This window comes from Hibiscus syriacus, unplaced genomic scaffold, assembly GCF_006381635.1.
Source record: "Hibiscus syriacus cultivar Baekdansim isolate YM2019G1 unplaced genomic scaffold, ASM638163v2 tig00111650_pilon, whole genome shotgun sequence".
Taxonomy (NCBI): Eukaryota; Viridiplantae; Streptophyta; class Magnoliopsida; order Malvales; family Malvaceae; genus Hibiscus; species Hibiscus syriacus.
In genome coordinates this window covers 1,264,453-1,336,541 of record NW_024063146.1, presented here as the reverse complement: position 1 = coordinate 1,336,541, position 72,089 = coordinate 1,264,453, and the positions used below count along the sequence as shown (strand labels likewise).

Here is a 72,089-nt window from a genome sequence, read left to right as displayed (position 1 = left end):
ACAGTGGCCTCTTGAACGGTGGAAGGGGACTCTCGAGGAATGATAGGGGCCTCTTCAACGATAGGAGTGGACTCTTGAGGGATGACAGGCGAGTCGGGCTTCTTCTTGCGGTGTCTTCGCACCATTGGGGTGTACGGAGACTTAATAGCACGTGCACGCCGTCTGATACGTGAACTCCGTCGTGCAAGAAAAACCCGACGTAAAGCATCCACCTTATCGGGCCGCTAAATAATTAAATACAAAAATCAGTAAATAAACAAACATGATATTTATCATCAAGTTAAATATGGAAAATCTTAAACTTACCTCGTTGCGTAGAGTATGAACCTCATTCTACAACGATACTACCATCTCACGTAGAGCGGCAACCTCACCACGTAAAGTAGACACCTCCACACGCCATGCACCATCGTTATCGCGTAGAGTACCGATCTCCTCACGCAAGGCATTGACCTCATCACGTAACTCCCTTAACTCATCCCGTGGACGTAGAGGTAGAGAACAGGGAGATAGAAGTCGTGGCATCTTTGCCGGTCACCTATCATGAGGTGATGGTGGAGAAGAGGATCGATGATGTGACGGGGATAGGTGATGGCTCTCGTTGTAGAGGTGTATAGTCGGGTTGATCAGGTGATGGCTCTGGGTGAGGTGATGGCTCTCGAAGTGGAGGAAGTGGAGGCTGCTCATCATTCGTGCCATCAAAAAAACGCTGACTAGTTTTCCACCAATCAGTGGCAAGCTCAGCCTCTGTGGGTGTCAGTCTCTGTAATGGAGTGTTGGCCTCCTAAAAATATAAAAACTCAAACAAAGTTAAACGTCTACTATTAATAACTTGTTTTATATATGATAATATTTGTGTTAACTTACATTATTTATTGTCGCATATGGTATTAAGTCTTCCCAATCCAACAGACGTTTCCTCTTCCAGGAAATAGCCCTAGGAATATCATTTGAAGTTTTTAATGCATATGTCCGCATGCTGGGGAAAGCCTCGAATATCCAAATCTACAAACAATATAATAACAAACATTAGTAATTGTTAAATAATTAATTATAATTTTGAAAACATTATATAGAAATTCTTACCTTAAAGCCCCAAACAAAGCCTGCCAAAGTGTATTTCGACCCATCGCCACGCAAACTTTTACGGTCATCAAAGGCAGTTGACAACTTAGTCCAGGTAGCTTTCCATATATACGAACCCCACGAAAACAGATTCCATGCATTTAGGTCCTCTACCAATAATATTAGCTCCTGAGGAATAGGTTGTCTGGCCTCTCTGCCTAAAAAGCCGGCATACAAAAGTACTAGAAGGCATACTCGGACAACATCGACGTCATTCATCCGAGTAAAACCATCTTTCTTATTAAACAATTCCTTCAGGTCTTCGACGTGTAAGTTCGGCTTCTCTATTGACTCATCAGGAAAAACCTGGGATAACCATGATGGCGGGTGATATGACGAGTGTACCGGCCTACATCATCGTGTCCGAATCGTAGACCAGTGATTAAGCAGAACTCCTTCCGCCCAAAACAAGTATACGCCGATGGAAAATGAAACCATATCTCTTCCTCACCACGTTGTATACTGTCGGGTAGATCGCTAGTCATGGTCTAAAGCCACAAATGGGTCAAATTAGCACCTCCACCCGGATGTTGTACTCTCAGCCATGGCCCGAAGTAGGTTTCCTCAAACAATTTTCTTTGTGCAGGTGAAAGCTTCTAAGCAATTGTAGTGGCTAGGCTAACTTTATTCCTTAATGTCAATGAAGTCGAAAAAAATTTCTACAAAAACAATAAACATACCAAGTTAGATATACCAAAAACTACACTGTAAAGATATACCAAAAACAATAAACATAAAGAGTAGTAGTTTATTCTTGAAACTAAAATTTTCAACACTGTTTTGTCTTTTGGTTGAAATGAAAATCGCAACGAGAGAATGACTATCGCAACGCGGAAATGACTATCACAACGAGAAAATCGCAACGCGAAATGAAAATCGCAACGCGAAATGAAAATCGCAACGAGATAATCGCAACGCGAAATGAAAATCGCAATGCGATTTTGGTTTCGCGTTGCGATTATCTTGTTGCAATTTTCATTTCGCGTTGCGATTTTAATTTCTCTCGTTGCGATAGTCATTTTTGTGTTGCGATTTTCATTTTCATGTTGCGATTTTAAGTTTAGAAACTATTCTTCTTCTGCAAATTGAAACTTTAATGGATTGCATTACTTCAACCAAAAGACAAAACAAAGACAAGTACTAACTTCACAGGGTTAAAGACTAAACAATTTAGTAGTATTGGCAGCAATCGAATGAATTTAATAAGAAATCTAAGTGAAGTGGTTAATATATTATTGAAATTACCAGTAAACTTATCATCAATTTCAATATGAAAAACCTAAAATAATGCAAAAATTTCAAAATAAAAATAATTAAAAAAACTAACCCTCGGAGGTTGATTTTCCATTTCTGAATGATTGTGAGGGATTTCGCCGGAGATGGGGACGAAAATCTTCGGAGATGGGGACGGATTTCGCCGTAAAGAGTGAGAGATGCAGATGTGACTGAGTTGTGATTTTAGGTTTTAGATTATGAGTTACGATTACGGGATATACTGTGGACGGTTCAGTGTTCCAATAATTAATATTCGTGTTTGGAATTTGAAAATAAAATACGCGTCGCGATTGTAATGGCGCTTTAAAAATCGCGTTGCGATTTACGGATATGCGTTGCGATTTTACGTATTGTCGTTGCGATTTACGGATACGCATTACGATTTACGTATTCTCGTTGCGATTTACAGATACGTGTTGCGGTTTACGTATTCTCGTTGCGATTTACGGATACGCGTTGCGATTTTACGTATTGTCGTTGCGATTTACGCATTGTCGTTGCGATTTACGGATACTCGTTGCGATAGTCAGAATCGCGTTGCGATTTATATGTTCGCGTTGCGATTTATATGTTCGCGTTGCGATTTTCATATTCGCGTTGCGATTATGGAAAATCGCAATGCGAATTTGTACTATCGCATTGCGATTCTTCATAATCGCGTTGCGATTCTGGTAACTGATTTGGGATTCTGGTAACTGATTTGGGATTCTGGAGATCGCGTTGCGATTATTATTTCACATTGCGATTTTGTTGGTCATTTTGGCAAATCCAAAAAAACGTTGGTTAAAATCGTATATTATAAGGCATTTTTGGTCATTGAGGTTATTTTCTCTATAATATATATATTCTTAAAAACCGATTTTTAAACAGTATATTATATGTTTTCAAAAATCGTTTTCTAAAAAAATTATATATTATATTTTTCAAAAATATTTTCAAAAATTATACTATATATATATATATATATATATAATAAAATAAAAAAATTCGGACAAAAATGAGTGTCTACAGCTGCCCCTTTTGTCCTTTTTCGTGGAACGAAAAATAGGACAAAGATAAAATGACACAAATTTTTGTTCGGTATGAAGGGGTCCCTGAGTCTAATATCCTCCTTTGTGGAGTTGGAATTGACTCTAATATTTCAATTAGGAATAACTCCCTATTAGATTGAGTTGCAGATGACTCCTCTGTCACGAAGTCGAGTCCGTCTTAAAATGACAAGAAATTGAAACGGTAGTTCGGAATTTGATAGGAAGGGGGCTTCTTATTGCCAAACCGTAGTCAACCTTGGTATTTTTCTCGGTTTAAAGACCTTGATTTGAAAATTCGATTGGAAAGTAGTTCCTTGACACTACCATGTGGTTGATAGGCCCTCGAGCTGAATAGAATTGAACTCGAAAGCTTTCGTTGACAAATAACTTTTATCGTCTTAAGCTATGCTGCTGGAAAATAGTTTCTTGTCACTAAAACACAGTTAACCCAGGTCTTCTTATTGACTTAAAGACCTCGGTTTAAACTTCAACCGGAAAGTAGTTCATCGATGCTACAATGTGGTTGGTATGTCATCGAACTTGAAGATTTTTGTTAACGGATAGCCTTCTCGCCTTGAGCTATGCTATAAATTTGATATGCCTATAAGTTGAATGGAATCGAACTCGAAGGTTTTTGTTGTCAGATAACCCTTATCTCCTTGAGTTATATTGTAAATTTGATATGTCCTTGAGCTAAATATAATCGAACTCGAAGGTTTTGGTTGACAAATAGCTCTTCTCTCCTTGAGTTATACTATAATAAGCTAGGAGAGAACCCCCTATTATTGCAGATGACTAATTTGATATGAAACTAAGTCAATCCAATTGGCACAATATCATTTGTCGTGAAGTTAAAATCGTGGATGGCTCCTTCGTTGTGAAGTTAAGCTTTGAATTAGATGTCATTCGTTGTGAAGTTGAAATCCAAAATTGCATTGCTTTCAAGTTCAATATCTTTCGCTATGAAGTTGAAATTGACTCTGAATGAAACTGGAATGTTGTTTGTTGACATACAACTTTTCTCGGCTTAAGATGTGCTGTAATTTTCATCTAAATGAAGGATAACCCCTCTTCGTGGGTCTAAGCCGATCATAATTCTTTATATAACTCCTCCTCACGGGAAAGCCAAGTGGTAAATTCTGTCAGCCGGATAACATCCGTCGTGGAGTTGAAGTCTGGCTTGAAAACGTTGACTAGAAACTGGCCACTCATCGTTGAGTTAAGCTGAAGTGGATTCATTTTGAACTGGCTCTTGAACCCGTCTAAAGTTGATTCTAAGATCTGTCAATCTTTCAATATGTAAAATTGGTTGAGGTGTAGCTCTTCGCTGCTGAGTTAAGCAACCACCATCAATCTCTGAATGTGCTTTTAAATCGAGTATATTTCATCTTGAAGTTGAAACTTAACTCTAAAAGCTGCAAAAATTATGTATGCTAAAAAAGATAAATGTGATGCTCTTAAGTATGTCTAAGATGCATGCAACTTGAATTAGTTCTATTTTATCTCCTGAATGGAGTCTCGTGCTTTGTCTGCCGATCTGGTCCTTGGAATCGATCATGCCCCATTTTCTTCTCAGGTCGAGACAATTTCACAAGGGAGTGTTACCAGTTCTATCTGATCACTTGGATTAATTGCTTCCAAGAATGTGAAATGCTCGAAATTTGGCATTGTTTGTTCTTTCTTCAATAGAGGCAAAATGAGCTTCAACAGCTTCAAGGACCTTTCACATTTAAAACTGTCTTATTTGAAAATGTTTTTCTCCGTTCTTTTATTTTATGAGGGAAAAAAGGATATGAAAATATAAAAATTTTGTAAAACATTGCCTCTTAAATCAGGCTCACAATCGAATCAAATCATAAACATGAGTTTACAGAAAATCAAAATAATCAATAGCTCTTTATTGCTTTCAGAGTTATAGCTCTTTGAAAAATATCCAAATTGATGAGTTGGCTTCCTAATTTCTAAGGTTTCGGCCACTAAAATGTCATTTCTTTTTTCTTTTGAACATCGCAACATTCCCCTCTTTCTCGGCTTGGCATTTTAATCGGTTGCGGACAAAATGACTCAACTAGCATAATTAATTACTAGACATTCTATTTCGGTTATCTGAAATCTTCCATTTGTTCAAGCTTCGTAAGCTCCTCTAACAAAGGCAGTGTAGAAATATCAGTCTAAAAATGAAATTCTTGAGTGCTCGTGTGAAATTGACTATAACAGGTGTTCCTTAACTCCCTTAGTCCATCTTTGTCGAAACTCTTTATTTAGATAAATTTGATTTTATTTGCCATTGTCTGGCTAGCTGAATTTTATCCATAAAGCCGAGGTGTTTATCCAATTGCTCTAGAAGGATAGCTTAATATTATAATCACCTTTATCATGCTAGTTGAATCTTATCCATAAAGCTAGGGCGTTTAACCAATTGCTTTAGAGGGATAACTCAAGCTTTATTGTATAGATATTATAATCGCCTTTATCAAGCTAACTGAATCTTATCCATAAAGTCAAGGCATTTAACCAATTACTCTAGAGGGACAACTCAAGCTTTATTGTATATATAATATTATAATCTAGGTATACGGATCCAATTTCTTAAGTTTGTCAAGAAGAACATGTTATAGTCTAGGTGTTGTTGAAAGTCAAGGAATCTCATATTTAGAGTTCAATTTCCAAGCAACTGACCTAAACTAGATTCACCTACTCGACTATTCCATCTGTGAATATCATTATAATCATTGAATGTCCTCAATAAAAGTATAGTAATATCATACGCAAAGGATGCCCCATGTTGTCCACTCCTATGTATACCTAATACTAAGCCTCTTATTTATTCCCTTATGAGAGGAGAAGGCTATATCGGTTCTTGTAAGAGAAGGGTATGGTGTTCGAGTGTATCTTCTGGGGTAAAGTTCAAAGTTCTTTGTTTTATCAGCTCTTAATTATGTCACTTTGTCAAAGATCTGTAACTCTGAACCACTTACAGAGTTTTTAATTCAGTTAATATTCAAAGAATTTCAAGTTTGCAAATTTGATTCATTGCTCACCATCTTTAAAGTAGCATAAATTCATTTAAATGTCCTTAAAAAACACTTGAGAAAAGATGAAAAACAAATTCAAACAAAATGCTGCAAATGATGAAACGATCTTCCTCCTCACTTGGATGCCCCCGAGTCATTGAAGTTGATCCAATTCTTGTTACGCATCTTCTGCACGATTCTCTTGAATGAGTAACAGTTCTCAATAGTGTGCCTTGGGACACTGCCATGATATTCGCAATGGGCATTCTCATCATACCACCTGGGGTATGGGGACTTCATGGGTTCCACCGAGTATAGTGACACTACGTAAGTGTCAAAAAGTTGTTGGTAGAGTTCTTTGTAGATCATGGGAATAGGGTCAAAATATTATCTTTCCATTTCATTCCTGGGTTCTCTTGAATCTTGTCTAGAAGTACCGGACGGTACAATTGCAGTTGATTTTGGGTTGGAGATTGTGACACCTTTATTGGAATTGTAGATGTTGACGTTATTGATTTCACCATCCCTCTTCTTCATATGAGGTTTCTTACTGGCCTCCCCTTCCTTAATCTTGCCTTGCTTTATGGCCATTTCTACTATTTCTCCGGCCATGATTAAGTCAGAAAAATTTCTAGATGTGATTGTATCTAAGTGCTCGAAGTAAGGAGCCTTCAATGTTTACATGAAGAGCTTCCCGGTTTCCTTCTCATCCAAGGGCGGATGAACTTGCACCACTAAATCCCTCCATTTCTGTGCATATTGTCTGAAACTTTCATTATGCTTCTTTTCCATGCTTTGTAGCATAACTCGATCTGGCCTCATGTCATTGATGTGTTTGTATTATTCCAAAAAACTTGGATAAATCTTTCCAAGTCTTGATATGGGATCGACTTAGCTGATTGTAGCACCAGATGGCTGAGCCCGACAGACTCTCTTGGAAGCAATGGATCAGGAGTTGGTCTTTTCCTACATATCCTGTTATCTTTCGACAAAACATGGTAATGTGGGCTGACGAGCAACTGTTCCCATCAAACTTCTCGAATTTCGGGGACTTGAATTTCAGAGGAAAAACCAAGTCTGGGATTAAACTGAGTTCCGCAGCATCAACTCCATAGTAGTCATGGTCTCCTTTAACCACCTTCATTTGGTCTTCCAATTGTTTGATTTTCTCCTTCATCTTCTTTGCCTTGTCTTCCTCATGAAAATCTGGTATGTGGTAATCATCCGGATTATTCTCAGGATTGGATACAAAAGTCTGTACCTTTACAGCAGATGAGGTTTTCGCTTTTGCAGTTGATGAGTCCTCTTGCATTCTTGGTAAGATTCTAGGTGAAATGACCAGTTGCGGGGTAGGTGGCATAGTTACCCATTCCAATGAACCTGCCTTAGGTTCACCTGCTTGATGTAAGCTGGATAACTTGGCTACAATATGATCGACCAAGGACTCCTGACTCTTAGTGATCGTATTCAGAGTACTTTGACTATTCCGGTTTATCTTTTCTTCTAACTCTCTCTGCAACTTCGACATGTTCTCCTCGAGTTGAGCGATTTTGCTTACATCTTCTTCTTTTTTGAACGAGTGTTATGAGGATGAGGTGTGTCCAATGTTTGGGGTGGTATGTCTAATGCTTGTTCCCTTTTTTGATGAGACATTTTTCTGTTAGTTAACGCGAATGTAAAGAAATGAAAGAATGCAAAATATGTCTAAATGCATGATGCATGAAATGTTCGAGGCATTGATCCAAAAATATGTCTATTATTATAAATAATCTTTATTGAGACAAAAATGTTATTTTTTAAGAGTCAAAAACCCTTAAAGGTACATTCTGAATAAGTCTTCTAGACCCCGAACAACTTCAGGTTGACTCATCCTCTGCCTTTTGTCTATCACTGATTGAATACCCTATCGAACCGGGTTCTCTGGCTAAACCGTGCAAGTGACGAGCTACTTTGTGTACTTGTTCCCAAAAGTATCGAATGGTTGTATCTCTGACTTTCATCATTTGTTGAACCTGTTTCCTAACGAAAACGCCATTGGAGCCCTCAAACGATAGGAACTATCTGAAGTTTATTTGCTTGTTTTTGAATTCGTCAATAATGACCTCTAATTTTAGCTATCGCTTTGCCATCTTGTTCTTGTTGTCTTTGAAGGGACTCTTCAAGTCAGTAACCTTTTTCTCGTCTTTCCCCTATAACCTTTGCCGACCTATTTTTAAAAAGTTAACTTTTGATGTACTTAATGGTGGGCACCACGTATTCTTAATTGAATGTGACACATAATTGCCTTGCAGATTGTCCTCCTTTTCCTTCTGAACCTTTTCTGACCATAGTCAAACCTCTACGTTTTTCACCTATTGTATTATAACCCCTTTGTCCATTAATGCAAATTATTTATGTTTAACGAACATATTTTTTGTGGATCAACACCTCTTTTGAATAATGTAAATGACAAAAATAAAATGAAAGAGAGCAAAAATGAAAGGAAAGAGTTAGTGAGGTAAGGATAGTAATCAAATAATAATGAAAATAAAAAATCTTACCCCACATGATATCTACCCCACATGCTTATTATTCCTACCGGACATTATCTCTATCCCGCATGTTGATTTTAAACAAGCCCTAACCGCATAAATTTATAGTTCACATGCTTTGAATAGAAAATAAAACAGGAAATGATCTCATAACAGCCTAGGGTTTGAAATGAGGTTTTGGGTGGGCTCTAATTTCCTGTAGTCTATCGATTTAGGTTCTAAAGAATGTACTCGAGTTCTCATTTCCGGTGCCCCCTTGGGCTTGCCAGACCCTTAGTCTAAGCCCATTACAAGCTTGTGTGGACAAAGTTAAACTCGAGAGGATACATTCCCTTATGTCTATGCAGAGAATAAATTCACACGAAGACATAAGGTATATGAATCCCGAAGGTTACTTGTTAGGCCTATGCTGAGAATAAATTCTCGCGAAGGCGTCGCTTTCACCCCCACTTAAAAAGGGTTTGGAGCTCGGGTATAGAGCCTTAGATGAAAACTTTTTCAAAAAATCTGAAATCATTGAAAAAATGTCAGTACAACTATTTGCTTGAAAAATAATCAACGATAAATAATAAGAATTGAATAAATAAATTAAAATTTAAACTTATAATTTTCGCTCAAAAAGACAATCGGAAATTAATTTCGGCCTAACTCACTTACCTGTCCCTAGCAGAGTCGCCAAGCTATCGTAGTCGTCTTTCGGATAGTCCCTGAATTGGGCTTCGACTTGAAATAAAACACGTAGAGCCGCCACCGATCATTTTAAAAACAAATTTTAGGTTGATCGGACACCATTTTACCTGATATGTGTTTTACCAGAAATATGTCAGATTCGGGAGTCGGTTACAGTTAAGGAAGAATTAGCACCCTTAAACTGCCATTTCGGTGTCAATTAATTTTTCGGTTGTTTTAAATCGCGAAAAATAAATTAAAATTAAAATTTAGAAATTCAATTCGAATTAATTACCTCTGATTGATTGAAAGTATCCCTAAAAAGTCAAAAAATGTTAGATAAGAAGAAATTAATGTTAAATAAATGAAAGGAAAAAGAAAAAAAATAAGAAAATAAAAATAACAAAAATAACAAAAATATTGAAAAAATCAGAATAATAAATAATAATAATAATAAAGAAAACATATTAAAATTACGAGTAAATAGAAAAAAAAAAGTTTAAAGGATCAGATTGAAATAAATCAAAATTTATGGATCAAATGGATGCTAAAAAATTATCTGCAAAAAAAATAAGAGGTTATGAGGACTAAACAATAATTAATCCTAAATACCAAATAGTGACTAAAATATAATCATAATAAAATTGAAAATCCAAATTAAAAATACTGAAACTTAACTTCAATGACTAAAATGAAAATGTATAAAAGTACAGGGACTGAGGGTGTAATTTACCCATTCTCGAAATTACGTAGAGATCCCTCCCCAAAATGATGTAGTTTTAAGAAGGGTATAAATACCCGAAATTCGGCTCTAAAGGCCTAAAATATCTCATTTGTTCGTTTTCACTCTCTCTCTCTAGAATTTCCTCGTCGGAGGAATAGCCGACCATTGTTGGCCGCCGCGCTCCGACAACGATAACCACCGCCGACGGCAAAAAAAAAACCAAAATTCCCCCAAAGCTTCCTCTCAACGTCCCAAACCCAAAACCGAAGCCCAAACACCCAAAAATATCCCCGCCGACGTAGATTTAGAAAAAGGTTTCGATTTTTTTACCCTTTTTCATTTTTCTCGGCGACCGGCGATCTTTGCCCCAACGACGCTTCTCTGTGCTCCTTCACTTTTGATATATTTACTTGCTTTATTTAATTTGTTATTTTTTTCAGTGTTTTGGTGTTGACTATTGTGGTTGTTTTTGGTTTGATGTTGTTGTTGGATCGTTGTTTCGTGTATAGGTTGCTCTCCGATCGTTCGATGTTGATTCCTTGGTTCTTATCTTCCGACGAGGCTCCCTTTTATAGCCTTCGAAGGGGTCGTTTGGGTCTCGATGATCTCGGAGTTGTGGGTTGTTGGTTGACCGAACACTCCAGAATAATTCAGTCATGGAGATCTTGGCCGACCATTTTGTTTGCTTTGACTGGCGCATGGTCCTCACACGCCCCTCGAGCCCTTCACATGCGGCGCCTCTGCTAAGGATGTAACCCTAGCCACTGCCGGGTCAGGCAGTTGGGTTCGGGTTGTTGGGCTTTTACCCGTCCTTAGCCTGCTGGGTTAGGCATGCCTTGTCTTGGACCCTTATTGGACCTAAAAATAAAAAAAATGTTAATAAAATAATAATAAAAACAAATAATAATAATAATAATAATAATAATATATATATATATATATATAATATTTCCAAAAACTATATAATATATATATTTTCAAAAATATTTTAATACTATATATTTTTTAAAAATGTTTTCAAAACTATACATTATATAGTTTTCAAAAATGTTTTAAAACTATATATTATATATGTTTTCAAAAATGTTTTAAAACTATATATTATATAAGTTTTCAAAATGATTTCAAAACTATATATTATATAATTTTTTAAAATGTTTTCAAAAACTATATATTATATATATTTTTTCAAAATGTTTTCAAAAACTATATATTATATATATTTTCAAAATGTTTTCAAAACCTATATATTATATATATTTTTTCAAAATTCATTTGCAAACTATATAATATATATATATATATATATATATATATTCAAAAATCATTTTCAAAGCTATATAATATATATATTCTTAAAAATAGATTTTTTAAATAGTATATTATATGTTTTCAAAAACCGTTTTCTAAAAAAAATTATATATTATATTTTAAAAAAAAAATCATAAATTATAATATATATATATATATATAAAATAAAAAAAATTCGGACGAAAATGAGTGTATACACTATTACCCTTCATATTACGGATATCTTCAAGCTTGATACGGTACGTACGGTCAAACTAGCCAATATATCGACTAACACTATTCGTAATACAAACAACCTCGTTGCTCAGAAAGACAACATATTCAAAAGCCTCCAAAATGAACTGCGAAACTTGCCTGCACAATTTCAAGCTTCCCAAGTGGCCCGCGTACAACTATAATAACAGAACCAACAACAACAAAAGTTGTTCAAAGGACTCTTCAGATTTTGTTGATCTGCTAATGCTAGGAAACCAGAAGATGAGGAAAAGAAGAAGAGAGAGCCTCCAATAGTGAGAGACGTCGCCAATCGGGACAATCCCTTATAGGGAGGACAATGATTATTTACCCTTGCCTACCAATCATAGTTGAGAAGAATGGAAAACCATATGAAAATCATTTGAAAACATATCAACGATCTCAAGACCTCAAACAATTTTAGAACCAAATGGTTCATGGAGGAACGTAGCCCTTAAATGCCTCACATACTAACACTTCTTATCCTTCACACTTCAAATTGTCCAAAAACTACGATGGAACCGGAGATCCCACTGACCACCTATCTCAATATAGAGATTGCATGGAATTTGTATGAGCATCCGACTAACTAGAATGCAAGGTTTTCACAAGTACTCTTCACTGGAGAGCGAAAAACTGGTAAAACTCTCTACCCTCAGAAACCATGGCAGACTTCAAATAGTTGTGGCATCTATTCATTGGCCAAATTTTGGCCAATTGAATGATCTATAACTCGTCAGCCAGCCTCCTTAGTGTAGTCTACAGGCAAGGCAAGCTCATACGCGACTACACAAAGAAATTCACAAATGTCACCCATAATATTCGTGACATATAAAACGATTGGACGATCTCAGCATACGTCAGCGGCCTTTAACATGACCCCTTGAGGTACGCCTTGATGGGCAACATGCCAACCAGAATCAGGTAGCTATATAAAGTGGCCAGTATATACACCGAGGTAGAGGAAATTGGGTCGGTAGTAAGTTCAGGCCAAAGCTCGACCACCTAGGGATGCACCTCAAAGTCATTGAATCAGGAGGCGTCATCCTCTCTAGTCTCACACCATTCATTATTCTTTGAGGGTGAACCATGGGTTAGGAAGTTCTTCCTCAGGTAGCAAAGGAGAGCATATGAGCATAATGAACTACTGTCGACAAGTCAACATTACTAACCAATGAGGGAGAGGACCATTTAGGGGATATATAGATTACACACCCCATGACATTTCCTTATTAGAAATTCTCTGTAAGGTAGGGGACTCAGGTATCTTGAAGCTCCCACCACCTATGCAATCGAATTCTCGATAACACTAAGTTATGCTAATACCATAAACAGAAGGGGCACGATACATACTAGTGCATACGAAGGACATAGTAGAAGAAACGATAAGGAGCAACATGTTGGGTCAACCGTGCGAAGGGACAGATACCAAACTGAGGCCCGCCTTGGGGAGCAACAAGAAAGGCATGCTAGAGGAATCATTGACTAATCCTGGCCCAGGTAATCCAAAACCCTATCCTCTTTAGGGAAGCATGTAGTACCTAAACTAATGCAGGCAAGGATTTGGGAGTTTATGGAATAACACCAAATATCTAGTTATACTTCTGGTATCCTCTGTTATGTTGTCGTAACAAAAATGCCTCCAACGTGCTACGATAGTAGGGAAGCTCCTAATCTACAGTTAAAAGAGTGTTGAGCCACATTCGCTCTGAGTGTAGAGATGCCTCCACTCACCAAAAGAAACGAGATGTTTTTGAATGCGAGAGAAGTCTTCATCCATAAACTATAGAAACATTGAGTCACCTTCGTACCTATTGACAGTGAATTGTCTTCGTAAGATGTTGAGTTACATTTACCCCAGCTTACAACCATGAAATGACTCGAGGGGACAAGTTTTCTCTGATACGGTGTTGAGATACATTTGCCAAATTTTGGAAAATATGCCTTATTTCTACTTATGGCGTATGGTGCGTGCAGAGATGCATCTGCTCCCACCATAATGCCCTACGATAGACTGAGTAGCCTCCTCTACCTGGCCGAACAATGTTGAAATGTCTCCCTCCTTAGATAAAAAAAAAATTATGTTCTAAAATAGATTCAAAGAGTTGAGAGCCTCCGCTCCGGTGTCGAGATGTCTTTGCCATGGTTTATATCACAATTTTTCTCTTTTTATTTTTCTCTCCCAAAAACTCATTTATATCATATGATTTTACACCTTTACATGTTCAAATTACAAGTTTGTTGGAACAATAATACTATAATTATCTTTGTTATTTTGACAAACAAAAATTATTTATATTTTCTTCCTTTTATCATTTAAATGTTGTTGATAAAAATTCACAAGGTGTTTTGACGTACATGTACAAGACCAATAAATTTTACATTCACATCAAAAACACATTCCATTTTCTTAATTGAAATTTTATCATTCTTGCTATTCTTATGATCAAACTTCTTGTGAAAGTAAGTGTTCCACGTCCACTTAGTTCAAACACTGCCTCAAAAGCTAACAGAATAACTTTGGAAACTTATACAATTGAAATAAAGCTATAATTTTATTTACACTGGGGATGTGCAAAGTTTTTAATAGCATGCTGCTCCCGACTACTTCACAAAAAACTTTCATCCACGTTCCCCTCAAGCAATGGCTTTGAATTGGCTGTAGAAACTTGTTCACTTCCGTCATTGGACTTGTCCACGCTAAGTAGGAAAACACCTGTGAGAGAAACAACAATTATAAAACCTTCCATAATATAACTGATATACATAGATCCATTAATTGATCGAGTGGTAAAGGATTTTCTTGTTATCCCACTTTGTGTGAGTTCAAATCTTGGCATTTGCCTTGAATGTAGTATCTCTCTACTTGGAAAACATTATCAAGAACTTATTATTACTCACCTATAAACCATATCCCAGCAGCAAGAAAGAGAATAGAGGTCAAAATAAGTGCAGTGTCCCTCCAATTATTGATATGATCCTGTCCAAAACATAACCGCCGATGATCCAATAAAAATTTGAGTCCACGGTGAAGATAGATAGGTTGAAGTTGCGTAGACATATAATAATTCATAAATCCCGATTTGAAAGAAATACATGTATATTCAGATTCCTGCCTCATCAATTTACCACACTAAACCTGTGCGCATGCAAGCTCCAGCGTAAATGGACTCACCTGGAGAACCCCAACAAGTGGCGAGGAAGGAACATCACCAAATATGTGAATTGAGACAGTAGAGATAGCCATAGATAATGGTCTCAAACTCGGTTTTACACAATGGAGACATACATAATTGACAGGAGCCTGCAAAATCAATATTCACTGAGAAAGTGACACGAGTGGATAAGCAAAACTGCTAAAATATTTCATGATAGTCCAAAATAATAAATATTGTTCCGTATGTACCAGAAAAGCACTTTCTATTATCAAAGGGGAAATATGATGAGGTGGTTCAAATTTCTATAAACTAATAAGCTATAGGTGCTCTAAAACAAGCATGGGTAAGACTCCTGGAATAGTTTCTGACTAAATTTTTCTTAAAATCTTCTACCAGTTGAACCTAATTGGAAACGGAAGAGAGGGAGACTCCTTACACCTGCAGAAGTATCATAAATATAGGACAGTCAAAGGCCAAAATGAAAAAAAATCCAGGTCACCCATCTTTATATTACCTGAGTTGCAAAAACAAGTAATTCACCCACAGCAAAAAGAACTATAAAACCGTACAGGCTCCTTAGACAGAAAGCAGAGAAGCAAAATATTGCGCCCAGAAATGTTGCCCCTGAAAGAAGCTGTTATAGAAGCAAAGCAAGCCATAATAATGCAAAAAATAAAAATAAAAAGGAGATAGTTTCAGACTATAATTTACAGCTGCTAGTTAGTTTCATCAGGAAGTAGGATAGAACTTCCCAAATTTATGAAAATCACAAACATCTTTCTGGGTTGCTGTTTGCCGGTTAACTTGTTATTTTTCTACACCTTGCACCTTGCATTGTGTGTGAACATTTTATTCATCTGTTTTGATTTAGAGAAGTAATAGTGGAGGACAATTTCAATTGACAGAATCCTATATTTATCTTTTGTTTTATTACATAAGAGGCTTTATTAGGCAAAATAAGAAAGAATACCACCTAAAGTGCAATTTCTATGAAAACCATCTACACTTTAAATCAACTTATTTTCACACACACACGCACATACTTGTAAAAGAAAGGATAACATTCACACAAAACATCAACAGAGCAAAACAAACTCACAATAAAGGCATTAGATATTGTAGCACTCATGCGATCTAGGATGAAGCCACCTGATATTGTTCCTATAATCCCACAAACAATTGTAATCCCTCCAAACAACATATCTGCACTCTTCTGCAAAAGCACAATTTAAATGAGTATAGCGCTAAAAGGAAGGGCAATGTGATTCTTTGTGATACCAAAAGAAAATGCCAAAAAGAAGACATTGAAATAAAAGAATGCATGTAAGTTGGAGGAAACTGTACCATATGATAAATGTTATAACCAGCCTTTGGCCCCCAATATGAATATGCTCCAATAACAAAATTGTATGCCACGTAACCTGACAAACAAAATGTAGGTAACATGATATTTCACAAACCGAAGTAATACCATATGTAATAAATACAAGCTTTCGCAGCAGCAACTTAATGAGAAAAGAAACAACCACAGTTTCTTAGAATTGTCTTAGAGGTGTCCGGGAGAAAACTTTAATATGAAAAGTTGTTGCAAAAATTGAAAAACTGATGGCATTAATTTAAAAAAAAAATCAAGGCATTAGTCCAGTTGATGTGAAAGGGTCAAGAAAATACCCAAAACATTTACAACATAAACTTTTTCCACCAAAAGCACTTTCATGTCTTTTGCAAACCGAGAAATCTGATTCAAAATGTTGTGTATGCTTACTGACCTGTCAAAGAAAAGAGGAACAATCAGGTTATTGAATGAATACTGACTATCAAAGTACACAACAATATATTTTAAGCATCCATAAAGTTAAATCCTACAATAGATTTACTTTTAACGTCAGAAAAACAGGACTAGATACAATTGTTCCAAAGATACATGACCCACTTTGAAAATTACATCAGACATCAGTCTATTCCCCGATGCTAGGTGCCAAGATATCACAGATTAAGGACTCCTCCATCACAAGACTGTTATAACCAATTTATATTTTACCTTCTCCATGTTTCACGCGCTTTTCATGTGCCCAACTCACCATAAGCTCCCAACTCCCAAGTCATAGCATTCATTAACCTTCTGACTAGGGGCCTATTGATAAGAAGGCTGAAAGGAAAAACAACGGTGCAAGGTGGCAAGCCTAATGTGTCCAACATTCTTACTACAATTAGAATCCTAATCTTTTATGTATTATTAATCCTTTTCTCCCATGATGACTTTCTCCCATTTCTTAGATAAAATTTCTTATTGCAAAAACGTAAATAATGCTTTGAAGCAGTTTAACCATGATGGGTTGAAGAACCACTCAGGCACTCATTGACACAAATAAACTAATGAAAGATTTAATATAATACACGGGTTGATGTTATGGTTGGAGAAGAAGAAGGACGAGAAAGTATCGAAGAGGAGAGGCGAGGAAGCATTGAGGAACAATTGGGAAATGAGGATCGAGGGTTAGGGATTGAAGATGGAGATTGGGAATTAAATCACGTGGTAGGCACGGGGAAACTTACCACAGCTGAGGAGCAGGCCAGGCGAGGTTATTGTATGCTGGAGCAGCCCAAGACCGAAGGCCCAGTACCTGAAGAAGAAAAGAAAGAGAAGAATAATTCTGTTAGTTAAGCTGTTATGAAGCTTGGACAGTTGGCATGAATTATATGGCTATTATAACTAAATAATACCAGCTCTGATTGTAAAAAATTTCCTTATGCAATGAATGAATGATTGTTTCTTTCTCTCAATTCTCTCATTCTTTTCTCAAACCTCAATCTATTTCTTTTATTCCATAACAAATTGGTAATCAGAGCTACGATTCTGGCAAAAAAAATTTTTTTTTGAGGGCATGCCAAAGAACCAATCTATGGCAGAAACGGATTTAACTGGGATTCAGAAACAGATTGAAGACCTTGCTGCTTTGGTGAAACAAGGTTAAAATGAGACTAATCCACCTAAATGGTGGGAGACTCAGGAAAACAGGATTACGGCATTGAAGACAAGGATGGCCACGAATCACAGCTATGTGGAAGATATACTGAAGATCTTAACTGGCAGAAATGGTGAAGAAGAGCAGTCTGCAGGGGATCAGGTATACACTCCTAATAGCTCTAAAAATGGGGAGAAAAATCCTGTTTTGGTGACTGTAGTTAAGGATAAAACAAGATTCTCTTATAAAACTGATGAACCTGGAATTTTGAAGGATAAGCCTGATGCTTGTTTAGCCCTTAAAAACAGTTCTAGGCCTAAGAATCAAATGGGTGAAAACAGTCAGTCAAACTAAACCTATTATGCTGGGTCTAGAAATTGAAAATAGAGGACCAGGGGGTTCATTTAGCAGTTCAGGAAATATGTGGCACATACCCAAAATAGATCTTCCTTTCTTTGAAGGGGTTAATCCTAAAGGGTGGATTCAGAAATGCTTGAAATATTTTTCTATTTGTAGTGTGTCTATGGATCAAAGAGTGGAGATAGCCACTATGTATTTAACAGGCAAAGCAGAAATATGGTTTGATGGTTATATAATGCAGAAACACCATGTAACATGGCATGAATTTGAATCTGATATCTGTCACAGATTTAGTGACAGATCATTTTCTAATATTGTAGAGGAGTTTACTAAATTGACACAGAAGGGGTCTGTAGAGGAGTATCAGGAGAAGTTTGAGGAGTTACAACCTTATATGCTCTTACAGAATCCTACTTTGACTGAAGAATTTTTTGTCACTTTTTATTAGTGGACTCAGAGATGATATTAAGCATAGGGTTAAGGCCTTGGACCCTAAGAACTTATCTGAAGCATGTAAACAAGCCAAGCTTTATGAACTGTCAGTAGAATTTGAAAATGGAAGATTCAGGCCTTCTTTTAAGGTCCCACCCTACCCAAGCCCCATAACTACATCTAAGACAACTGCATTGCTAGTAACTACAAAATCTACTTCTATATCAAATCCAAAACATAATCTTATGGATTATAGAAGGCAAAACAGTCTGTTTTAAATGTGGTGAAAAATATATTCCATGTCATCAGTGCAAGACCAGGCAGTTAAATATGATTACAGAAGAAGTTGACACTTCTCCAGTAGAAGTTTGTCTTACTGATGCAGAGCAGTTTCAACAAGAAGAAGAGGAGAATCTGGAAATTTCTATGAATGCTATTACTAGCTGCATTGGCCATCAAAGTTATCAAAGGCTTAAGGCGCATCGAGGCGCAAAGTGTCCTGGAGCCTTGAGGCGCGAGGCGCTTGAAAGGCGCAAGATTCACGAAGGCGAGGCACATGATATCAAAAAAATTGTAATACATGTATATATTAATGCAATCAAACTCAAATATCATAGATACCCAATATTAAGCTTCAATAGAGTTCATTCTCAAACTCAAAATACCAACCTAACGTCATAAAAGCTATCAACAAGCATAATCAAGTACTAAGTTTAACAAAAACATTCAACATGCATAAACAAAACATCAAATAAAGTCACTGATAATCATCATCAAACATCAAACTCATCCTCATCATCATCGTCAACTGGTATGTCATCATCTTCCTCCTCATCCGTCTCACAATCCCCAATGTCTTCTTCTTCAGTGTCACTCTCCTCTAGCATAACAACTTCATCATCTTCATCTACAAGGTGTAGTCTAGCTTTTTCTTTTCCTTTCGAGCTTCAACTCAAGATAATGACAGCATTGTATTGCCTTAATAAAATATCATATTATATTGTATCAGCCTTTCCAAGGTTTGTTTGAAATTATTTCAATTTACATATTAATTCGCGATTAATATGTTAAATAATTATAAGTTAAAAATTTTAAATTAATAAAAAATTATCATATTATTAATATATTAATAAAACAAAAAGATTGCATTTACATGTTAATAATATTTTGGTAATGTGAAAAATTAAGAAATCACAATAAAACAAATTATGCTGAGTAAAATAATAGTTATGGATTTTATCTTTTGTCAAACTTTGTGTAAATTGTTGATAAATATACACATGTCTATAAATATCATTATTAATATGATTGTCTTCTTTCACTTCACTTTCACTTCGCTTCTTCAGCCTTTTTCTTTGCTCTCTGTTTCCATCTCTTCCACCACCAAAATTCGATTGCAACATTCTCTCTCTCTCTCTCTCTCTCAGTCTCTGACCGGAGATTCTTTCGTTAAACCAGGTAAGCTTTCGCTCTTCTGTTTCTCACTTTCCCACTGAATTTCATGCTCAGTGCAACTGGAGACCCGAAAAACAGTGTCGTTTTGACTGATCCTTTCTCGAGTTCCAATCCTGATCCCTTTCAAAGAAGGCAATACAATGCTTCCATTTCATCATCTTTAGTCGATTGAGGGTTTTAGGGGGTCGGCCCATAGGAGAGAAGCCATGCAATAATAATTACAAGGTTTTCAGCTCATCGCGCCTCAATTGTGCCTCGAGCCTTAGTGCCTCGCTGCGACTAGGTGCACCTAAGCCACGTGCCTCGCTTTAGCGTTGAAAAAGCCCCGTTCAGTGAGCCTCTGCGCTTTTGTGCCTCAGGCGCTCTTTTTACAACTATGTTGGCCATAATACATTAAGAATTCAGGGCAGTATTCAGGGAAAACCATTGAGTATCCTAATTGACAGTGGCAGTACACACAGTTTCTTTACTCCTTAATGGGCTGATGCTGGCATACAGGTAAATACTGCTTATCCTTTGGCCATTAGTGTGGCTAATGGCCAACAGTTGTTCAATTCTGCTAGATGCAACAAGGTACAATGGGAAATGCAGGGACATACTTTCTTACATGATTTTAGGTTGCTTAAATTGGGAGGAAGTGACATGGTTTTGTGAGTTGATTCGATGAAATTATTCAGTCCAATTTTGATGGATTTCAATAATATGACCTTAAGCTTTGACCATGGAGGGGAACAGATTTGTATTCAAGGTCAACAGTCCTCAACTGAATTACATCAAAAATCAGGAGCTACATTACTTAAAATGAGTGCAAGGGATTCTGATATTATGGGCCATATTGTCCTATTGACTATGTAAGGGAATTCTTCTGTTCCTATTGAGCTGCAGCCTATCTTGGATAAATACAGCAAAGTTTTTGCTGAACTTGAAGGACTACCCCCACATAGGACACATGACCATGCAATTCCTCTAATACCCAATGCTACACCAGTTAATCTAAGGCCTTATCGATTTCCTCACAATCAGAAAGCTGAAGTTGAAAAACAGATAACTACTATGCTTTCTACTTCTATTATTCAACCTAGCAAGAGTCATTTTGCCTCTCCCTGCCTTTTTATTAAAAAGAAGGATGGCACTTGGAGATTTTGTGTGGACTATAGACAACTAAACAGTCTGACCATCAAAGATAAATTTCCTATTCCTATAGTGGAGGACTTATTTGATGAGTTACATGGGGCAGTTTATTTTTCAAAGATTGATTTGAGGTCAGGTTATTGGAAGATTAGAATTAAAGCTGATGATATCTATAAGACATCCTTTAGAACTCATCAAGGAATTATGAGTTTAAGGTAATGCCTTTTGGTCTTACTAATGCACCTGCTACATTTCAAGCTCTTATGAATGAATTATTTAGTTCTTTTCTTAGAAAATTTGTTTTAGTTTTCTTTGATGATATTCTGGTGTATAGCAACAGTATGCAGCAGCATGTTAAACATTTACAGCTTGTTTTGGAAGTTTTGAAGGTGAATCAATTATTTGCAAAATGGTCCAAATGTTTTTTTGGACAGACTAAGGTGGAGTATCTTGGTCATATTATTTTTGCTGGAGGGGTGTCTACTGATCCTAGCAAGGCGGAAGTTATGCAGACTTGACCTCAACCTAAAACCCTTAAATCTCTCAGAGGGTTTCTAGGTCTAACAGGTTACTACAGAAGATTTATTAGAAATTATGGTATTCTTGGTAGACCATTAACAGAGATGTTAAAAAAGGATGGATTTCATTGGAATTCCGCTGCTTACACTGCCTTTGAATGCCTTAAGAAAGCTATGTGTTCTGCTCCAGTTTTAGCATTACCAGATTTTTCTAAGACATTTTATCTGGAAACAGATGCTAGTTCTGGAGGTATAGGGGCTGTTCTTTCCCAAGATGGAAGACCTATTGCTTATTTGAGTAAAGCTCTAAGCCCTAGACATTCAGCTTTATCTATTTATGAAAGAGAATATCTTGTTATTCTCTTGGTTGTTTCTAAATGGAGGCATTATTTGGAGAGTGCACCTTTTGTTATTAAGACTGACCATGAGCCATTGAAGTTTCTTTTGGAACAAAAGCTGACTACTACTATTCAGAAAAAAGGGTTGACAAAGTTGTTGGGATTAGACTATACTATTCAGTATAGAAAGGGGAAATCCAATGTGGTTGCTGATGCCTTATCTAGAAGATGGGAGGATGAAGCTCACTGTTTAGCTATGGGAGTGACAGTTTTAATACCTAGTTGGGTTCAGGAGATTGAAGAAAGTTATAAGGGTGATTCTTTAGCACAGAATTGGATTTCAGTTTTGACTATTAGCCCTGTGGCCGACAGTAAATGGAAGTATTCTGGAGCTATTCTTAGATATGATGGGAGGGTTTATGTTGGAGCTACAGGATGCCTTAGAGTGCAGATTATACAGTCTTTACATGATTCTCCTCAGGGGGACATTCAGGTGCTCAGGCCACATATTATAGGATTAGGTCCAATTTTTATTAGCCAAATCTTAAAGCTATGGTTGCTGCTTATGTTAGATGTTGTAAGATTTGCCAGCAAACAAAAGTGGAACATTTAGCAAAGCCTGGATTACTACAGCCAATGCCTATCCCTAACCAGGCTTGGGAAATCATTACTATGGATTTTATTGAAGGGTTGCCTACTTCACTTAAGAAAAACTGTATTTTGGTAATTGTGGATAAATTTACCAAGTACAGTAATTTTCTACCTTTAGCTCGCCCCTATTCTGCAGCAGAGGTGGACTAAGATCTATTTAGATAATGTGTACAAGCTACATGGCCAGCCTAAAATGGCCATTTCTGAAAGAGATAAGACCTTCACTAGTATTTTTTGGAAGGAATTCATGAAACAGTTGGGAACTAAGACACTGTTCAGCACTGCTTACCATCCAAAAACAGATGGACAAACAGAGAGAGTTAACCAGTGTTTGGAGCAGTATTTGAGAGGGCTTTGTTTCTATCAACCTAAGCAGTGGGCTAAGTGGTTACCACGTGCTGAATGGTGGTACAATACCACTTATCATACTGCCCTAAAGTTAACACCCTTTCAAGCTTTATATGGTTACAAACCACCTATTATGGTTTGGCCTACTGAGTCTACAGTACAAAAAGTTGCAGAAATTATGAATAATAGAGAGGCTACTAGACAGTTGCTTAAGACTCAACTACAGATGGCAAGTAATCGAATGAAGCAACAACAGGATAAGAATAGAACTGAAAGGGTTTTTGAGATTAGGGATATGGTTTACCTGAAATTACAACCCTACAGGCAGACATTCATTGCCCTGAGAAAAAACTTGAAGTTAGCAGCGAAATATTTCGGGCCTTATCGAATTCTAGAAAAGATTGGAACAGTAGCCTATCGCTTGGACTTACCAGAGTCTCTCGATTACATCCAGTTTTCCATGTCAGCCTTTTGAAAAAGTTCATCGGAAAATCAACGACTGCTGCCACCAAACTTCCTACAGTGGATGAAGACGGAATGTTACAAATCAAACCTTTACAGATTATGGCTCGAAGAATCTTAAATAGGAACGACAAACCTATGAGGATTATTCGACTCTCAAATTCTAGAAAATCAACTTTTGGTTCGCTGGGAGAATCTTGCTGAAGAAATGACACTTGGGAGGATTATTCGACTCTCAAGGGCCAGTTTCCTGCGTTCGATCCTTGGGGACAAGGCTCGTCTCGAGGGGTGGGTATTGTTATGGTTGGAGAAGAAGAAGGACGAGAAAGTATCGAAGAGGAGAGGCGAGGAAGCATTGAGGAACAATTGGGAAATGAGGATCGAGGGTTAGGTATTGAAGATGGAGATTGGGAATTAAATCACGTGGTAGGCACAGGAAAACTTACCACAGCTGAGGAGCAGGCCAGGCGAGGTTATTGTATGCTGGAGCAGCCCAAGACCGAAGGCCCAATACCTGAAGAAGAAAAGAAAGAGAAGAATAATTCTGTTAGTTAAGTTGTTATGAAGCTTGGACAGCTGGCATGAATTATATGGCTATTGTAACTAAATAATACCAGCTCTTATTGTAAAACAATTCCTTATGCAATGAATGAATGACCGTTTCTTTCTCTCAATTCTCTCATTCTTTTCTCAAACCTCAATCTATTTCTTTTATTCCATAACAGTTGAAGAACCACTTACTTGGAAGTTTTACTCAATTCATCAGCATGATACTCTCACCTGCACCCAACATTAGATCATCTAGTTTTGATGCCTCTGAATCTACATCTAAAACAGACTAGAAATGTAAAAAAGAAAAAGTAGAGCATTTTAATGGTTAGCAGGCCAGCTCTTTAGAAGAAACGTATGAACCTTTCCGTTATTTTTATTTTTATTTTTTAGAAAGAAAACTTATGAAAATTGATTTTGGATGGTATTTCTTTTCTTATTAGTGTTCTGCGGAACCGATAAACTAAAAGTTTTAGTTGAATTTTGTTTGGATTGTTAAACCAACAGTTTTATCTCAATTATAATTAAAATCAACTTGATCCTGCTTGATTTCTGGTAGCAAGAAGTTGAACCAGCCCATCCCATGAAAATCCCTAGTAATCACCAGTTCACCACATTCATAACATGATTACACGTTCTATGCTGGTTTAAAGATTTGGTCAAATGTGAAGAGTTCCTCATTCTCTCTAAAAATCAGGTGTTTTAGATAAGTTTTTCTGTTTTATTCCTTTTCATTTCTCTTGATGGCGAGTAAGGTGAGAGTTCCTGTTAGGAAAAATTGTCACAGTAGTCATTTTCAACATTCCTGAGAGTTTTCATTACCAAGGTCTTTGGTTATTTTTTGATAAATATGGTGAGGTGGTTGATTCTTTCATCCCTAATAAAAGAAGCAAGGGAGGAAATAGGTTTGGATTTGTTCGTTTCACTAGACTAGAGGATGCGAGGAAGGCTATCAAGTGTGTTGATAGTTCTTGGATTCAAAGTAACAAAGTTAGAGTTTTCATGGCGAGATATCATCCTTGTGATGTTTTCTGGAGGAAGAAGTTCTCTGGTCCATATCCAGTCGAGGGCAAGAGTGTGGTGAAGGAGGTTAGTCATACGAAGGCTCCCTTTGTTGGTTCTGTTGACGAGAGTAAGCTTTCAACTCTCAAAAACAGCTTGGTAGATTGGTGCAGAATTTTTATTAAGTGGGTAGAGTCATCTTCGTTGGAAGAGGCAATCGCATCCCCGTTATCCAAGGTGGGGGAGCTCGTTGGTGTCTCTCCAGTTAAGTTCCCCGAATTGGAGGTGTGTGTTGAAGAAGTTGGTAGAAACGTTAACTCATCGGAGGTGCAGTGTCCCGAGTGGTGTTCTGAGGAAGAAGAAAATGCTTTCTGTTGTATGGGGAGTGGGTTTAGAGGTTGCTTCTTGTCGGGTGAGGGTGAGGACGACAGGTACATAGGAGAGGAAATGATGATGGGTCTGAGGAGCGCTGTTGTGGGTCAGGGGACGATTCATTCGCAAATTGAGGAGGTGGGGGAACACGAGACAGAGCTGGTGCACGCGGAGAGAGAAGCAGTGGATGCCTATAAGGATAGGTGTTTGTCTGCACGTGGCTATGAGGGTTCGAACGATTATTTTTCAGATTTCCCCATGTTGGATGGTCGAGTTGAGTCAAAGGTGGTGGAGGATGTGCTTAAAGAGGGCCTTAACATGCCTAAACATACAGAGGTCTCATGTAGTACTTCGAACTAGGAGTAAATCACATAGTGCAAAACTAAGATTTATGAGAAATAAAGAACAAGATTTACAAACTTACAAATCCACCATAAACGATCCAGAGCAATTCCAGTAGGTATGCACATATAAAACATTGCAAGCCAAGCTGTTTTCTGGAGTATGACAGAAAGTTAGCATGATCGTGTAGTTTTGGAAGGAAGATAGTATATGTAGCTTTCTAAAGCTGAAAAGAAAAAAAAAAGGAACCTGAGAAACAGGAGCATTGTCATCAATAAATGGAGCTGCAAGACTTATGAAAGAAGCTTTTCCAACACCAACAAGCCTAAAACATCAAGAACCAGACACATTTCCATTTTATTTTATTTTATTTTCTTGAAAATGCATACATTGTGGCACAAGAAGCTAATGAAGAGGGTATTGGGATTGTTACACTTACATTCAGCATATTGCAATAAACCAAAAGGAAAATGCACTAGCACATCCAGCTACAGCCAAGGTCCAAACAGATAACCCAACTCCGATAAGCCTAAAAGGGTTGTAGCTGCAATTATAGAAATCAACTGACATTAAAAACCAAATCGACATGTTAACTGTCAAATATAGTACAATAACTCCAACGAAATGATGAACTCCGAAAATTAATGCTGATTTTATTTAGTTTTTAACACGGCAGTAGAATTCGACTCTATGTTTGGAAACATGAATTTGAAAATTTGGATTTGCTGTACAAATGATGATAATTAAATGCTTAAATTATGGGTAAAAAAATTAAGATTCAATACGATTATAGAAATCATCTGACATTAAAAACCAAATCGACATGTTAACCGTCAAATATAGTCAATAACTCCAACGAAATGATGAACTCTGAAAATTAATGCTGATTTTATTTAGTATTTAACATGGCAGTAGAATTCGACTCTATGTTTGGAAACATGAATTTGAAAATTTGGATTTGCTGTCCAAATGATGATAATTAAATGCTTAAATTATGTGTAAAAAATTAAGATTCAATATGATTATTTATTTAAAAAAGTATGAAAACATGAATTTCAAAATTACAAACGTGTATATAGATATATATTTCAATAATTCAATTCACCACAAATAGGCTTTCAACAAAATCCATGAATTTGAAAAATAATTAAAAATGTTGTTTTTTTATGTGTTATATCACACAGGTAATACTAGTTTTTGAAATCAAAATTCCCAAACACAACCTAGATGTTCACCAAGTACAAATGCAAAGAACCATCAAAGTAATTCACCTCTTTGCTAAGGAAGCAAATATTGGGGATGCCAGGAGAAGCCCAACCATGAATGCAGACGACAAGAGACCATCCTGAAAGTTAGTCAACTCAAATTCCCCCCTGCAAACAAATATTTTCATGTAACAAAAGTGAAGATAGTCACACTAGAAAACACTTTATGACAGCAGAATCCACGCAGCAAAATAGAGGAATCGTTTGGGATAAAATCTTACTGAATTCCAGTACCGGATTTGCAAATTCCCTTGTCATCGCAAGTCCTACTTCTCCCATTCACACCATTACTGGCAATGGCTCCTCGATCTACATAATTTATCATGTTAATCAAACAAAATATAATCAATAACCTGCAACAAGAAAAAGAATATTTAGGAACTAGCATATTGGTGAAAAATAGTCAACTAAAAGGATTCTAGTTTCACCTAACTTTTCTTATATCAACCCTAATTTTAGTAAGAATAAGCTTGGGCAAGCAATTAAAATTCAGAAAAAAAGCATAATTTCCGGATAAAATAGTTTAATCATTCGCAATACAAAAAAGGGGAAAAGAACAAATACCTTTTGGGAGTGAACCAGGAAGGAGGAGAATCTGCAGTGGAGGCCATTTCTTGGTTGGGAAGAGCTTCCATGTGGAGTAGCCATTTAACCAGAATTTATTTTATTTATTCTAAAACTAATTAAGAAGAAAAAAAAAATCGGGGGATTTTTTTTTCCCCCGGATGACTAACTGGGGTAGTTTAGTTGGTTACGCAACCATGCCCTATTCTTTAAAGGCAAAAAATGCTTGGAGATAATGTGTTGGAAAAAGAAAATTCTTTGCATAAGTGTATTCCAAGAATTATTTTTTAATTAGGGTGAATGTTACTGTGTAATAGAAAAGACGTATGGAATATAATACGTCTTCAGTTCGATCGTAGAAGACACATAAATTATAATGTATTTTCAGTTTTTCCAAACAATACGTATGAAAATGCAGAACAAAAGAAAAATGAGTGATCATGGGAAAGAGACAATGTAATTCATGCGTCTTTTTCGAAAAAAAATTGAAGTTACCGAAGATATTCATTTTTTTTTCATTTTAATTTTATTTATATTATTTTATTATTATTATTTTATAATTATATTATATATATATTATTTATTAATATTACAAAACCCGAAGCCCAATAATCAGGCCCATATTACAAGCCCAAACCAGATGGAAACCCTAAAACATTTAGGGTTTCAGTTAAGGTTTTCTAACCCTAACCCCGTGTGCCGCCACCTCAATGGTTTCCAGCCGCCTCAGAAGTCTTCAGCCACCGCCGTTGGTTCCAGAAGGCCACATGTCCGCTGCCTACACTCCACCAATGCCACGAAGCCACCCCAAAGAAGCCTCCAGAAGCTCTGCTGCCACAACCCCGACCGTCCACGTCGCCTCTATGGTGAGTCATCAGCATAGCTTTGGTGACTCACCGAACTTTTCACCCTTCAGACCGGTCCGATGGCCACACCGGTGATGGCTATAAAGCCATCACCCCATCTGCGAACAAAAAAAAAAGGACAGAGACGGAGAGAGAACCAGAAACAGAGAACAAAGAAACAAAAACAAAGAACAAATAACCCACAACCAGCAGTCAACAACAACGCAGCAACAAAAAAAAGGAGAGAAGAGAGGAAAGAAACTTACTCTGTCATCGGAGAACCCCAATCGTCGCCGGATACAACGAAAACCGAAGGTACTTTTGTAGATTTGCTCCGATTGGGAGCTTTTTTAAGGAAAAATAACACTGGAAACGGTTTTAGATCGTCCCGATCTATATTTTGGTGATTTTTGTAATTTCCGGCCACCATTAACGGTGGCCGGCAGCGGTGGTTGGAGCCCGGCAGCGGTGGCTGACCGGGACGGCTTTCTCTCAGTTTAGAGAGCAGCCAGAGAACTCTGCTCTCTCTCTGTTTGAGAGAGAAGAGAAAGGAAGAAATGAGAGGTTGGCCCGTAGGGCCAGCCGATTTCGAATATTAATACCCTCTCCCAAACGACGCCATTTTGGGGAGGGTATTTCTGTAATTTCATAAAGGGTAAACCCCGTCCGCAGTCAGCCTAATTTGTAAACTTTACATTTTAGTCACTAAATTGAATTTATAATCCTTTTAATTCAGATCTTTAATTTTAATTTTATTTATTTAGTCCTTTATATTAAAATAATATATTAGGATAAATAACAGATTTAATCCCTTAATTTTAATAAATAATATTTTAATCCCTATTTTATATTTTTAATTTATTTTATTCTAATATCCGAATTTTAGATAATTTTATTTTAGTCACTAAATAAATAAAATAAAGAAATAGCATGTTTAATCCCTATAATTTTGATTAATTATGAATTAGGTTTTTAATTTTACTTTTACTATAATTTAGTCATTTATTTTAAATGTTTTCATTTATTTTACTGCTTTTAAATATATTTTAGTTGTATTTTATTGTTTTAATTTTACTTGTTTATATATTTAAATATTTTTTATATTATGTATTCATAAATATATATAATAAATATAATTTATTTTTTTAATAATAAATTATTTTAATATTTATTTTTCAATATCGAAGAAAAGGACAGTCTTAATACAACTGGATGTCCTATTCTGGTATTTTAAAATTAAAAAAAATATAAAAAAATATTATTTAATTTAAATATCAAAGAAAAGAGCTGTCTTAAGGCACCTAGAAGTCCTTTTCCGATATTTTTAAATATTTTTATATAATTTTGAAATAATAGGATTATAAATTAAATATTTTGAATTTTTAAAATTTTTAAATAGAGACAATTTATAATTAAAAAGTACCAATTTTGGGCGTTGTAGGGGTGCTAATCCTTCCCTAAATGTAACCGACCACAAATCCCTTTTTATTATTAAAAAGAACGAATTTTTGGTTATAAATGCATATCAGTTCATTTTTTAATTGATGTTTTCTTAAAACTCTTTTAAAAAATAATTTTTAGGTATTCGACCTACCTGACCCAAAAGGCCGATGGCGACTCCCAAATTATTTTCAGAATCATTTATTCACATCAATTTTCCCGCCAAATAAATATTTCGTACCCGGACGAAAGCCGGTTACGACAGCTTGGCGACTCCGCTGGGGACCGGTCAAACTTTAAAATCAATTATAAATTGTCTCTATTAATTAAAAATTAAAAGTTCATATATTTAATTTTTAATTCTTTCTTTTCAAAATTTTTATATTTACTTATTATTTTCATAATATTTATATGTTTCATTTTATTTGCAAGTATTTTATTTCATTATTTATTTTTCTGTCAGAGGTTTGAACATTTCTCCTCACACACAACACTTGCATTGCATAACATAAAGCTCTATAATTGAGTTGTCCTTTTTAAGTGGGAGTGAAAGCGACGTCTTCGTGAGAATTTATTCTCCGTGTCAGACCTAGCAAGTAACTTTCGGGGTTCATATGCTCTATGTCTTCGTGAGAATTTATTCTCCGTGTCAGGCATAGAGAAATGTATCCCCTCGAATTGAACTCGATCCATTTTAGTCTGTGATGGACTAGGATTGAGGGTTAGCAACCCAAGGGGGCACTAACAAAGACAATTCGGGTACCTTTATTCCTAGATCTGAAACCCTGCATATAATAAACCCTAGAAACTCTTCCGATCTGAAGTCATGCCGAAATTTTGTCCAAAATAGGTGTACACACAGGAGAAATGAATTCTAACTTTCCTGTTAATTCATTTATTTTTGTTACTGATTAAATTACATGTATATTTAAATTATTTAAATTATGAAAAAGCATGTTTAAATAAAAATATATAGGTAGATATTATTATTAAATTTCTTTATTATGTAAACTAATTCATTTCTTTTTGTGTGTTCTTTATTTTTCTGTTTGCATAGCATCATACAGGATAAAAGGCATTGATCCTTGTGTTAATTGTCTCATTGGAAAGCCTTCATCCATGGATAAAAAGTGTTCAAATCAAGTAATTCTAAACTCAGAAGTAAGACAGTGGGCTGAGGACTTACAAAGACAAGAAGGAGACAGTCTGTAGGATGATTATGTATCTGACTTGGCCAGTTATACTCCAGTTTCGCTAAAAAGAAATGATATGCAGGATTTGCGAAGTATTTGGGAAAGTTGGGATTCAAACAAAAAATTGCAGTTTTATCAGACTTACGGAGACATCCCATATTTGCTCTATGTCGAAGTTGATGATGAATTACTCAGAGCCCTAGTTCAATTCTGGAATCCAGGGTACAATTGCTTCACTCTCAATAAAGAGGATTTGGTCCCTACTATTGAAGAGTACAACTTTGCTACATATAGATGGGGGCTTTGGAGAATCGAATCTATTCAAAGTCAATTAAAACTCAACCCTTTCGAGTTAAATTAGCAAAGATTGCCGGGGTACGAGAAGAATGGGTGGCATCCCGTACAAAACAAAAAGACGAAAGCGAAGGCATTGCTTGGACCAACATTAAAGAACTTATTCAGAGTCATCCAGATATTAAAGTACGATTTGATTTATTTGCTCTGGGTATGTATGGTATGGTCATCTTCCCAAAAGTATTGGGATATGTTGAAGCTGCAGTGGTAGATTTGTTTAAACAGCTACCGAAAAAGATTAATCCTGCTTCTGCAATCCTAGCAGAGACCTTCAGATCGTTAATGCTTGTAGAAAGCTAGGAGGTGGACGATTCTCAGGGTGTACCCAGTTGTTATATGTTTGGATCCGTAGTCATTTCTGGAGGACAGAAAAAGTTTCATACCGACGCTTTAATGCGGATTACTCATCATTAAAAGAATTTCTGGAGCAGGAATGGCCGAAAGAAATTAAGAAAGATATGTGGATTAATGCTTTTCGAAATCTGCAAAGCAATGACATTGTTTGGCGAGCCCCGTGGCAAATCCAAAGGGAATTCTTTTACAAATGTGGAGATTACAACTGGATAATGCTGCTCGGATTATGGGGAGGAATTGGATATGCACCACTTCTGGTCATAAGACAGTATGAAGGTCGTCAATTTGTACCTGTCACTGCTGGATTACAGTCATCTGAGTTCGCATTCCACAGCAAAAATTATAAAAGAAATATCATGGAAGCCGTTATAGCTTGGAAAACAACTTTTTGTATACGAGCTAAAGCAGCAAAAGAAATGCTAACTCCTGATTATGAAGAATGGAGATCTGCCAGGAAAAATGAAAATATTCCTCTACCAGATCAAAATGAGGACATCTCTATGGAAGATCGCATTAAGGTAGTTCCATCAGAGATTGAAATCCTGAGAGCTGAGTTTGAAGCAGAAAGAGAAGGCTGGTCGAAAGAATTAGAGCAAATGAGACAAGATAAAGCTATGTTGAGTGTTGACATTGACTTTCATTCATCACAATGTGCAATGTTGAGAAAAGATAAAGAAAAAGTTGATGATGAATTCAGAGCATTACAGAAAAATTACCAGGAGTTATATAAATCCCGGAAAGCATCAGGATCAAGCCAGGCAACAATACAGATGACCAGAGAATTGAACATCGAGAAAAGACGAGTTGAAGATCTGAAAGGGAAGAATAGCCATCTACTCAAAAGCCTTGAGAAAGGAAACCAAAAAATGGAAGATTTTGAGGTTGACAGAAGAGAGCGAATTATAAAAAGCAAGGCTGAACACCGCGAGATCATAAATGAAATGCAAAAAGAAAGGGATCGTGCCAAAGATTTAGAAGAGATAAAGAATGACATCTTTGATAAATTTGAAGGTGAGAAAAATATCATGTTCAAGGGATTTGAATCTGAAATGAACCAGCTGATTGCTGAACTTGAAGTCAGAGGCCAAAAAATGGAAGAATACAATATTGAAAAAGAAAAATGGGAGCTAGAAAGAAAAAATTTCAACACCAGACTTGAGGTAGAGCAGGAAGTGGCTAGCAATTGGATGCAAAGATGCAGAAACAAGGATGTTCAAATCCAGAAGCTTAATCAAAGAACGCAAGAAGCACAAACAAAACTTGAAGAAGATTTGGATCAGTATATAAATAAAAACTCAGAGTTAATGCTTACATTTTACAACTTGAAGAATCGTTGTTTCAAGAAAAGGTTCGTCTAGGACCTAATGATCTCAAAGAAAGTAATGAGGAAAGTGCTTCACTGCGAAGACACATTAGAGATCTTGAAAAAATTCTGCACAATTGTCAAGTCAGAATCACTGAGTTAGAGCAAACTCTTGAAGGAACAAATGAACAATGGCAAAAGTCAACTGATTTCTATGTTGAAAGAAGTGAAGAAAGAAGTAATATGGTGTTCGAGGCCATGGTACAAATAAGCGAAGTTGCTAGATATGTTGGGGAACTAGCTGTTGAAGCCAAAATAATTGAGCATCACGTTGATCCAGTTTCTAAGTGCGGAAAGAAGTTGTCATGGTTAATGAAAGAAATTATAGAGCTTAATAGGAAAGCTACGCCTTATCTGTAGTTATGAACTATTATAAAGAAACTTTTGTATGCCGATGAAAGTTGTTCTATGACAGTTAACTTTTTGGGATCAATACCTTTTTGCATACATACATTTTGCATACATTCATCATTCATTTCATAATTTTCTTTATTATTTTTATTTTATTAAGATAAAATTCATTAATTAAAATTTGGAAAAAATAATATTAAAAGATTTTTCAATCGCAGTTATTCTGGCCAAAAGAGAAATACAACATCACTACGGTACTATACAAGCTACTAAGAGAATTATGGAGGATAAAATACAAAGTATTGAGGAACAGCATAATAAAGAACAAGCAGAAATGAGAATGAAGCTGGAGAAAATTGAAGCCAATATTGCAAATTCACAAGACAGCATGATGCAGAAAATAGAGGACATGTTTAAAAGACAGGCTATCATTGGAAAAATACATGAAAATCCTGTATCTTTCGACCAAGAACCTATGTATCCTCTAGGTTTTCCACCAGAACCAATTTATCATTCTGGTACTACACCTATACAAATCAATGCTCGTACATCTGCATTACAAGAAGCCAAACCACATGAAAATCAACAAGTGGATCCTGCATCTTCAAGTAAAAATCCGCTTATATCAGATGTGAAAATAGGGGATTTTAATACTGAGCATTTAATCCCAGATTTGAATGAACTAAATGAGAAACAAAAAGTAAATGAAGAATTGACCAGACAGATCAAGAGCTTAGAAGAACGAATGAAATCCGTGGAAATAACTGAATCATTTTATGGGTTTGACGCTAGTGAGTTGAGTTTGGTTCCAGACTTAATCCTCCCCATCAAGTTCAAAGCTCCTGAATTTGATAAATATGACGGTACTACATGCCCTTCATCCCACATTACTATGTTTTGTCGCAGAATGGCAGGATATGTGAAGGACGAGAAATTGTTAATTCACTGCTTTCAGGATAGTTTGACAGGACCGGCTTTAAAATGGTATACTCAATTGACCAAAGCCAACATTAGATCTTGGAAAGATCTGGCTAAAGCATTCTTAGAGAAGTACCGCCACGTAACAGACATGGTTCTTGATAGATGGACTCTCCAAAATTTGGAGAAAAAGAATAATGAAACATTCAGACAGTATGCCCAGAGATGGCGTGACACGGCAGCCCAAGTTCAACCACCTTTGTCAGAAAAAGAGGCCACAGTAATATTTGTTCATACATTGAAAGCTCCTTATTTAAATCATCTAATGGGGAATGCAACCAGAAATTTTGCAGATTTGGTCATTTCTGGAGAACTCATTGAAAATGTCATGAAAAGTGGCAAAATTGAATCAAATGAGGGGTCTAGTTCCAAAAGACCTATGTACCGAAAAAAAGAGAATGAAGTCAACAATGCAAATTCTTACAACAAGGATTCATCGAAAAGTGTTACAATAACCCAGCCAAGGGTTAAGAAAGAGGAAACAAACACTAATCGAGCAGAGTCCAGAGGATCGAAAGGAAAATGAAAGGTTGTCTTTTACACCTTTACCAGTACCATATGCGGAGATCTATGATTCGCTGTTAAAAGCAGATGTCATACGGCCCTATCCTTTGGTTCCCATGCAACCATCATTCCCTCCTTGGTATGATACAAAAGCACACTGTGTTTACCATGAAGGAATTACGGGTCATTCTATTGAAAACTGTTTGGCATTCAAAAGGGTGGTTCAAAATTTGATCAACACTGGAAAGTTGGAATTCAATACACCATCTGCATCAAATCATCCATTGCCAAATCATGGAGATAAAAACGTGAATGCAATTCAGGAAGAGAACAGAAAGAAAGCAAAAACTGATATTTCTGAAATTAAATCTCCTTTTGTTTGGGTATTCCAACAACTCTCTTTAGCCGGTATAATTCCACAACAATTCAGGCCAAAGTAGAATGAAGGCAAGAATTATTGTGAATATCATCAGGAGAAAGGATATAAAATTCAACTATGTCCTGAGTTTAGGGATTTGGTGCAAAAATTGATGAACAACAGAGAAATAGAATTCTTTGAAGAAGAACCAGGGAAAAAAGAGGATGATGTTTGCTCATCAGAGGATTCTAAACCTAATCAAAGAATAAATGATCCTGTGATCATTAATGTGAAATCATCTACGGCGATTCCTGCACCAATAAAGCCGAAAGTAGTTATCACCACTCCTCTACCATTTCCATACAAAGATACCTGCAGGGTACCTTGGAATTATACTACCAATGTTTCAATGGTAGGATGATCTGTTTCTCTAGAAAAAATAGAAGAGAAAAAACAGAGTTTGGGTACAACATCGAAGTCTGAAGCAGTGAGCGAAGTCGGTTTCTTTACAAGAAGTGGGAGATGTTACTCTCCCGAAACATCCAATGCTTCAGAACAAGTGAAAGCAAAAGGAAAAGCCATGGCAATACCTCAGAAGGTATTTGATGATGAATCCCCTCCAGCATTCAATGAACCTGTGACAGAAAAACAAGCCCAAGAATTTTTGAAATTCCTGAAACATAGTGAGTATAGTGTGGTTGAACAACTACACAAACAACAAGCGAGAATTTCTATTCTTGATCTATTGATGAATTCAGAAGCACATAGAAATGCTTTGATGAAAATTCTCAATCAAACATTTATCCCTGAAGATATATCCCTCAATAAACTTGGCAGAATTGTGGGACATATAGCCGCTGACAATTACATAACGTTCACGGATGATGAAATACCGGAAGGCGGAATGGGGTCAGTAAAAGCTTTGAATATCACGACACATTGTCAAGGTCATGTGTTGCCAGGAGTATTGATTGACAATGGATCCGCTCTCAACTTGACGCCTCTAGTCACACTTCAAAGAATGCCTGTGGATCAATCACACATGAAGAGTTATCAGAATGTAGTGCGAGCATTTGATGGTACTCAAAAAGAAGTGCTTGGGAAAATGGAAATACCGTTGTTAATTGGACCAGTCGTGTACAGTATTGACTTTGTGGTGATGGACATCCACCCTACATATAATTGTCTATTAGGGAGGCCATGGATTCATTTAGCTGGAGCCGTTCCTTCTTCATTACATCAGAAATTGAAATTTGTTGTTGATGGACAACTAATATGCATAGGAGCTGAAGAAGAAATCATTGCGTCGGTAACAAGTGATGTTCCATATATCGACACCAATGATGATGCTCTTGAATGCTCTTTCCGAGCTCTTGAATTTGTAAATGCAACCTTTATTGCAGAAGGAAGCAAAATTCCATATCCCATATTGTCTGATTGCACCAAGATGACGGTACGACAAACCTTAGGCATCGGAGCTAAAGCTGGGAAAGGGTTAGGAAAGAATCTTCAAGGGATTTCAGTTCCTGTCAGTATAAAGATGAAGAAAGATCATTTTGGGCTTGGATTTAAGCCTAATTTTCAGCAAAAGAACAAAGAGATGAAAAGAAGATGTGGAGACAGAAAGGCAAAATTGAAAGGGGGAGAAATCCTTTGGAAACACATGTCTTTCCCACAGTTGAAGACCATATTCAGATCAGGGGGAACAATTAATGTAGAACAGCAGCTTGTTGAAGCCTTTAAAGAAGAAAAGTCGACGAAAGATCAAAACATAGTTGAAGAAGCTATGAATGGATTATTTATCAACATGATCATGAATGATAACAAGACTGGCAAATACTTGGATAAGATTCGCCCATGTTTTCCTGGAGAAACACTCAACAATTGGACCACTGAAGATCTTCCTATAGTTTTTAATATTAACGCAGAGTAATATTCAGAACTAATCTTTATGTTTAGCTCAAAAGTATGAAAACCTTTTTATCTTGTAAAAGAAATTATGTTAAATATAAGAAATTTTCTTTAAAATTTTCAGATGGCAAATCATTCTTTACATTTTCTTACATTTATACATTTATTTATTTCATAAATTTACTATATTCTTTCGGAAATATGTCCGACTTAAATTTGCAGGTGTCACCATGTTAATAGCATGTTTATTCCTAAATTTAATCAAGAGATAAATTTAGAGCAACCTATATGTCTGGAAGAAATCAATGGGTGTGAGGATGAACTGGAATGTGATGTTCCTACTGAACTATTAAGATTGGTAGAAAAAGAAGACAAACAAATCCTACCCCACAAAGAAGAGATGGAGACTGTGAATTTGGGAACAGATGAAGAAATAAAAGAGGTGAAAATTGGTACTACTCTGACAATCCAGATAAAACAAGAATTGATAAATCTCCTTCAAGAGTTCAAAGATATCTTTGCCTGGTCTTATCAAGATATGCCTGGTTTAAGCACATATATAGTGATACACAAGCTTCCAATCAATCCAGAATATAAACCGGTCCAACAAAAGCTCAGACGAATGAGGCCAGAAATGTTGTTGCAGATCAAAGAAGAAGTGATGAAACAGATCAATGCAGGTTTCCTACAGGCATCTAAATACCCAGAATGGGTATCCAACATTGTTCCCGTACCGAAAAAAAATGGAAAAGTTCGAATGTGTGTGGATTACAGAGATCTCAACAAAGCTAGTACAAAAGATAGCTTTCCATTACCCCACATAGACACATTGGTAGACAATACTGCAGGACACGCATGGTTTTCATTCATGGATGGTTTTTCAGGATATAATCAGATAAAAATGAATCCTGAAGACATGGAAAAAACAACATTTGTAACCATGTGGGGCACATTCTGTTATAAAGTGATGCCATTTGGATTGAAAAATGCAGGGGCAACGTATCAAAGAGCCATGGTAACTTTGTTTCATGACATGATGCACAAAGAGATTGAAGTATATGTAGATGACATGATTGCCAAATCCCGAACTGAAGAAGAACATATTCAAAATCTGAGAAAGCTTTTCCAGAGATTGAGGAAATATCAATTAAAGCTCAACCCCGCAAAATGCACTTTTGGGGTAACTTTCGGGAAACTTTTGGGATTTGTGGTCAGTAAAAAAGGAATCGAGATTGATCCAGATAAAGTAAAAGCAATTCAAGATCTTCCACCACCCAATACAAAAAAAGAAGTTCGAGGATTTTTGGGAAGATTAAATTATATATCTCGGTTCATTTCTCAATTAACTGACAAATGTGATCCAGTGTTCAAATTACTTCGAAAGAACAATCCTGAAGTCTGGAATGAAGAATGTCAAGAAACTTTGGATATTATTAAGAAATATTTATCCAATGCCCCAATTTTAGTATCACCAATGCCTGATAGACCATTAATTCTCTACTTGACGGTCTTCGAAAATTCGATGGGATGTGTACTAGGACAGCATGATGAATCTGGAAGAAAAGAAAAAAGCTATTTATTATCTGAGTAAGAAATTTACTGATTGTGAAATTCGATATCCACCAATACAAAAATTATGTTGTGCTTTGGTGTGGACTACTCGAAGACTCAGACAATATATGTTATACCATACTACTTGGTTGATATCCAAACTTGATCCTTTGAAATTCTTAATGGAATCACCAGCTTTGACAGGCAGAATGGCTAGATGGCAGATGTTATTATCTGAGTTTGATATTGTATATGTCAACCAAAAAGCAATAAAAGGAAGTGTAATAGCTGATTTTCTGGCCAGTCGTGTATCAAATAATTATCAGCCTTTGAGTTTCAATTTTCCCGATGAAGATTTGTTATACATATCCATGAATGAAGAAGTCAGAACAAATGATGCATTTGCAACTTGGAAGCTTTACTTTGACGGAGCATCTAATGCTTTGGGACGAGGAATCGGGGCAGTGTTAATTTCTCCAGAAAATATTTATTATCCCTTTACAAGTAGACTGGAGTTCTTTTGCACCAATAACATGGCGGAATACGAAGCTTGTGTCATGGGATTGAAAGCAGCTATAGAAAGAAAAATCAAACGTCTCAAGATATATGGAGATTCATCTTTAGTGGTATATCAATTGCGAGGAGAATGGGAAACAAAAGACCCCAAATTATTGGAATATCAAAATTTTACCCTTGAATTAGTGAAAGAATTTGAGAAAGTTACCTTCAATTATCTCCCTCGAGAAGAAAATCAAATGGCAGATGCTTTGGCTACATTAGCTGCTATGTTTCAAGCAACTAAGAAAGTTGATATGATGCCAATCAAAATGCAAGTATATGAAATTCCTGCACATTGTTATAGTGTGGAAGAAGAGGTAGATGGTAAACCATGGTATCATGATATTCTGCAATATATCAAAAATCAAAGTTATCCACCAAATGCATCGGAAATTGATAAAAGAACCTTGAGAAGAATGGCTGCTGGATATTTTCTTGATGGAGAGATTATGTATAGAAGAAGCAATGATCAAATGCTATTGAGATGTTTAAATACCAGGGAAGCTAAAAGCATCATTGAAGAAGTACACAGTGGAATATGTGGAACACATACAAATGGTCTTTCCATGGCTAGAAAAATAATGAGATATGGATATTATTGGGCTACCATGCACACAGATTGCATTGATTATGCAAGGAAATGTCATAAATGCCAGATATATGCAGACAAGATTCATGTACCCCTATCTCCTTTACATGTAATGACAGCACCCTGGCCATTTTCTATGTGGGGAATAGATGTCATTGGAGCAATCACACCAAAAGCATCGAATGGACATTGTTTCATCCTTGTGGCAATTGATTATTTTACCAAATGGGTTGAAGCTGCTTCATATGCCAATATTAAGAGGTCCACAGTCTGCAAATTCATAAAGAAAGAGATAGTTTGCCGATATGGTCTACCAGAAAGGATAATTACAGATAATTCTCTGAACTTGAACAACAAAATGATGACCGAACTTTGTGCACAGTTTAAAATCAAACATGCAAACTCAGTGGCATATCGTCCAAAGATGAATGGGGCAGTTGAAGCAGCAAACAAGAACATCAAGAGAATCATTACAAAGACCACTGAAACTTATAAAGATTGGCACGAGAAGTTACATTTTGCTTTATATGCATACCGAACTACTGTTAGAACATCTACTGGGGCAACACCGTTTTCTTTAGTATACGGGATGGAAGCAGTCTTACCAATTGAAGTTGAGATTCCATCGCTTCGAATATTGAGAGAAATAAAATTGGATGAATCTGAATGGATCCAAGCTAGATTTGATCAATTGAACCTTATTGAGGAGAAAAGATTGAAAGCTATTTGCCATGGACAGATGTATCAAAAACGGATGATGAAGTCTCATGACAAAAAGTACATCCAAGAGAATTCCAAGAGGGTGATCTAGTACTAAAAAAGATCTTGCCTATACATAAAGATTTCCGTGGGAAATGGATGCCTAATTGGGAAGGACCATACGTTGTAAAAAAGGCCTTTTCCGGAGGAGCATTGATCTTGACAGAAATGGATGGAAAAATTCTGAGAAATCCAATAAACTCGGATTCTGTCAAGAAATATTATGCTTGAAGAAAAAAGAAAAAGAAAAAAAAAAAAAAAAAGAAAAAAAAAGAAAAAAAAGAAAAAAAGAAAAAAAAGAAAAAAAAGAGAAAAAAAAAGAGAAAAAAAAGAGAAAAAAGAGAAAAAAAAGAAAAATGGGGGGTCAAGGTGAAAACTCGCAAAGGGCATCTTGTAACCAAAAGAAGGATTTGAGTTGAAAACCTGAAAAGGCGGCTCAAATGCAGGTTGATATTAGGCATCTGGCAATTGAATCCTCTCAATATTTTGACAGTTTGGGAGAAACTTCACATCTACAAGCATTTTGACAACGTTTGAGATCTTCCAGACAAAAGCTTACATCATTTCTCTAAATTGTGTCAACTTGATTAATTTAGAAATACTTATGCTAATAATTTGTTGAGACATTTGAATTTTTATCATTCTTATGCTTGCCATAACTTTGAATACAATTCTATCTATTTCAAGTTCAATTTATTTGAGATTCAATTTATTTTCGAAAATTCAATTTACTCTTTTATTGAATTAACATAATTTTGAAATAAGTTAAAGATTTCTGAATATCACTTTATGTTAATACCTTTTAAAAGCATGGAATAAAGTAAGCAAATCATCACCATCTTAAAGCCATGAACATCAAGATTGTTACACTGGATGCTACCAACAACAAGGTCGAATTCGACAACTCTACTCATCAATTGCTCCAACTGATCACCATTCAGTTCTTGCACATCTGTTTTCAAAGATATACTAAGACAGTAGAAGGCGACCTTTGCAATACTGATTCCAGTAAAAAGAAACAAGACATTGATATCACTGGGAAACATGTCTCTATACAGATCCTCGTATATGGTTTTTAATGAAACCTAGAAGCATTTCCACCCCATCAGATTCAAGTGGAACAATTTTATTCTTTTCAACCCATACCAGATTCCATTTTCAGCACTTATCAAGAACATACTTCTGGACACTCGAAAGTGGCTTTTTGTCATAAGCTTCAAGAACCTTACAGATCCTTTCTGTCAATTTGCCACTTCTTGTACATATTTATAAACAGTTCAACTTTGTTCTTAGATTCCAAGAAAGCCATCATTTCTTTGTTAATGGAAAAGTATCAGTACATGGAGGAAGCAGAATAAGAGAAGATCTGTTCTTAATTGGCAGAATTATGAATATAGCCTTTTTTAGTGTAGTAGCATGAAAATGCTTCGAATCTACAAAATCTGGCTTTACATCTAATAAGTACTGTGATATCCCAGTCCAAACATTAACTGGAACAAATGAATGTGCTCATAGCATCTTCTGGAAGTGTTCTTTGAGTTATCTGATCTGGTTTGGCAGAACCAGTTATTGAATTTGAAAAATGAATGTACTCATAGCATCTTCTGGAAGTGTTCTTTGAGTTATCTGATCTGGTTTGGTAAAACTAGTTATTGAATTTGGAAAGATGAATGTGCCCAATAGCATCTTCTGGAAGTGTTATTTGAGATATCTGATCTGGTTTGGTATGAACCCCAAAACCAATCATTGGATTTAAAAGATGAATTTGCTCATAATAGAAATAAGAAGACCCAATAGCATCTTCTGGAAGTGTTCTTTGAGTTATCTGATCTGATTCAGTAGGAACCCCAGAACCGATCGTTGGAATTAAAAGATGAACTGCATGATCATCTTCATTAATAAGCTTCTTTTCAAGCTTCCTCTGCTTCTTCCTTTTCCACAAATCATAGCCCAAGTTTCGCCTTTGCTTGTAATTGGGATCATTGCATAATGGCTTCCTATCTTCCACTATAAGAAGTGCGTCAGCAGCCTTAGCCATTCGAGCAGTACATATAATATTTGTCAATTCTGCAATTGATGAATCTGGACCACATCTCTCTATGGCTATTGAAGCTTCAGCCTCTGAGAATCCCATTTTTGTCAAGTATAACAGTTTATTCTCCTCATCAGAATTAGAATTCAAGATTTCTTGGTATTAAAAGAACTATCGATATCTGTGAAATCATCTTGAAAGGACATTTCATAATCAGATGAGTTGTATTCAGAATCAACATGTCACATAAAGGCAAGCTTTTCAAGAGCCTATACTATTGAGTTTTATTCTCAAGAGGTTTTATGACATTATATCTACCTCTACATTTGTCAAAGAGGATAGATTCTCTGATTTGAAGAAGAAAGATTTATTAGGTTTCTACAACTGAAGAAATACTCAGTTCACCAATCTGAAATCAAATAACTTAACATTCATGCATCATATTTAGGCATTTGCAAAAATATGTGCATTTTCATTCATTTTCATCCATATTGAATTTTTAACAGGAATTTCAAAGATTTTAGCAAAGATTTAAATCCATCATTCAATGGATCGGCTTTTCCAGAAAAAGTTCATAATAAGAAGAACTCATCTGAAGGAGGAAGAAGAAATTCATAATGAGAAGAATTTATTCAACCTTATGTTTAAATCCATCACTTGATGGATCAGCTTTTCCAGAGGAAGTTCATAATGAGAAGAACTCATCTGAAGAAGGATGAAGAAGTTCATAATAAGAAGAATTTGTTCAACCTTTTGCTCAAATCTATCACTTGATGGATTATCTTTTCCAGTTCGAGTTCATAATGAGAAGAACTCATCTGAAGAAGGATGAAGAAGTTCATAATGAGAAGAATTTGTTCAACCTTTTGCTCAAATCTATCACTTGATAGATTAGCTTTTCCAGTTCGAGTTCATAATGAGAAGAACTCATCTGAAGAAGGATGAAGAAGTTCATAATGAGAAGAATTTGTTCAACTTTTTGCTCAAATCCATCACTTGATGGATCAACTTTTCTAGAAAAAGTTCTTAATGAGAAAAACTCATCTGAAGAAAGAAGAAGAAGTTCATAATGAGAAGAATTTATTCAGATTTTTGCTCAAATCCATCACTTGATGGGTCAGTTTTTCCAGAGAAGTTCATAATGAGAAGAACTCATCAGGAGAAGGAGAAGTTCATAATGAGAAGAGCTTATTCAACCTTTTGAATGACTCTATCACAGAAAGAAAAAGGTCAACATCATCCCCAGCGGAAAGTTCATAATGAGAAGAACTCACCTGACAGAAAGAGAAGAATTTATTCAACATCTCCATACTAATCAAGTGAAATCAAATGAAAAAAACTTATTATCTTTTCGTCTTTGCTTTATTCTTATTAAGAATAAGCAAAGAGGGGCAGCTGAAGATATTCATTTTTTTCATTTTAATTTTATTTATTATTATTATTATTATTATATTATTATTATATAATATTATTATTATTATATATATTATTTATTTATTAATATTACAAAACCCGGAGCCCAATAATCAGGCCCATATTACAAGCCCAAACCAGATGGAAACCTTAAAACATTTAGGGTTTCAGTTAGGGTTTTCTAACCCTAACCCCGTGTGCCGCCGCCTCAATGGTTTCCAGCCGCCTCAGAAGTCTTCAGCCACCGCCGTTGGTTCCAGAAGGCCACATGTCCGCTGCCTACACTCCACTAATGCCACGAAGCCACCCCGAAGAAGCCTCTAGAAGCTCTGCTGCCACAACCCCGACCGTCTACGTCGCCTCTATGGTGAGTCACCAGCATAGCTTTGGTGACCCACCGAACTTTTCACCCTTCAGACCGGTCCGATGGCCACACCGGTGATGGCTATAAATCTGCGAACAAAAAAAAAGGACAGAGACGGAGAGAGAACCAGAAACAGAGAACAAAGAAACAAAAACAAAGAACAAATAACCCACAACCAGCAGTCAACAACAACGCAGCAACAAAAAAAAAGGAGAGAAGAGAGGAAAGAAACTTACTCTGTCATCGGAGAACCCCAATCGTCGCCGGATACAACGAAAACCGAAGGTACTTTTGTAGATTTGCTCCGATTGGGAGCTTTTTTAAGGAAAAAGAACACCGGAAACGGTTTTAGATCGTCCCGATCTATATTTTGGTGTATTTTTGTAATTTCCGGCCACCATTAATGGTGGCCGACAGCGGTGGTTGGAGCCCGGCAGCGGTGGCTGACCGGGACGACTTTCTCTCAGTTTAGAGAGAAGCCAGAGAACTCTGCTCTCTCTCTGTTTGAGAGAGAAGAGAAAGGAAGAAATGAGAGGCTGGCCCGTCGAATATTAATACCCTCTCCCAAACGACGCCGTTTTGGGGAGGGTATTTCTGTAATTTCATAAAGGGTAAACCCCGTCCGCAGTCAGCCTAATTTGTAAACTTTACATTTTAGTCACTAAATTGAATTTATAATCCTTTTAATTCAGATCTTTAATTTTAATTTTATTTATTTTAGTCCTTTATATTAAAATAATATATTTAGGATAAATAACAGATTTAATCCCTTAATTTTAATAAATAATATTTTAATCCCTAGTTTATTTTTAATTTATTTTATTCTAATATCCGAATTTTAGATAATTTTATTTTAGTCACTAAATAAATAAAATAAAGAAATAGCATGTTTAATCCCTATAATTTTGATTAATTATGAATTAGGTTTTTAATTTTACTTTTACTATAATTTAGTCATTTATTTTAAATGTTTTCATTTATTTTACTGCTTTTAAATATATCGTTTTAGTTGTATTTTTATTGTTTTAATTTTACTTGTTTATATATTTAAATATTTTTATTATTATTTATTCATAAATATATATATATAATAAATAATAATTTATTTTTTTAATAATAAATTATTTTAATATTTATTTTTCAATATCGAAGAAAAGGACAGTCTTAATACAACTGGATGTCCTATTCTGGTATTTTAAAATTAAAAAAAAATATAAAAAAATATTATTTAATTTAAATATCAAAGAAAAGAGCTGTCTTAAGGCACCTAGAAGTCCTTTTCCGATATTTTTAAATATTTTTTTATATAATTTTGAAATAATAGGATTATAAATTAAATATATTTTGAATTTTTAAAATTTTTAATAATAGAGACAATTTATAATTAAAAAGTACCAATTTTGGGCGTTGTAGGGGTACTAATCCTTCCCTAAACGTAACTGACCACGAATCCCTTTTTATTATTAAAAAGAACGAATTTTTGGTTATAAATGCAGATCAGTTCATTTTTTAATTGATGTTTTCTTAAAACTCTTTTAAAAAATAATTTTTAGGTATTCGACCTACCTGACCCAAAAGGCCGATGGCGACTCCCAAATTATTTTCAGAATCATTTATTCACATCAATTTTCCCGCCAAATAAATATTTCGTGCCCGGACGAAAACCGGTTACGACAGTTACATTGTATTTTCGATATCTTTGAAGTGATTTTGTAGCAACTACCTTACTTCAAAAAATAATTCGTAAGAGACCCTATGTGGGAAATTCTTTTTTCCAAAATATTATTAGGACAATTTTGCCTTTTTCTTTTCCTTTAGATTTCATGATTTTTTTTAAAAAATATATCATAATTCCTTCTTAAATCTTATTTTTTATAATTATTAGCTAGAATTGTAAACATTTTAGTATGATTAAGATTGTTGATTGGTCTTTTGTAAATATGGGTATTTATCGAACGAGTCGATCTCGAGTTGAACAATGCTCGATTCGTATTCGTTAAAAAAATTGTTTGTTGACTCGTTGCTAGACTAATTGCTCTTTAATCGACTTGACTCATTGCTAGTTAAACTCACTAGAACTTTTACCTTATTTTGAACTTTATGTAAAATTTAATAATATTATATAAAGCTTAATATAAACATAAATTAACAAATTTAACCAAAAAATAATTAAAAAAAAGTGTATGATACAATTTTAAAGTCTACTCTCCAAATTTAAAAGTAACAATCCACAAATACACTAAATTAACAATCCACAAATATTAATTAATAATTAGAAACTTATAATCTTTCTTATTATCTATTAGCAAATTAGTACATTAGTAATAAGACTTTTTTTAATGAAATAAATTTTTAAGGTATCTATTAAAAAATATAAAAAAATAACGAATAACTTGTAAACTCGTTAAGGTTTCGAGTTGAGCTTAAATTCAAGTCGAATCAATCTAAATTGAATGTTGAATGAGTTGAGCGTTCAATGTCGAGATGTTGAGAGTTAACTTTAAACATATATTGTCTTGTATTTACCCATATTAATTAAAAAAAATAAAGAATGAGAATCCTTTGAAAGGTGTTCAAGTTTGTAAGAAATCAAAGCAAAACTTCAAAGTTGACTAAACAACAAACCACTTGCAAAGAAGAAGAAAAAACTAGGCAAACCTAAATGTACACAAAAAGAGAAGAAAATGTCAATGTACACTTCACCCTTTGAATTAATCACGGGTATCCGATCTATTGACGCACTAATTCAGATCGGGTATTATAGAGGTGAGGATAACCCTCTCAACCTAGTTTACTTCATTCGCAAATGCCATGGCTCAAACTCAATTTGCTCCATTTCCAACCCCTTTAAACTTGATAATAGATTTTCTTTTAATTTTGAATTATTCGAGTGACTTGTATCAAATTGAATTTTAAGTTTGAATTTGTAAAGTTTGAATAATAAAAAGTTTATCTAAGCAGTTTAATAATTTTGTGTTTTGTTCCAAGATTTATTTATTTCTTCAATTTCTCCTCCATTTTAGTCCATTTTGACTAAATTTGAATCATGTGCTCCTAAATTATTATAGAATACATATGTAGCTTCAATTCCTTTGTTTGACAATAAATTTTATCTTTTTGTGATTTAGTCTTTAGTCTCTCAACTTTGTATGATTTTCTCATTTCTTCAATCATATCATTATAAGTAATTACAATTAAATATGAATAGAAATTTGAACAACTTGACTTCACGCGAATTTCATAAACTTGATTCAACTCGAAAAAAATTTCAAATAGAATTTGAATGATAAAATAGGATTCGTCAATTCTATTTTTTTCTGACTTGACTCGATCTAATACTCTCTCCTATATGTGATAATTAAGTTTGTGAGAAGTTAAATACTTTAGTTAAATTATACATGTAGTTCCTCATTTATAAGATATTTTTGTTGAGTCTTTTGATTATGAAAAGTTATATAATGGGCATATGAGTTTATGAAAGTTATAAGTGAAGCTCGAACGAGATATTCCGACCTGAATATAAACTCCACATTAATTATCGAAGTGACCCAAAACAGAATATACGTAAACATGCTCCTATTTTGAAACGCTAAGAAAAATTAAAACTGTAATTCGACTCCAAAACCACTTTTAAAAGTTAAAATATTTAACTTCTACATTTGAGTGGAAAAAGATCGAAAAAAACTATTCACTAATGAAAAAAAAACTATTCACTATCGATGAATATACTAATTTCTTTAAAATTAAATCACTTATTTAGTTGTTGCATTGTTTAGGAGGGAAATAAATTGATCGATACAGATAGTTCGAGTTGAAACATAAGAAGTTATACATTCAAACTTAATGTTTGTTGCATATCTGTGTCCTCGTTAAATACACAAGAATGCCAACAATAAGCCATAAAATCGTTATTAATATTAAAACTGCATATACTTTTAAAGGAGTTATATATACATGTCACGTCTTGATTTGAACTCCATTAGTTGTTCCATAAAAAGAAACATTTCTTACTGAGTAAATTTAACATTCTCGGTTCATCCCATAATACCAAGGCTATCAATGCTTCATATTGCGGAAAAAAATTGAAAATAAAATTAATATAGAAGTTTAATTTCATAAAACAAGAAAAATCATTGTAAAAGAATAAATAAAAAGTAAAAAGGTGTACGTGATTCTATGGCCCGGACCATATTCAATGTTTTTGATATTAATGTATTTAGAATCAGGTCCAAATGATATACAATCATCACCTGATTTAATTAAGAGTCAGTCAATATCAAAACAAATACATGTAAAAATAAAACAAAATCAATGAGGTTGGTTCAAGTAGGAAGTAGCTTGATATTACTTAAGTAGGTCTTGAGTTTGAGTCTTTGTGTATGCAAAAAATCCCTATTGAGAGACTTACTCACAAAATCAAGTGTTTTTATGGTTTAAATCAAATTTTCTTTTCGTTTTGTTTGGACCTGTTTCAATCAAATAGCAATGTGTTTAGAAGCAAATCTAAGACATAAATAAAATTTTGTGTTATGAGGGAATTTTTGAAAATTAAAAGGACGAAAATAGATTATCAATACAAAATATTTAAAATATATAATAATTTAAATTTTTTTAGGGAAAATGATTGCAGGACCATCCTTCTTATATATAGGGATGGGCGCGAGACCTGAATTTGACGGGTTTTGATCCGACCTTATCGGATTTAATTTTTTCAAAAAAAAATCGGGTTTTGGTTGAGTTTTTTAGAGGTTATGTTCGGTTTGGGTCAGGTTCGAGTTTAGAGTGAAAAATATCTAACTCGACCCGACCCAAAAAATGTAATTTTAACTTATATATTTAAGGATAATTATAATCATATCCCTCTATATATTACTTTTTCCCTTAAATCCCTATTTTTATTAAATAAAAATACTATTTTTTATAAATATATAATTTCGAATTGGGTCGGATTTGGATTTTATTTAAAAAAAAGACAGCTTGAGTTTGAGTCGGGTGAAATGTATATATTTTTAAGGTCGGATTCAAATTAGATGGAAGGTGTATAATTTTTAGGTCAGATAGATTAATCGAAAACCTGATCTATGACCATCCCGACTCGGGGTCACATGCACGTGCAGGTACATAACTAGAGGAGGGAACAGGGCATTGAAAAATGCTAATATTCCAGCAACTATTCCATTTCAGTTTAAACCTAAGTCAAGTCTTGAACCAAAACAAATAAAAAATTTCAGGTTTTGACCAATGCCGAATTTGACGGGGCGGTCTTCCATGCATGAAAAACGTTCCTTTCCACTCCTTATGGGTTGTATTTCTAATACAATCACATTAACATAGTCGAAGAATTATATATTTTAGGGTAAATTAAGATTTAATATCTAAACTATCAGTTTTAATCTATTTTAGTACTTAAACTTTCAATATTTTTAAAATCATACCTAACATTTAATTTTTGTTTCATTTTAGTACGCTACTGTTAAAAACTTAGTGAACCTGTTACAACTTGGTACTTTTTTATGGCTAAATTATATTATTCATCAGCCAACTATATTTTCATTCCTATTTTGGTCATTGAAGTTTATTTTTTAATTTAACTGTTTAACTTTCAAATTACTCCTAATTTAATCATTCTAACTTTCAAATTTAATTTTTTATTTAATTATTTATTAAAAAATAAAAAAATCATGTCACAATATTATTAATAAAATAAATTAGAGTGATTAAAACATGAGTAATTTAAAAGTTGAGTAGTTAAATTGAAAATTTTTAAACTTTAATTACCAAAATAGAAGAGAGTAGATAATTAAGTGATGAATGATGTAATTTACCCATAAAAAAGTGTTCCGTTTTTAAACGGTGAGGTACTAAAATGAAACAAAAACTAAATGTTAGATATGATTTTGAAAAAATATAAAGTTTAGGTACTAAAACGAACCGAAATTGATAGTTTATATATTAAATGCGTAATTTACACTATACTTTAATATGGTTTTAGTGCAATTTAATTTTGTTTTATGAAAACCAATACATTAGACATTAAATTAATTAAGGTTTCGAGAATAATAAATCTATTTACACTGAGTAATGGTTGCTTTAAACTATAATAATGGTTGGTTTTGCAGGACAAGTCTGCATCAAGTGCAAAATGTCTAATATTCCTTCACATTCTCCACTCTTCTGAACAAGCTATTTAGCGTCTTTCTTCTTCTTCACTGGTTTAGTGCCATGGAAAAGAGGAAGAAGCATAAAAAGCTTATTGCCAATGCTTCTAATCAAGAACCTGAATCAAATGACGACTTGGTATGTGACCCTTTTTGATCTTCTTCATTGTTTTCTCTTATTTGTAATAGTTGCAGTTTGGTTTCCCCTTTGCATGCGACTGCTGGATGGTGCTGGTGAATGAATGCTTTATGTATTTTTGTCGAATTTTGATGAGGTGAATTGGTCATGAACAGAACAAGGAAGAACGGAACCAATCCAATGATGCACTTGCTGCAAAGGCTACTAAAAATGGTAGCTCTTCACAGGAAGATCTTCCTTAAATGATCAGTATTCACATGTACCTCAATGGCCATACACCATTCAACAGGCGGCTGAGCAGTCTTCATTGAATGTAATGAGTCAGGCACCTCCTATTCTTGCAAGCCGATTCCAGCAAGCGACACCATTGCAAGGCCAACCCCCGGTGCATTTCGCCTCACCGACCTCCCCCTTTTGGCTACCACAGCAACCTAGTTACCAATTTCCCTCAGTAACTGTGCCTGCAACATTTCAGCCATTCACTTCCATGGCTGCACTTGGTACTAACTGGCAACCGTCTCCTATGACTGGAGGAACCTTCTCAAGAAGCCAACATCATGTCCCAAATATCTGTTACCATTTTAGGCCAAACCTGGTTTTCCAGGTACGATTTGAACTAATTTCTTTACTATGATTGGTTTGTTGTGGTCAAGTTTGTGTTCATCAAATCACATCATACCGTGTGATTATTATCTGTTCAAATTGATTTATGCTATATCGATCGATGTATGACGCTGATAGCATATCAATGGAATGTTCATGTTAATAGGTCCTTGGGAGCCCTCTTCTTGGTGGACTCATGGTCAACAAACTCAGCCATCTTTAAGCTATACTTTCCCAGGATCCTATGCCTGCTTTTCTTCAGAACTGCCACCATTGACGAATTGCTCAGCGACCTTCGGAGAGTCCTCTCAAAGGGGGATTATCGGCCAACAGAAAACGTTTCTCAGAAGCACCAACAACTTTGGGAAGCTCAAGTAGTAGTGTTTTAGTCACATAATCTGATATTTTAGTATAGGTTATTCACTCTTGTAACCATTGATTATTAATAAGACTTTCATATATTTTTCTTCCATATGCAGTTAATGGAGAATGTTCAGCTATGGAGAATAATTGGTCAATTGCAATCAGAAATAGCTGATTACGAGGGTCGATTAATAAAGCTCGAAGCTGAAGTTTCATCTCTGAAGCCATCTGTCGATGAGCCTTCGGTTCAAGTTGTCCGGACTGGTTTATCTGGAGCAGAATCAAAGAGGGGGAGACCAAAGAGGTCAGTTGCTTTTGCAAGTGCGTCTGCTTCTCCTGATGAGTCTCATCCTCAAGCAAGAGGTCAAAAGCCTGCAGCAAATAAAGTTCGATCCGAGCCTCGAGTTCTTGTATATGAGAAAGTTGTTCTGAACAAGGTGGAAAAGATAGCTCAGTCCACTTCGAGTACCGGGAAAGACAACAGCGAGAAGATCCCATTTGTTACCACAAATAATAGTATTGACTTGGAGTGTAATGCAAGTAATTTGCCAATTCTTGCATCCCACATCCAAGCTCATCAGGCAAGTCCCGGCATCCAAATTTTTGGAATGACCAATTCCTCTTTAGAAATGAAAGAACATGGTGATAAGGTAGATAATTCTATTTCTATAGCTTCCCAACAAGCTAAACAAAACAACGGTGTTTCAGCTAGGCACATGGGAGGGATAAATGGTGATCAAACTCTGACTGTGCCTGCAAGTTTCAGAACCGAAGAGCCTCGGAGAAACATATATAATCAAATTTATATGAGAATGTTTATCTGATGAGACAAGAAGGAAAACTCATCCCGGGATGGAGTTTCGTGAATGAAGAGGATGCTTCAGATGAGCTTGAAGATGCAGTAGTGGCTTGTGCAAATGATGAAAAGGAAGAGGAAATGGGGGATGATGTGAGCTCAGGATCTGAAGGAATTGCTCAAACAAAAGACAATTCTGCAGATCTACGTCAGTGTAAAAACTAGTGATAGATTCATGTTAACATCAAATGTAGTGGATGATGGATGATTCTGCTCAAATTTTGTAGGAGACCCAAGGCAAAGTTGACAGCATAAATGAAATTGCCACTAGCTGTTTCATGCAATGTTAATCTTGTATACGTACAGGTAAGCTAATCTTGGCAATAATAGAGCATCACCCATCATCCTAATTTCATCACCAATTTTATTAGTGTTGTAAATGAGTAGGGTTGGTCCTGACTATTTTCTAACTCAGGACGAAATTAAAAAATGAGCCTTAATTTAAAAGAAATTTAAGAAACATGTAATTTAAAATTTATATTAATTTTTTTATTAAATTTAAAAAGTAGTAATTCATTACAATATCAAAAATGTCAAAAACATATTTAAACATAGAAATACTTATATAAAAAACTACCTTCGAGCTTTTCTTGATGCAAAATCGTTGATGATAGTGTCAACATCAATGTTTTTCAACATATTTTTCTCAATACATAACATAGCTAACCCATTTAATCTTTCTTGTGGTATTGTTGACCTCAAGTAATTTTTCAATAATTTTAGCTTTGAAAAACTTCTTTCTGCGGATGCTACCATCACCGACATTATTAATAGGAATCGGTAAGCAATTGAAACATTACGATAACAATCAGTAGCTTTAACAAACTCAAGAATTTCAAGCGCAAATATGAACACATTTGTCAAAGTCAATTGCAACACTTTCATTTCAAAAGGAAACAAAAGTCATCTGCATCAACATCCGACAAATTATTATGAGAAAAAATAATCTTAAAATTATTGCAACATTCTCTTTATTTATTATCATCAAATGACTTACCTTATATAATCAATTAAAAAATCAAAACAATTTTAAAAAAATCTTTAACTGCTCAAATCTATCTTCAACAGCAACAACAAAGTAATTTACTCCAAAAGACTCCTATGTTGATTGCATTTTTTCTTCACGGTCATTCTCATCAAATTGTCTTTTTTTCTAAAAATATAATGCTTAGATTTACACTTAAATGAGTGGAAATAGATGTATGAGATTAACAGTAGGGAAATGAGAAGATATTCACTGAGGAAATATAAGGAGTTAATCTCAGTGATCTATTTTCGCTTATCCAACGATCCTAAATCTGTGTAAAACTATAAAAGTTTTATATTGTATAAAGAGTTATTAACCATATATATATATATATTATTGTCATTTTTGTAAGGAGTGAATTATGTGAGAATAGAGGTTTGGATGGAAACTTAGGTTAATAATTTTGACAAAATTAGGTCCATTTTAGTACTAAGAGAAGAATCTTTAGTATACCAAAAGTAAACAAAGAAATCGAACAAGGCAAACCTTTGGACTTCACTATTCTAGTTACATATCTAACATTAAATTAAATTAGTGTAAGACAATATGTATATATCATCTATTTTCATATATCTTCCCTCTTCTCTTAAACTATTTTTCCACACGTGTCAAGTAATCTTAATGGTTAAGGAATTGTTATTTTCTTTTAAGATTTCGGGTTCGAGTACTACGTATATAAAAGTATGAGTATTCAATGTCAAATGATTAAATTGTTTTGAACAGATATTACCTTAAATTCATATCAGACTAATAAAAAAATACTCCTCCCATCTACTAAAGTAAAATAATAAAATTCATACCATATACCACATGGCTTCTTTCTACAATTCGAGGATTTCACGTCCATTCATGGAAGCAACATAAAAATCCAAACTAAATTTAACTAATTTTCTTTTTAAATTTTCCAATATATAAGTTTTGGAAGAAAAAAAATACAATTATGCTTTTATTTAATCTATAATATTATGATTTAGAATTAATTTTAAATAAATGAAATATTAATATTAAAGTTTGACTCGAATTCAAAATATCACAGTTTAATTGGAAAAGTAATAAATATGATTTAATTAAAAGTAGAGAACTTTATCGAAGTAGATTTTTTACTTTATTTAGTTTCATTTGTAATCAAGTATCTATCATTATAAATAGATACTAAGGGTAAGAGTTAGATATAAAAAAAATTTCCTTTCTCCAAAATTCTCTTGTGTTTTCTTCCCTCATATTAGTGAAATTGTTCTTTTCTTCCCGCAATTTTTTCCCTTTTGGGTTTTCCACTTAAATCTTGGTGTTTTTCGTTCTGTTTTTCGATCATCTTTATTTGTTTGCAGATAATCCTTTTGAAAGTATAACAAACTAGTATTGAGCTTCGGATTTAAGATTATGTCAACAATAAAGTATGATATTCTGATATTGGATCGAAACATCAAGTTCTTGCTATGGTAAGTGCAAATTTGAGATGTTCTTACATAATTTGATATATACGACGTAATAGAAGGATTTGATGAGAAGCCGATAACACAATCGACAAATAAGAAAAAACGTAATGATCGTAAAGCCTTTTCTTAGATTCGTTTACACTTATTACATCAAAATTTGCAAGATGTGTTAAAGGAGCAAACGGTTGATTCCTTATGCATGAAGTTAGAGCAACTATGCATGCATAAATCATTGTCCAACAAGTTGCACTTAAAGCAATGTCTTTATTCGCTCAAGTTGACAGAAGGCTTGTCTCTTGAAGTGAACACGATCATATTCAAAGAAACAATCTTCGATCTAAAAACTTTAGAAGTGAAGTATAATCAAGAAGATTTAGGGTTCAAAATACCTTAAAATTTTTGTTTTTGATCTGCTTTTGATTTCTCTCTTTTGATGTTTTACTTTTTTATTGGGTTTTCTCCCATTACAATGTTGGATGATAATAAGTCCTTAAAAAAAATCCTATTTTTGTCTTGACAGCATCTTGCTTTCTTTTTTTGCATGGTTGCCAATTTGGTGTTGAATTGGTGTAGGAGAAGCATATGTCATGAGGTAGCAGTTGATATGAAGGGATTACGTTCCCTTTTGTTTTTTTAACTTTTTGTATTTTTTAAAATAAAAGAATATATATGTATGAGTGGGAAAAATTGGTGATTACAGCCGTGAAACACTTACTCTTGAAGAAGTGTATAATGGCACGCACTTGTTCGACAAGATGAAGCATCTTGTATTTGGTTCCGTACCCTAGGCAGGGGGTTTCGTGGTGCATGGATTGACTAGCTCAGACCGTGGAAGAAAAGGCGAGCGTTCTTCTGGTAGTAAAGGAATTGGCAGATCAAAATCTTCCAACCGAGGTAAAACTTGTCACTTTTGTAAAAATAAATGTCATATTAAAGCAAAGTGTTACAAGTTGCAGGAAAAGATAAAGAGATAAGCATATGGTAAGTCCTTATGGACCCAAGGTACTCCTTTAGGTTGGCTCCTATGCTTCGTCTAGGGTAAGTCCTTACAGACCTAAGGTATCCCCTTAGTTAGTCTCATACGGCCAATGGGTCTAGGGTAAGACCTTATGGATGCAGTTATGAAGAACGGTATATCGGTATTCAGTTGTAAGGTAATTATGTGAATTTTAAACTCAATTATACCCCTTTTAAAATTTGTTTCTACCAAAATAAATTATTAATGTTCTAAACTATATGTACACACTTCTCTACATCTGATGGAAATAATAGACTCTCTAACCTAAAATTCTTAACATGTCTATTTCTATGATTCTTTCAGACTGTAGGCTTTCGACTGGTAAATGAACAATCAATTAATGATATTTCAAGTCGTCGGTAGAATTTGTAGATGCTTTGATCATTAAGAAAATTTTACTCTTTATCATATACATGCTTGTGACCTTTAGTATCTTTGGGTAGTTAGTAATACTAAGTTTTTCTCAAAGTTCACTATGTATTTACCAGTTGATGTTAAAGAATTGATCATGTTCTTTATCGACATCGGTTATGAGAGTTCCTTCGGCGTTACTTGCAGAGTACGGTGCAAGCGTAATTAGGAGGCATGTAGGTATATCTTATTTTTATAATGTGTACTCTTGAATTCTGTATTAACATTTAAATGATTTCTGAACTTTATTTTATTTTGAAAGTGTTTATGGTTTTAATTTTGTTTCACAAAATTTTATGTTTCTCATATTTTTATTGTGGGTCACTTCGGTGACTTAAATGTGACACCTTGAATTAGATCGGGTTACATGAATCTGTTAGAGGGTGTTACAATATTTATTAACTATAAAATAATAATATTGTCATAAAATATTGATTAAATTAATCTAATATTTAAAAATAATAATTATTATATTTTATATTTATAATAAATAATTTATGAAAATTTATCAACTAGAAATGATTTACATAGCATCATCCAAACACCATAAAATATTTTCTGAAAGTTGTTTTCCTATGTAATTTATTTTACTCACTTTTCAGGTAATTAATTTTACATAAATCATTTTTCAGAAAATCAATTGCAGTTTTTCAAACAATTACTTTTGTTTCGTTTTAGTTTCCAAACTTTTTTTTTTCAAAATCATACTTAATGTTTAGTGTAGGTTTTAATTTGATACATCGTCGTTAAAAATTTAACAGAACTATTGACGTGCCATTTTTTTGCAATGATGTCATGTCATTACCTTATGGTGACATATCAACATAACCATTAAATTTTTTACGATGGGTTACCAAAATGAAACATAAACTAAACATTAGGTATGATTTTGGGGGAAAAAATAAAGTTTAGATATTGAAACATAACAAAAGTAATAGTTTAGATACTAAACATGTAGCTAACCATTAAATTATTGTAATACCCTAATTTTTTTCGGACATTTTAATTCCATTTAAAGATGATCGGGAAATAATTTGAAGATGTTGGTGCTCGATGAAGAATTAATTCAAATAATGAAGCGTGGAATTTTGCGTTTGAAAGCTTTAGGTGCTAGATTGGAATTAGAATCGTATATGGAAATCGAGACATAAATTGAAATCCAAATTCCAAAATTGAATGTTTAAAGTCCATTTACAAGCCCAAGTCAGTTCAAATAAATGACTCAACAATAATTACAGCCTGAGCCCAAAGCATTAAACCCGGTAACACCCACAAATTCCCCAACCGAGCAGCAGCTCGTGCGTGCAAGCACACTGATCGAGCAGCATTGCAGCTGCCCATACTCCACTGCCTCCCACGTGAAGCATCAGAATCGAGCAGTATGCCTGACAACACTCCCAACGCCCTGCCAAACACCACGCCCGAGAAGACCGGGGCTCACCATTCCCAACTCGTGCCCGTGCCTTCACCATTTCCAACCGATCTGTCCATACCCTGGAACACGGGAAGCAAGAAGGCAGGAAATATATCAACAATAAAAGAGATATCAACCAAGAAGAAAAGGGAGATGACCAACGATTATCAAAAGTAGAACACACAATAAAGGGGTTCACCAACATTAAGCAAGCAAAAGAATCAACCATCAGCAACCATTCGGGGGGGTTCTCGGTTAGTGAAAGAGAAGAGGCTCGAACAGTTTTAGATGGGGAATGATTATCAACGATTGTAAGGGGAATTAGGGGAGAGCAAACTGTAAACGGGGAAAATGAGAAACAATGTGTAAATAGAGGGGTTCTTCCTTTCATTTCTTCGAATCAATAAAACAATCTGAGACACCAAAACGAAGAGCAACGCAATATTTTCAAATATTCTCAAAGGTATTTCCTATATTTGGCTTCTACCAAAAACCAGTAACCATTTCGTTTCTTTCCATTGTGAACCAAAATGAATATGAAATAGTAGGAGTGGAAGGGAAATGCTTACCTTAGAGATAGGAGTCTCGTCTTGGTTTGTCGTGAGAGTGGGAAGTGAGAGGAGTAGAACCCGAGGGTCTCGGTTATGTGGGTTAGCTTAGGTTTTTCTTTCATCGAGAGGCCTCGGTTGAGTTAAGAAAGGCCATCGGGATGGTGCCAAGCCTCGATTCGGGGACTAGAAGTAGATCAGAGAGTTGAGGGACTGTTGGAGGTCGTTTGGCTTGCTCGGCCGTCATTGGTGTCCGGGGTTTTGAGTTTGAAGGCTCGGTTTTGTGTGGTGGTCTCGGTTGTTCTAGGTTTTGGTCTTTCTGTTAGGTGGGTTTTGGCCACCGTCGTGCGGTGGCCGGTTGAAGTCGTGGGACCTTTGGAAGCTCTCGTCGAGGCTGTGTGCGTCAAAAGAGAGTGAAAGAAGAAGAGTTGCGGCTGGAGATGTTATAATTGAATTTAGGGTTGTTTTCAATCCTAGAATTATATGTATATAAGACTAATAAAACGATGTCTTTTAAAGGATATAGGGTTCCTATTTTGTGCGTGGTTATGTACCACTTAAGCCATTCAAATGTTCAATGTCATGCATTTTGGCCCTTAATTCGTATGTTTCTGTGTTTTTAATTTAGTTTCTTTATTTTAAGTATGTTTAATTTTAGTCCTAAGTATTGTTGTAGTTGAATCTTTGATGTTTCAAACATTTGACCTTTGTGTTTTGCATTTTTCATTTTAGTCCTTAAATCGACGTTTTGATCTTTCTAATTTTGCTCCCATATTTTACGCGCATTTGGTTTCATCCCCAATTTGTAATATATTTAATTTTGTTATTTGAGACATTTGACTATCAATATTTTGCATGTTTTTTTTGGGTTATATGTAGCATTTTGGTTATATTTATGTTTGCAGCACTTGGAAATGACATTTTATGAAAAGAGCTCACTGTTTATTTTCTCTATATCTTAGCCACTTGTTTAATATTCCATGCATGTTTGTATAGCTAATTTAGGTTTATTTTGAATGTATGCATGTACATATTATTTCGAGCATGTCGTTAGTACATATATATATTTAGGTGTAGCGTTTTTTGCATGTTAATCTCATATGTATGACTTAACTTGATCACATAATCGGATTAAGGGTAATACACTTTTAATTTAAAACTGTCGGGATAACTTTTCTTAACTTACATGAAAGTTATTCTCAACGGTTTTAAATTACAAGTGTATCCCGTCATTGTCACCAAAAAGTTGATTATTCACTTTAAAATTTGGGAGTGAAAGAAAAAGAAATGTTCTGCCATTTAAATTTGTTGAGAAAAGGTCGTTAGAACTGACCTAAAGATCTGGTCTCAATATATTTAAATCGAATATTCTTTATCTTTCTAATGGCTTAGTAATTTTAATTTAACTTATTTCGTTGCTTTTGAATGATACAAACAAAATTAGCATTTTTGTTGTTTTAAGGGATCATAAATCAAATTAAACTCAAACTTGTGAAATTCGTTGCAAAGACATTTATTAATCAATTAGGTACTGATTTAGGGCGCTGTGGGGGTGCTAATCCTTCTCCACGCGTAACCGACTCCTGAACTCGGATTTTGATAACGCAGACCTTAATTTGTTGTTTTTAATTAAAATTAATTTTTTGTTTAAAATGACAACGTTTTTTGGGTGCCCAATCACACCCTAATCAAAGATTGGTGGCGACTCTTTGAACTGTACATTTTATTTTAAAAAGGAATCCCAAATTTTTCGAAACGAGAGGTTTTTTAAAATCGTACTATTTTTAATTAAAAAATCAATTAGAGATCAATAATTAAAAATGACGCGGTTTTCAAAATCTCGCCCCGCACCGGTAAAAATCGTTTCGACAGCTTGGCGACTCCATTGGGGACTTTTTTTAGAGAGTCAGCCCGATAGTCGATTAATTAATTGTCTTTGTAAATGAAATTTATAAGTTCATTTTAATTTGATTTTTGATCCCTTGTTTGTTTTAAATTTTATGTTTGCATTCTAATTTGTGGATTGATTAAAGAATAAATAGTTGTACTAACGTGTGATTTACATGTTTCAGTTTTTTACCTTCACTTTGGTTTGTTGTGTTTCTTGGATCGAGGCAAAGGATTATGGGTTTCCCCTTACTGTCATTATAACCATTCGATATTTAGAGCCTTCTAACTGTGCTCTGTCCCGTTAGGTAGGGGTGAATGCTACGCTTACGTGAGAAAAATTACTTTTCTCCGCATGGGCTTTAGCAAATAACCTCTGGGGTACATGCCTTATGTTTACGAGTGAAACATTGAGTTTCCTCGCATGGACATAGGGAAATGTATCCTCTCGAATTGAACTTGATCTGTTTTAAGCCTATAATGGGTGAGGATCGAGGGTCTGGCAAGCTAAAGGGAGAACCAGTAAAGGACAATTCGAGGACCCTTTTAGTGATACCAAAACTCTGCCCGTTTTATGCTAAATCTCTATCCGTAGACACAAAGGGGAAACTCATTCTAACCTTTTCCTCGAATTTATTTTTGCAATAAGTATGAGAACTAGAAAAGCATGCGGTTATGTTTTTTATTTTCGCACAAAGCATGTGAATTAGATACCATGTGGTTAGGATTTTTTGTGAATGACAAAGCATGTGGGTAGATACCATGTTGGGTAGGATCTACTAAAGCATGATTGGGTAGCCATCATGTAAGCGTAGGTTTTATTTGATGTTTACGGTATCCACTATCTTATTGTTTATCTTATGTGCACTAACCCTTTTTTGTTCTATATCTATTTTATTGATTTTATTGCATTTGCATCCTCATGTCATCGAGGGGTGTTAATTCGCAAGTGATTGACTAACAAGAAGGCTGACCATATTGAGGCAAGAAATTCTCCACCATGTAGTCAAAAATGAGAGATCCAGAGATGTTCAAATGATCTATGAAGAAGGGCACCCGATGAATGAAGAGATATGAAGTTGATTGAAGAATTCCTTTAAAACTGTAAAGGCCAAGATGTTGAGTCAAGGGATAGATACAATCATACCAAGGACGAAAAAACCATTCATAAATACGAGAAGACCGTTCACCGAGGACATGAAGACCATTCATAAAGACATGAATACCATTCATAAAGACATGAAGACCCTTCATAAAGACATGAAGACCACTTTGCATTTGAGGTAAGAATGGAAATTTCAAGATTCAATTTAGAGACATCCGATATCATCAAAGGTGATAAGATACGCCAACAATTTTGGAGGTGCAATACCAGATCCCATGAAGAGTACAATTCAAGGAAATGAAGAGATGAAGAATCACAGTTGTATTTTGACTACATGATGTACTTACTGAATTCTTGTTGTCTAAGTGAACGGTTGTTCTATAAGTGGTCACTTTCGGAATTAACACCTCGTGCATTTGCATTTGCATATGCATATGCATTTGCATTCTTATTTTTGCATTTGATTATTAATTTATTTTGCTATTGTTTCTTTTTGTCATTTTGTTACCTTATTTATACTGACTTGTTTTTGCGTTGTTTGCATTGCATGATCATGACATAATCAAAAGGTGTCGATTCGTGAGTGGTCAGCATAGTAGAAGGTTTTCATGATGAACAAGGGGTTTCGTGATCAAGCAGACTATAATACAGCTGAGAAGTGGCATCCTAAGAAAGCTTTGAGAATAGTGGAAAGATCTGCACCCGAAGATCGCATGGTTGAGGAAGAGAAAAAGGAGATAAAAGAGCATATGTATAGGATGATGGATAGGATAGATGCTTTGTCCAAGGGAAGAGAGACTTCTAAAACAGAAAAGAAAGAACTCGACGAAAGCAACCTTAAGGTGTCAAATATGCAAGAGACTACTTTAGAGCCTGCTGATCCTAGCCAGTATGAGAAGCCATGCACAATCATTGTTCGTATCAACAAGCTGTCTGGAAATGCCAAGGAAATAGTGGAAACTATAGAAGTTCAGAAGGATGAAAAGAAGTCATACAATCAGAACTCGTTGGTGTTTGATAGTCTAATCCCCACATCATGGGCATTAAAGCGGGAAATTCTAGTCCAAACCAAGTCGAGAGGTGGCTCTCATTTTGATTCTATCCCAATATCATATAAGGAGTTGTATGATGCACTGCTAGAAGCCCGTGAAGTGGCCCCACATTATGTGAAGCCTTTGCAACCTCCGTATCCAAATTGGTACGACGTCAGTGTTCGTTATAAATATCATGTTTGGGTTCAAGGACATTCCATTGAGAATTGCACCACCTTCAAACATCGAGTCCAACATCTTCTGGATCATGGATTATTGAAATTTGAATTGAAAGGACAACACACTTCAGTAGTAGCTTATCCTGTTGAGTCTGAACCAAAAGTGACCAAAGGAAAGGGTATCAATGAGGACATCCAAAAAGAAGAAAGTTTGCCGAGATATGAAGCTCAGATTCGTCATTTAAGGAGCGAAAATGATAGATTGAGAAGATAGATGGAAGCCATGCGGGATAGTTTTCAAAGGATCAGCCAAGCCTTTAAATTTGCCGGGGTAGGAAATGTCCCAGAGGAGTGGATAGTAGGGGTCGCTAAATTGAAGAATGATGCTGAACATTGGAGAAAGAATTGTAAGGTGCATGAAGGCCGAGCATCGAAGTTTTATCATGATCTACAAATGACAGAGAAAAGACGCGATACAACTATCAATGATTTGGGTATATATCAAGCCGAAAATCAGACGTTGAATTTGGCCATAGCTAACATGGAAATATCGCATCAACGCCACAAGCGGGAGAGTGATGCTGAGCTAGAAGCCACTAGAGCCAAGAACCAGAAGCTGATGAAGATGGTGGATGGTTGTAGTGATCTTATGCAAGAGTTTCATAACCATAATGACTTTCTTACAAGGAAAAATCAACAACAGTGTCTATAGCTCCAAGAATCGGCAATCAAGATAGAGAAAATGGACAACGTCATGAAAGAAGCTATGACCCAAGCAAGAAATATGGCTCACAAATGGGTTAATTTAGCTGGCTTTGCAAGAGAATTGAAACAGATAGACAAATCTACCCCTGAGCATGAGTGGAAGTTAAATTGGCTTTTGAAGGAGATAGAAAAGCTAGGAACGAAAGCTTTTCACTCTAAAATGACACCTTTGTATTTGCATTTAGCATTTGCATTTGCATGCATGTTTTTATTTAAGCATTTTTACATGCATTAATTATGAAAACATGGAAATAACTTATGAAAGATTACGTGACAGTAATAATAAGATAATTCATTCACATTGTTCCTCATCATCATGAACAAACAATTGGAAACGATAGAGTAGTCTAATGAGAAATCACAAGATCAGTTGCAAGAGCAGTTGATTGGGTTACAACAAGATACGAGGAATCAAGCATCGGGGTCTCTGCAAGGTGTATCGAATCAAATGATCCAGGTGCTTGCAACCAAGGCTGTTGGCAGAGAGAAAATCACTAATAAAGGACACCAGTCTCATCAGAGTATTGCATCAAAAGTGATAATCTTCCCTGAAGCATCTAACTCAGACTTAGGGGTGAGCCTCATCAATTTTGAGCAATTTGAAGATGATTTCAACTGGTTGAACGAAGTTGTTAAAGATATGAAGGTTACTAATATCTCTCACAAGGAGTTAGAAGCTAGGGAACTCAGTTTGGTCCCTGATTTGGTCATCCCATATGAATTTAAGGTGCCTAATTTTGAGAAATATGATGGCACTAGTTGTCCCCTAATACATTTGAGGATGTTTTGTAGAAAGATGAAAGGGTACTTAAATAATGATAATTTGCTGATTCATTTCTTCCAAGATAGTCTTGCTCGGCCAACTGTAGTATGGTATAATCATTTGAACATAGATCATATCAAGACATGGGTTAACCTAGCTGATACTTTTCTGGGGCAATATCGTTATGTTAAAGGCTTAGCCCCAAAATGTCATCACCTTCAGAAGATGAGGATGAAGGCTACTGAGAGTTTTAAAGAATATGCCCTAAAATGAAGAGGAGTGGCAGCACAAGTTCATCATCCTTTGCTAGAAGAAGAAATATCATGTATGTTTCTCGATTCTCTCCCAGTTCCTTTATTTGAGTTAATGCTGGGAAACTCGACGAATGTCTTTAAGGATATTATGTTAGCTGGAGAATCCATTAAAGATGCAATCAGTAAGGGAAACTTGAAAGTTACTTCCAAATGTCTAACCGATCAAAAGGAAAAAGCTAATAAGGTGAATGAATGTCACATCCAGAGCTCCCGCAATCGTAAAAGAAAAGGGGTAGCAATTTACCTGAGTCATCCAAGGAAGGTCCCAAGATTGAAAAATACTTTGAAAGTGTTCCAAACTTCAATCTCGGATCTGTATCCGTATTTGGTTAAAGGTCAATACCTCACACCAAGGCCAGTGAAAGTGCAACCAGACCCTTCTGCTCACAGCTTTGATCAAGATAGTGTCTGTGATTTTCACTTGGGGGCATTCTACGGGAAATTATAGGCCGTTACTGAAAGAAATAGAGAAGCTAGTTGAAAATGGGACATTGACACAAGAAATGGTGGAACCATGGATAATGGGCTAGAGTAGGGCATCAGAGCGCAACGTATAACACCCGATCGAGTCAAACACCACTCCATCAGAAGAATAATGGGGGCATCCTAATTATGCAGAAATCATTTTGTTCATCACGAAACTTTTTGTCATTTGCAACATCTTGTTTGAACATGTTTTTTTGGACTTTCTCATCAGTTTTTTTGTAATGATATTTAAGTGAACTCATGTTACTTTAAGCGTGGTGATCATTGAATCGAATTCATGACTTGAAATTCCTTGAATATCAATTGAATTAAAATCTCTTTAATGATTAGAGTTACAAATCTTTGACAAAATGACAAGGTTGAAATCTGATAAAACAAGGACCCTGGACCTTACCATCAGAAGATACACTCAAACACCATACCTTTTTATTTCAGGGACCGATATAGCCTTCTTCTATCATAAAGGAATGAACCATAGGCTTGGTATTCATGTATGCATAGGAACGGACAACATGGGGCATCTTTTGTGTACGATGTTACAAAACTGTCTAGACCATACTTTTGTTGATGACGTTCCATGATGATTATGATTTTCACGGATGAAATAGTCGAGTAGGTGAATCTAATTTAGGTCAGTTGCTTGGAAATTGAAGTCTAACGATGAGATTTTCTGACTTTTCAACAACACCTAGACTATGACAGGTTCTTCTTGACAAGCTTAAGAAATTAGATTCGTATACCCAGATTATAATATTATATGTATACCGAGGTCTGATAAAGGTGATTATATTATATGTGTATACAATAAAGCTGAGCTATTCCGCTAAGGCAATTGGTTATAGAGGAAACTTCGAAAGCCCTAGCTTTATGAATAGATTATATTCAAACCATGACCTTGATTGGGTACCTGGCAATTCGGTGTATGCTCCACTGTGATTGTCAAGTCAAAGACTTTGTGATGAGATAAATCCTTCAGCTAGCCCAATAAAGACAAATTACAATAAAGCTAATTTCAGCTAGCCAGAAAATGGAAAATTAAATCAAGTTTATATAAATAAGGAGTTACGGTAAAGATGGACTAAGGGAGTTGAGGAACACCTGTCATAGTCAATTTCACACGAGCACTCAGAAATTTCATTTTTAGATCGATATTTCTGCACTACCTTGGTTAGAGGAGTCTACGAAGCTTGAACAAATGGAAGATTTCAGAGAACTGAAATGGAAGTGTTCTGGAAAGTCTAGTAATGGATTATACTAGTTACGTCATTTTTTCCGCATCCGATTAAAATACCAAGCCAAAAAGAAGGGCATGTTGCGGTATTCACGATGACCAAGAAGGAAATGACATTTTTGGTGATCGAAACCTTAGAAGATAAGAAGCCAACCTGGAGCCAACCCCTCAATTTTAACACTTGTCAAAGAGCTATAACCCTAAAAACATTAAAGAGCTATTGATTCTTTTGATATTATGTGAACTCATGTCTATGATTTGATTTGATTGCAAACCTGAATTAAGGGGAAATATTTAATAAAATTCTTTCATTCTTTGATCTTTGAAATAAGAGAAAGAAGAAAAACATTTTCAAATAGAACAGTTCAAATGTGAAAGGTCCTTGAAGCTGGTGAGGCTCATTGTGCCTCTATTTGAGAATAAGAATAAGCAATGCCGAAACGTGAAGCATTCCGCAATCTTGAAGTAGATAGTCTAAAGAGATCAGAATGGATGAAGAATAAGAGCTTTTAGCATTTCCAGATGACGTTGTCAATAACCCATCAAGAAGTAGATGCTTGCCATATTTGAAAGGGGCACATATCTCAGCCCGAATGGAAATACAAGACATTGTGTTATCACTTCTTAAGTAGTATGAAGAAAAGCCCTCAAACTATTTGACAACACTACTGTGTAGTGACACCAGAATGAGAACATTCAAGTTGTGATATGATGGGGCATGATTGAACCCATATCATGTTGAGATGACAAGATTCAGACAAAAGAGGCATGAAGAACGAGCCTTATGATTTGAGGTAAAGGGGTATTTTGAAGGCTCATACCAGTATAAGATAATGTTAGGGCATGACTGAACCCACATCACGTTGAGATGACAAGATTCGGACCAATAAGACATTGAGAGTGAGCCTTACAATCTGATATGTTGGGGTATTTTGAAGGCCCGTACAAATATGAGATAACATTGCGGCACTAGTGAAGGCCTATTTCAACTAGAAGTATTAATGTGGGGCATCTTTGGAAGCCTATGAAGACTTGTGGAATGATCATTGAATTGGACAAATAGTTCCAATGAGATAGAAATGTATGAAGGGTGAAAATGATGAAACAGTGATCATTTGGTCCATCATCAGTTGCTTTACTCTTGTGATTTCATATGCATTAATGTAGGCGAGCCGGTATCCCACTTTAATTTCCACTGAGTTTTGGTATCCTTGTAATACCATGCGAAAACTCTGAGTGCTACACAAAGAGCTTCTCCAGTTGAAAGATATGGCCAGAAGTCATAGAAAAAGATGAATGTGTGGTCAAATGTTTTACTATCCAGTGAGTATGGTGTTGAATCAGTGTTGCAATCATGTATTGTTTCCATTACCCAAGATGAAGGTTGTCTTACGCAACTCCAAGGTTAAAATGAGAAATGATTTGGTAACATGAAAAATTGGGATAAAGCCTCCTTGTGATATGTTGTAAGAGTCAAATCAGAATAGATGCTGCTATCCCTGTGATCTTTACGGAGTTTGGCATAGTCATGTGCACAGTCTCCGAAGATGAGGCAACACAACCATATTTCTGACCACAGCAAGAAGTTGAGAGATAAAAGCAATTTCTCTGAAATGAAGATAGGAGACAAAGACAACAAGAAGATAAAAGAAGATCAGAGGGCTCTTCCAAAATGCAAGTTGAAAAATATGAGTTGCTATATGGATATCTGAGCAAACCCTAGAAGGGAATGATCAAGTAGAAGAAGACTGAGTTCGCCACCTTGAAGTCAAACAAAGAAGGAATCAACATTTATGCATTCATGAAAACATCATTTGCATAAAAGAAAATGCATTACACTGATACATTGAGTTGCATTTGTGTTTCATGCATAAACACATGATTTTGACAGATCTTCCAATGAGAAGAGAAGATACAAGATGTTAAAATCTTGACGATTGAAAGGAAGATTTCAAACCTCAAACGCAAGAAATCGTATCTAGAGAGGCATACCCTGAAGAATTAAGAGGTCTAATCCACAGAAGAAGCATTACTCTGAAGTGATGACCATCAGATATAGAAGAAAAACAAAGATTTTTGTGTATGAAAGAGTGAATCGATCGATTGGAAGGACTTGCACACATGAGATTGGGGTAAGTCAATCTTAAGCATTCAACAAAGAGGAGTGAAGCAAACCATCTTAAGCCTTCACCGGAGAGTAGTGAAGCACCATCTTAAGCCTTCACAGAGGAGTAGTGAAGCACCATCTTAAGCCTTCATCGAAGAGTAGTGAAGCAAATCCATCCATAAGACCTTCGGGTAGGATGTTTTCACATGAATTTGAAAATAAAAAAATAGTGTTTTAAGAAGATGGAATTTTTGAAAATGAAGAATGCAAAATTTCACAATGTATAAGTCCTTCTGGCCATCAGTAAGTCTTTCGAGCATGATGCTTAAAATCCTTTGGGTCATCTGTAAGCCTTTTGAGCAAGATGATAAGTCCTTCGGGCCATCCATAATACCTTCGGGTAGGGTGATTTCAAATGAATTTGAGAATGAAAAAAATGATGTTTTAAGAAGATGGAATTTTTTAAAACAAAGAATGTGATTTTTAAAATTTCACAATTTATAAGTCCTTCGGGCCATCAGTAAGTCTTTCGAGCATGATGCTTAAAATCCTTCGGGTTATCTGTAAGCCTTTAGAGCAAGATGATAAGTCCTTCAGGCCATCCATAAAACCTTCGGGTAGGATGTTTTCACATGAATTTGAAAATGAAAAAAATGATGTTTTAAGAAGATGGAATTTTTGAAAACGAAGAATGCGATTTTCAAAATTTCACAATTTATAAGTCCTTCGGGCCATCAATAAGTCTTTTGAGCATGATGCTTAAAATCCTTCGGGTCATTCGAAAGCCTTTAGATCAAGATGATAAGTCCTTCGGGCCATCAATAAAACTTTCGGGTAGGATGTTTTCACATGAATTTGAAAATGAAAAAAATGATGTTTTAAGAAGATGGAATTTTTGAAAACGAAGAAGGCGATTTTCAAAATTTCACAATTTATAAGTCCTTCGAGCCATCAGTAAGTCTTTCGAGCATGATGCTTAAATCCTTCGGGTCATATGTAAGCCTTTAGAGCAAGATGATAAGTCCATCGGGCCATCCATAAAACCTTCGGGTAGGATGTTTTCACATGAATTTGAAAATGAAGAAAAATGATGTTTTAAGAAGATGGAATTTTTGAAAACGAAGAATACGGTTTTCAAAATTTCACAATTTATAAGTCTTTCGAGCCATCAGTAAGTCTTTCGAGCATGATGCTTAAATCCTTTGGGTCATCCATAAGACTTTCGGGTAGGATGTTTTCACACCATGATGATTAAATCCTTCGGGTAATTTGTAAGCCTTCACATGAGAGTGGTGAAGCAAATCCATCAATAAGTCTTTCGAGCATGATGATTAAATCCTTCGGGTAATTTGTAAGCCTTCACCTAAGAGTAGTGAAGCAAATCCATCAATAAGTCTTTCGAGCATTATGATTAAATCCTTCGGGTAATTTTTAAGCATTTTGTGCACGTGAGATGGAGGCGGAAGTCAATAAGAAGACTGAAGAAGGAATAGATGCTGCGGTCAGACAAAATTAGGTTATTTTTTTGTCTTTGCCACGTTCGTGTGTTCACAACAACGAGCAAAGAGGGGCAGTTGTAATACCCTAATTTTGTCCGGACATTTTAATTTAATTTAAAGATGATTGGGAAATAATTTGAAGATGTTGGTGCTCGATGAAGAATTAATTCAAATAATGAAGCGTGGAATATTGCGTTTGAAAGCTTTAGGTGCTCGATTATAATTGGAATCTTATATGGAAATCGAGACATAAATTGAAATCCAAATTCCAAAATTGAATGTTTAAAGTCCATTTATAAGCCCAAGTCAGTTCAAATAATTGACTCAACAATAATTACAGCCCGAGCCCAAAGCATTAAACCCGACAACACCCACAAATTCCCCAACCGAGCAGCAGCTCGTGCGTGCAAGCACACTGATCGAGCAGCATTGCAGCTGCCCATACTCCACTGCCTCCCGCTTGAAGCATCATAATCGAGCAGTATGCCTGATAACACTCCCCACGCCCTGCCAAGCACCACGTTCGAGCAGACCAGGGCTCACCATTCCTAACCTGTGCCCGTGCCTTCACCATTTCTAATCGATCTGTCCATACCCTGGAACACGAGAAGCAAGAAGACATGAAATATATCAGCAATAAAAGAGATATCAACCAAGAAGAAAAGGGAGAAGACCAACGATTATCAAAAGTAGAATACACAGTAAAGGGGTTCACCAATAGTAAGCAAGCAAAAGAATCAACCATCAGCAACCATTCGGGGGGGTTCTCGGTCAGTGAAAGAGAAGAGGCTAAAATAGTTTTAGATGGGGAATGATTATCAACGATTGTAAAGGGAATTAGGGGAGAGCAAACTGTAAACGGGGAAAACAAGAAACAATGTGTAAACAGAGGAGTTCTTCCCTTCATTTCTTTGAATTAATAAAACAATCTGAGATACCAAAACGAAGAGCAACGCCATATTTTCAAATATTCTCAAAGGTATTTCCTATATTTGGCTTCTACCAAAAAACCAAAAACCATTTTCGTTTTTTTCTTTCTATTGTGAACCAAAATGAATATGAAATAGTAGGAGTGGAAGGGAAATGCTTACCTTAGAGATAGGAGTCTCGTCTTGGTTCGCTGTGGGAGTGGGAAGTGAGAGGAGTAGAACCCGAGGGTCTCAGTTATGTGGGTTAGCTTAGGTTTTTCTTTTGTCAAGTGCCCTCGGTTGAGTTAAGAAAGGCCATCGGGATGGTGGCCAAGCCTCGATTCGGGGACTAGAAGTAGATCGGAGAGTTGAGGGACTGTTGGAGGTCGTTTGGCTTGCTCGACCGTCGTCGGTGTCCGGGGTTTTGAGTTTGAAGGCTCGGTTTTGTGTGGTTGTCTTGGTTGTTGTAGGTTTTGGTCTTTCTGTGAGGTGGGTTTTTGCCACCGGCTTGCGGTAGCCGGTTGAAGTCGTGGAACCTTTGGAAGCTCTTGTCGGGGCTGTTTGCGTCGAAAGAGAGTGAAAGAAGAAGAGTTGCGGCTGGAGATGTTATAATTGAATTTAGGGTTATTTTCAATCCTAGAATTATATGTATATAAGACTAATAAAACGATGTCGTTTAATGGATATAGGGTTTCTATTTTACGCGTGGTTATGTACCACTTAAGCCATTCAAATGTTCAATGTCATGCATTTTGGTCCTTAATTCGTATGTTTCTATGTTTTTAATTTAGTTTCTTTATTTTAAGTATGTTTAATTTTAGTCCTAAGTATTGTTGTAGTTGAATCTTTGTTGTTTCAAACATTTGATCTTCGTGTTTTGCATTTTTCATTTTAGTCCTTAAATCGACGTTTTGATCTTTCTAATTTTGCTCCCATATTTTATGTGCATTTGGTTTCATCTCCAATTTGTAATATATTTAATTTTGTTATTTGAGACATTTGACTATCAATATTTTGCATGTTTCTTTTGGGTCCTTTGTAGCATTTTGGTTATATTATGTTTGCAACACTTGGAAATGACATTTTATGAAAAGAGC

General features: G+C 35.4%; 5 protein-coding genes across 7 annotated transcripts in view; 2 read left to right on the top strand and 3 right to left on the bottom strand.

The window, feature by feature from the left end:
* Positions 1 to 14,273: 14,273 nt before the first annotated feature.
* Positions 14,274 to 24,586, bottom strand: LOC120166950 (probable sphingolipid transporter spinster homolog 3). Of its 3 annotated transcripts, none has more exons than XM_039176101.1 (11): positions 24,180 to 24,247; positions 23,703 to 23,788; positions 23,576 to 23,611; positions 17,629 to 17,696; positions 16,744 to 16,841; positions 16,417 to 16,493; positions 16,172 to 16,285; positions 15,587 to 15,706; positions 15,090 to 15,218; positions 14,816 to 14,894; positions 14,274 to 14,630 (listed from the first exon to the last, which is right to left on the bottom strand). In XM_039176101.1, exons 5-11 carry the CDS (start codon positions 16,787 to 16,789, stop codon positions 14,524 to 14,526), a joined length of 672 nt encoding a protein of 223 aa, XP_039032032.1. In that variant the 5' UTR covers positions 16,790 to 16,841; positions 17,629 to 17,696; positions 23,576 to 23,611; positions 23,703 to 23,788; positions 24,180 to 24,247; the 3' UTR covers positions 14,274 to 14,523. The 3 variants fall into 3 exon arrangements, with proteins under 3 accessions (XP_039032032.1, XP_039032033.1, XP_039032034.1); XM_039176102.1 differs by lacking the exon at positions 24,180 to 24,247 and adding an exon at positions 23,870 to 24,112; XM_039176103.1 differs by lacking the exons at positions 17,629 to 17,696; positions 23,576 to 23,611; positions 23,703 to 23,788; positions 24,180 to 24,247 and adding an exon at positions 24,475 to 24,586.
* Positions 24,587 to 26,036: 1,450 nt separating this feature from the next.
* LOC120166953 (probable sphingolipid transporter spinster homolog 2) lies at positions 26,037 to 27,928 on the bottom strand. The gene is made up of 6 exons (XM_039176104.1): positions 27,828 to 27,928; positions 27,485 to 27,616; positions 27,270 to 27,371; positions 26,438 to 26,542; positions 26,248 to 26,323; positions 26,037 to 26,153 (listed from the first exon to the last, which is right to left on the bottom strand). Exons 1-4 carry the CDS (start codon positions 27,896 to 27,898, stop codon positions 26,440 to 26,442), a joined length of 408 nt encoding a protein of 135 aa, XP_039032035.1. The 5' UTR covers positions 27,899 to 27,928; the 3' UTR covers positions 26,037 to 26,153; positions 26,248 to 26,323; positions 26,438 to 26,439.
* Positions 27,929 to 51,416: 23,488 nt separating this feature from the next.
* On the top strand, positions 51,417 to 52,988 carry LOC120166949. The gene is made up of 3 exons (XM_039176100.1): positions 51,417 to 51,645; positions 51,811 to 52,018; positions 52,124 to 52,988. Exons 1-3 carry the CDS (start codon positions 51,599 to 51,601, stop codon positions 52,829 to 52,831), a joined length of 963 nt encoding a protein of 320 aa, XP_039032031.1. The 5' UTR covers positions 51,417 to 51,598; the 3' UTR covers positions 52,832 to 52,988.
* Positions 52,989 to 57,964: 4,976 nt separating this feature from the next.
* On the bottom strand, positions 57,965 to 59,159 carry LOC120166962. Its single transcript, XM_039176115.1, has 2 exons — positions 58,739 to 59,159; positions 57,965 to 58,249 (listed from the first exon to the last, which is right to left on the bottom strand). Exons 1-2 carry the CDS (start codon positions 58,840 to 58,842, stop codon positions 58,009 to 58,011), a joined length of 345 nt encoding a protein of 114 aa, XP_039032046.1. The 5' UTR covers positions 58,843 to 59,159; the 3' UTR covers positions 57,965 to 58,008.
* An 11,545-nt stretch (positions 59,160 to 70,704) lies between these two features.
* LOC120166924 overlaps positions 70,705 to 72,089 on the top strand; it is a 4,356-nt gene continuing 2,971 nt past the window's right edge. The window contains exon 1 of the mRNA XM_039176085.1: positions 70,705 to 70,854. Coding sequence (XP_039032016.1) covers positions 70,705 to 70,854 — 150 coding nt within the window. The remainder of the gene's footprint in view (positions 70,855 to 72,089) is intronic.

Coding starts and splice junctions, on each gene's coding strand:
- LOC120166950 (XM_039176103.1), bottom strand. CDS start 16,789: ATGAAAGTGCTTTTGGTGGAAAAAGTTTATGTTGTAAATGTTTTGG. Junction 15,707..16,171: donor CAATATCTAATGCCTTTATT/GTGAGTTTGTTT, acceptor CTTCTATAACAG/CTTCTTTCAGGGGCAACATT. Junction 14,631..14,815: donor TGCTGGGATATGGTTTATAG/GTGAGTAATAAT, acceptor TTTCTCTCACAG/GTGTTTTCCTACTTAGCGTG.
- LOC120166953 (XM_039176104.1), bottom strand. CDS start 27,898: ATGGAAGCTCTTCCCAACCAAGAAATGGCCTCCACTGCAGATTCTCCT. Junction 27,372..27,484: donor AAATCCGGTACTGGAATTCA/GTAAGATTTTAT, acceptor ATTTGTTTGCAG/GGGGGAATTTGAGTTGACTA. Junction 26,543..27,269: donor TTTGCTTCCTTAGCAAAGAG/GTGAATTACTTT, acceptor CTATAATTGCAG/CTACAACCCTTTTAGGCTTA.
- LOC120166949 (XM_039176100.1), top strand. CDS start 51,599: ATGTCCCAAATATCTGTTACCATTTTAGGCCAAACCTGGTTTTCCAG. Junction 51,646..51,810: donor GGCCAAACCTGGTTTTCCAG/GTACGATTTGAA, acceptor TCATGTTAATAG/GTCCTTGGGAGCCCTCTTCT. Junction 52,019..52,123: donor AACAACTTTGGGAAGCTCAA/GTAGTAGTGTTT, acceptor TTCCATATGCAG/TTAATGGAGAATGTTCAGCT.
- LOC120166962 (XM_039176115.1), bottom strand. CDS start 58,842: ATGAAAGAAAAACCTAAGCTAACCCACATAACCGAGACCCTCGGGTTC. Junction 58,250..58,738: donor ACGAGACTCCTATCTCTAAG/GTAAGCATTTCC, acceptor CCCGTGTTCCAG/GGTATGGACAGATCGGTTGG.